At 44.7% G+C, this 72089-nt stretch overlaps 1 protein-coding gene across 1 annotated transcript; it reads left to right on the top strand.

Moving 5' to 3' along the window:
- The first annotated feature begins 37752 nt into the window (after positions 1–37752).
- Positions 37753–66623, top strand: LOC143807019 (cytochrome P450 2J6-like). Its single transcript, XM_077288173.1, has 9 exons — positions 37753–37947; positions 48833–48995; positions 58317–58469; positions 59809–59969; positions 63854–64027; positions 64173–64317; positions 64403–64590; positions 64775–64916; positions 66333–66623. Exons 1-9 carry the CDS (start codon positions 37786–37788, stop codon positions 66512–66514), a joined length of 1470 nt encoding a protein of 489 aa, XP_077144288.1. The 5' UTR covers positions 37753–37785; the 3' UTR covers positions 66515–66623.
- The last annotated feature ends 5466 nt before the right edge of the window (positions 66624–72089 follow it).

Genomic DNA, 72089 nt, shown 5'->3' with positions numbered 1-72089 from the left:
GCTGCCATCCCCCATATATCCATCCTAGGCCGATGTGCTGCTCTCCCCACCATATATCCATCCTGGCCCCTTGTGCTGCTCCCCCATATATTCATCCTATCCCCTTATGCTGCCACCCCCATATATCCATCCTGGCCTTTTGTGCTGCTTCCACCCATATATCCATCCTGCTCAATTGTCCTGGCGACATGGACAGAAAAAAAAAAAAAAGATTCTTCTTACCCGCCTGCACTCCCAGCGTCGGGTGGTGTCCTCTTCCTCTGCCCGTCTGGCACACTCGTATTAAGATGGTCGTCGACCAAAGGCCGACGGCTGACTTGTGTGCGCCCGTTGCATGTGCCGCATGACACTGACATCATACGCCAGTGACGACAGGCGCACACTAGTCAGTGTTGATCAGGACATGCGCAGTTGGTGGTTCAGGTAATGAACGCTGCGTGCGCGCGCACCTGCACAGACTGTGCCTACGCTTTTAAAGGGCTCATGCCCCTAAAAACTGGAGCCTTTTTTTTTACTTCTCTCCTTTCCATTGTCATTCCTAGTTTTTTTTTTTTTTTTTTTTAATCTCTGTGGATGTAATAAAATCTTGTGATTTGGCTTTTGAGATCAGCCAAGCTAGGTTACCAAGAGACCTCTGCTTGTGTGCCCTTGTCTCCGATCGATCGACTCCCTGATTTTGTTCAAAACTGGCAAACGTGTGAAACCTTTTGAGTTTCTCCTAAACCTTTCCACACGAGGTTTCCACATTAATGTATACACGTGTATATATATATATATATATATATACACTCACCGGCCACTTTATTAGGTACACCTGTCCAACTTCTTGTTAACACTTAATTTCTAATCAGCCAATCACATGGCGGCAACTCAGTGCATTTAGGCATGTAGACATGGTCAAGACAATCTCCTGCAGTTCAAACCGAGCATCAGTATGGGGAAGAAAGGTGATTTGAGTGCCTTTGAACGTGGCATGGTTGTTGGTGCCAGAAGGGCTGGTCTGAGTATTTCAGAAACTGCTGATCTACTGGGATTTTCACGCACAACCATCTCTAGGGTTTACAGAGAATGGTCCGAAAAAGAAAAAAAATCCAGTGAGCGGCAGTTCTGTGGGCGGAAATGCCTTGTTGATGCCAGAGGTCAGAGGAGAATGGGCAGACTGGTTCGAGCTGATAGAAAGGCAACAGTGACTCAAATCGCCACCCGTTACAACCAAGGTAGGCCTAAGAGCATCTCTGAATGCACCGTGCGTCGAACTTTGAGGCAGATGGGCTACAGCAGCAGAAGACCACACCGGGTACCACTCCTTTCAGCTAAGAACAGGAAACTGAGGCTACAATTTGTACAAGCTCATCGAAATTGGACAGTAGAAGATTGGAAAAACGTTGCTTGGTCTGATGAGTCTCGATTTCTGCTGCGACATTCGGATGGTAGGGTCAGAATTTGGCGTAAACAACATGAAAGCATGGATCCATCCTGCCTTGTATGGAGCATCTTTGGGATGTGCAGCCGACAAATCTGCGGCAACTGTGTGATGCCATCATGTCAATATGGACCAAAATCTCTGAGGAATGCTTCCAGCACCTTGTTGAATCTATGCCACGAAGAATTGAGGCAGTTCTGAAGGCAAAAGGGGGTCCAACCCGTTACTAGCATGGTGTACCTAATAAAGTGGCCGGTGAGTGTATATATATATATATATATATATATATATATATATATATATATATATATATATATATATATATATATATATATATAGTGCAGATCAAAAGTTTGGACACACCTTCTCATTTAAAGATCTTTCTGTATTTTCATGACTATGAAAATTGTAAATTCACACTGAAGGCATCAAAACTATGAATTAACACATGTGGAATTACCGTATATACTCGAGTATAAGCCGAGATTTTCAGCCCAAATTTTGGAGCTGAAAGTGCCCCTCTCGGCTTATACTTGAGTCATGGTCGGCGGCGGGGTCGGCGGGTGAGGGGGAGTGAGGTCTGTCACATACTCACCTGCTCCTGGCGCTGTCCCTGCCTGTCCCATGGTCTTCGGGTGCCGCAGCTCTTCCTCTTTTCAGTGGTCACATGGTACCGCTCATTAACGTAATGAATAACGACTCCGCATATTCATTCCTGTAATGAGCGGTACCAGTGACCGCTGACAGAGGAAGAAGCTGCCGTGCCCGGAGACAATCTGTCCGAGAGAAGGAGCCAGGGACCGCGCCGGAGCAGGTGAGTATTAAATATTCACCTTTCCGCGTTCCACCCGCCGGGCGCCGCTCAGTCTTCCCGTCCTCTTGCAGTGACTGTTCAGGTCAGAGGGCGCGATGACGTATTAGTGTGCGCGCCGCCCTCTGCCTGAACAGTCAGTGCGGAGAGACGGGACGCTGAGGAGCAGTGGGCAGCGACGAGAGGTATGTCATTTTTTTTCTTTAGTGCAGCAGCATTACATGTGGCACAATGTTATATGGAGCATCTATGGGGCCATAAAGAACTGCATGGAGCATTATATGGGGCCATAACTGCATGGAGCATTATACGGGGCATCTATGGGGCCATAACTGCATGGAGGATTATATGGGGCCTGAACTGCATGGAGCATTATATGGAGCATCTATGGGGCCATAACTGCGTGGAGCATTACATGGAGCATCTATGGGGACATAACTGCATGGAGCATTATATGGGGCATCTATGGAGACATAACTGCATGGAGCATTATATGGGGCCATAAAGAACTGCATGGAGCATTATATGGGGCATCTATGGAGCCATAAAGAACTGCATGGAGCATTATATGGAGCATCTATGGGGCCATAAAGAACTGAAGAACTGCATGGAGCATTATATGGGGCATTTATGGGGCCATAAAGAACTGCATGGAGCATTATATTGGGCATCTTGTGGGGCCATAAAGAACTGCATGGAGCATTATAGGGGCATTTATGGGGCCATAAAGAACTGCATGGAGCATTATATGGGGCATATTTGTATATGGAGCATCTTATGGGGCCATAATGAACAGTATGGAGCATTATATGGGGCTCCTGATTCAATATAGATATTCAAAAACACTTAACCTACTGATGTCTCAATTAATTTTACTTTTATTGGTATCTATTTTTATTTTTGACATTTACCGGTAGCTGCTGCATTTTCCACCCTAGGCTTATACTCGAGTCAATAAGTTTTCCCAGTTTTTTGTTGCAAAATTAGGGGGGTCGGCTTATACTCGAGTATATACGGTATATACTTAACAAAAAAGTATGAAACAACTGAAAATACAGTATGTCTTATATTCTAGGATCTTCAAAGTAGCCATCTTTTTGCTTTGATGACTGCTTTGCACACTCTTGGCATTCTCTTGATGAACTTCACAAGGTAGTCACCGGAAATGGTTTTCACTTCACAGGTGTGCCCTGTCAGGTTTAATAAGTGGGATTTCTTGCCTCATAAATGGGGTTGGGACCATCAGTTGTGTTGAGCAAAAGTCTGGTGGATACACAGCTGATAGTCCTACTGAATAGACTGTTGGAATTTGTATTATGGCAAGAAAAAAAGCTGTAATAATTATATGGGTACTACGGAATCTGATAGCATGGGATAAAGCCAGTCTGAGAGCAAAGTTGCAGCAAAAGATGTATTTACTCAAAAACAGTAATGTAAACAGAACTAACAGCTCTATATAGAAAATAGCCGAACAGAATAGCAAACAAAACATAGTACAGATATTCCTGCAATAGTAACGAGGTCCTCAGCTCTATATAGAAAATCACAGCAAACTGAGTAGCGGGACACGACCGCTAATGTGAACCAGTCCAGCAAGGCAATGATGTGGAAGCAAACAAGACACTTAAACGAGGAAGTCCAATAAGGTTATTAGTGCAAATGCACACAGTACTTAAATGATGAAGTCCAGCAAAACTTGCTCATACGTGCACACAGTACTTGTTAGGCCGGCGTCACACTAGCGAGTTTTACGGACGTATGAGAGGTGCAGAAAATACGGATTGCATACGGTACAATGATTCTCTATGGCCCAGCTCCTCTCTGCCGTATTTTACTGATCCGTATTATACGGTCTTGTACGGCCGTAGAAAATCGCAGCATGCTGCGTTTGTCACCGTATTGCGCAAAAAAATCGCCAATGAAAGTCTATGGGGGCGAGAAAAATACAGATTACACACGGACCATGCGTGTGACTTGCGAGAAATACGCACCGATGTTACAGAGAAAAGCCAGCAATTCAGTGCGGTGTACAGTAAAATCACACTGACAGAATAGAATAGAATAGGTAGAATAAATGTCTACACATAGAATAGGTATATACAGTATATATATATGTCAGTGAGACATATATATATATATATATATATATATATTTATATTTCATACAGTGCTAGATATCATAAAAGCCGGTAATTCAATTACTATCTCCTTCCCAAACCCGACATGCTATGAGACATGGTTTACATACAGTAAACCATTTCATATCCCTTTTTTTTTTTTGCATATTCCACACTACTGTTAGTAGTGTGTATGTGCAAAATCTGGGCCCTCTAGCTATTAAATTAAAGGGTTAAGTCATGGGAAAAATTGGCGTGGGCTCCCGCGCAATTTTCTCCGCCAGAGTGGGAAAGCCAGTGACTGACGGCAGATATTAATAGCCTAGAGAGAGTCCACGGTTATTGGCCCCCCCTGGCTAAAAACATCTGCCCCCAGCCACCCCAGAAAAGGCACATCTGGAAGATGCGCCTATTCTGGCACTTGGCCACTCTCGAGTTCATATGAGGACATCCAGCAGAGGGCGCATCACCGCGACTCAAGGTAACTACAGGACATTCCCCTGCTTTCCATTCATTCCCCGGGGTTTTACAGCCACGAGCACTGCATTAGCAGAGCTTCCTGGGTGTAAAATGATTTAACCCCTTCACATGGATTTACATCGTGGGACGTGACCTGAACGACGGAAGGTATGGGATATTGTTGTTTTTTTATTTTTCCTTTTTTTACAGAACGTGGGTCTTCAGGTGAATTAAGAGTCTAATAAAATATTAAAACACCCTGTGTCTTTATTTCATTAAAGTACTTTGTAATAATGTGTGTGTGTTTTATTATCCATTTCGTACTATTGGATTAATAATGGATAGGTGTCATAATTGACGCCTCTCCATTATTAATCTGGCTTAATGTCACCTTACAATAGCAAGGTGACATTAACCCTTCATTACCCCATATCCCACCACTACACGGAGTGGGAAGAGAGTGGCCAAGTGCCAGAATAGGCGCATCTTCCAGATGTGCCTTTTCTGAGGTGGCTGGGGGCAGATGTTTTTAGCCAGGGGGGGCAAATTACTATGCACCCTCTCTAGGCTATTAATATCTGCCCTCAGTCACTGGCTTTCCCACTCTGGCAGAGAAAATTGCGCGGGAGCCCACGCCAATCTTTTCCGCGATTTAACCCTTTAATTTAATAGCTAGAGGGCACAAATTTTGCACATACACACTACTAACATTAGTAGTGTGGAATATGCAAAAAAAAAGGGATATGAGATGGTTTACTGTATGTAAATCATGTCTCATCATGTCCGGTTTCGGAAGGAGATAGCAAAAGCCGGCAATTGAATTACCATCTTTTATGCTATCTAGCGCTGAATTAAATATAAATATATATATATATATGTGTCTCAATGATATATATATATATATATATATATATATAGATACTGTATATATGTTTTAATGAACATTTGAGCACATAAATCCATTAGATGTCGGTTTTGCAAGCCTGCGAGAAAATATCGCAGTACGGATGCCATACGGATTACATACGGAGGATGACATGCGCAAAATACGCTGCCACACCCTGCCTACGGATAACATACGGATCACTATTTTGGGAGCATTTCTGCGTATTACGGCCGTAAAAAACGGACAGTATTTTCATACGCTGAGTGTGACGCTGGCCTTAGAAGGAGTCCAATAGTTCACAGATGGTGCGTAATGTGAATGATGTCCTGGAAAAGAGAGGACGAGGGAGAAAGAGGGAGAGCGCTATCTAAGCGTAGCAGATGAGTAGATCTTTCTTGGAGAGAAAAGCACAGCTTGAATCTTGCTCACCTGGTGTGGTTGTGCAAAGAGGTACAACACTGGGAAAAGTCTTGTAAACAAAGGAGATCCTTCCACTGGTGTGCTGCATGTCGCAGCAGCTCCAGAGGAGAGAGGTAGCTGAATGGAGTGAGGCAGACCACAGAGTAGTAAGCAGCAGAAGAAGGGAGTTAACCAGCAAACAGGCAGATGCTCAGGAGCCAGCAGCACAAAATTCTCATGCACAGTTGTACACAAGACCCGGACTGAAATAATCAGGACAGACAGGAAGTTCAATGACAGGGCGAGATCCAAGACTTCATCTTGGATCAGGGCGAACAGACACCAGGAAAGTCCGGAATCCTTACAAAAGCAGCTAAGTAAAGAAAATGAAGTGGCCATCATTACTTTAAGAAATGAAGGTCAGTCAGTCCGAAAAATTTGAAAAATTTTGAAAGTGTCCCCAATGTAACAATTATAGGGGATAATTCAGGAAACTCTTTGCGTGGAACAAGACAACAGGACACAGTTTTATAAGTGGTAAAGTTTATATTATCACACGGTGATTCAAGCAGGTGCAGAGAGAAACTCAAGTCCACAACACTTGGTGCAAATAATAAACGCAGCTTAGCAGTCTATAGGAAACTTCATAGGTGGATGCAAACAAACAGAAAGTCTATGAAGCACAGTTATTCTTGAGGAAACTTGACACGAATAGATCCTTGACTTAGTCCAGACACAGATAGATATGCTATTAGGCAGTTCAAATCATATCTTAGCTCAACCAGGCAGGCCTGGTTAATAGTCTCAGGTTTTGCAGAGCAGAAACAGCTTACATGTCCAGCAAAATGCAGATGGAAGTAACACGAGCAGCAGATGAAGGAGGATTACTGAACACTGGTGTATGCAGCAGGAACTCAGAGCAGAGTGGCAGGATCTCCAACACAGGTTAACAGGTGCAGGTGCAAGGCCAGGGAGTAATCAGGAGCTGGATGCAAAGCAGAATAATCTAGCACAGACTGAAGGCTTGGGTGGAGTTTTATAGCAGAAAGACAAGTGCACATGAGACCAAAGACACCATGTTGGAAAAGGGCAGTAATGCACAAAAGGTAAAAAATGTTCCGAGTCCTGACATTACTGCCTCCTTAGAAGTGGCCTCAGGACGATCCTGGACCTGGTTTCTCAGGGAATCTCTGATGAAAACGAGAAATCTTCTGTTGGGCATTGATGTTTTCCACAGGTTCCCAAGAGTCTTCCTCAGGGGGATATCCCTGCCATCTTATCAGATATTGGAGCCGTTTCCTGCTAATCCTGGAATCAATAATTTCCTCCACTACGAATTGTTCTTGCCCATCAATCACCACAGGCTGCGGAGGTGGCACAACACGTCCCTGGAAGGTATTAGGAGATACAGGCTTTAGTAAAGATACATTAAAAACTGGCTGTACCTTCATAGTCCTAGGCAGCTTCAGCCAGCAGGCCACAGAGCTCACAATACCATTGATCTTGAAAGGGCCAATGAATTTCTGTCCAAGTTTTTGTGAAGGAACATTTAACTTCAGATTCTTAGTTGCTAACCACACGGAATCTCCTATCTTGAACATGGGTGCAGGTTTACGGAATCTATCAGCCGATCTCTTATAACGTTCTTGAGCCGTGGTCAGGGATTCCTTCAGAACCTCCAGATTTTGTCTCATCGCAGCCAGCCTTTCCTCCACTGCTGAAACCGGAGAATTAATTGGAGACCTAGGTAAAATACATGGATGATAACCCAGATTGGCAAAGAAAGGTGTAAATTTAGTGGAGGCGCTCTGAGAATTATTATATGAAAATTCGGCTAACGGCAACAACTCCAACCAATCATCCTGGAGATGGCTGACATAGCATCTTAGATATTGTTCCAGCGTCTGGTTGGTACGCTCAGTCTGACCATTTGTCTGGGGATGGTAAGCAGAAGAGAGACAGACATTAATATTGAGTGCAGAGCAAAACCCCTTCCAGAATCTTGAAGTGAACTGTACTCCACGGTCAGAGATGATCTCATCCGGCACCCCATGCAACCGAAAGACATTCTGTATAACCAAGTTCACTGTATCTTTAGCAGAGGGGAGGCCGGTGCACAGAACAAAATGAGCAGCTTTAGTCAGGCGATCAACTACCACCATGATTGTATTCATGCCCCCCGATGTAGGCAGCTCCACAATAAAGTCCATTGATATAGACCCCCAAGGGCGGGATGGAACAGGTAATGGTTGTCGAAGACCCGTAGGTGCCACATGAGGAGTCTTGTAACGGGCACATACCTCGCAAGAGAGAACATAGTCCTTGGTATCCTTCAGGCAAGTTGGCCACCAGAAGAATTGGCTCAGGAACTCTTGTGTCTTCTGTACCCCCCTGTGACCAGCCAACTTGGAGTCATGTACCAACTTGAGGATCTGCAGACGGATGACCTCCAGGATGTAGATACGTCGATCTCTGAACCACATGCCACCCTTAACCCCTTAAGCCCCGAGGGTGGTTTGCACGTTAATGACCGGGCCAATTTTTACAATTCTGACCACTGTCCCTTTATGAGGTTATAACTCTGGAACGCTTCAACGGATCTTGGCGATTCTGACATTGTTTTCTCGTGACATATTGTACTTCATGATAGTGGTAAAATTTCTTCGATATAACTTGAGTTTATTTGTGAAAAAAATGAATATTTGGCAAAAATTTTGAAAATTTCGCAATTTTCCAACTTTTAATTTTTATGCCCTTAAATCACAGACATATGTCATGCAAAATACTTAATAAGTAACATTTCCCACATGTCTACTTTACATCAGCACAATTTTGGAACCAAAATTTTTTTTTGTGACGGAGTTATAAGGGTTAAAAGTTGACCAGCAATTTCTCATTTTTACAACACCATTTTTTTTTAGGGACCACATCTCATTTGAAGTCATTTTGACGGGTCTATATGATAGAAAATACCCAAGTGTGACACCATTCTAAAAACTGCACCCCTCAAGGTACTCAAAACCAATTTCAAGAAGTTTATTAACCCTTCAGGTGTTTCACAGGAATTTTTGGAATGTTTAAATAAAAATGAACATTTAACTTTTTTTCACACAAAATTTATTTCAGATCCAATTTGTTTTATTTTACCAAGGGTAACAGGAGAAAATAGACCCCCCAATTTGTTGTACAATTTGTCCTGAGTACGCTGATACCCCATATGTGGGGGTAATCCACTGTTTGGGCGCATGGCAGAGCTCGGAAGGAAAGGAGCGCCATTTGACTTTTCAATGCAAAATTGACTGGAATTGAGATGGGACGCCAAGTTGCATTTGGAGAGCCCCTGATGTGCCTAAACATTGAAACCCCCCACAAGTGACACCATTTTGGAAAGTAGACCCCCTAAGGAACTTATCTAGATGTGTGGTGAGCACTTTGACCCAACAAGTGCTTCACAGAAGTTTATAATGCAGAGCGGTAAAAATAAAAAATCATATTTTTTCACAAAAATGATCTTTTCGCCCCCAATTTTTTATTTTCCCAAGAGTAAGAGAAGAAATTGGACCTCAAAAATTGTTGTGCAATTTGTCCTGAGTACGCTGATTCCCCATATGTGGGTGTAAACCATTGTTTGGGCGCAGGGCAGAGCTCGGAAGGGAAGGAGCGCCATTTGACTTTTCAATGCAAAATTGACTGGAATTGAGATGGGACGCCATGTTGCATTTGGAGAGCCCCTGATGTGCTTAAACATTGAAACCCCCCACAAGTGACACCATTTTGGAAAGTAGACCCCCTAAGGAACTTATCTAGATGTGTGGTGAGCACTTTGACCCAACAAGTGCTTCACAGAAGTTTATAATGCAGAGCCGTAAAAATAAAAAAATCATATTTTTTCACAAAAATGATCTTTTCGCCCCTATGTTTTTATTTCCCCAAGGGTAAGAGAAGAAATTAGACCACAAAAGTTGTTGTGCAATTTGTCCTGAGTACGACGATACCCCATATGTGGGGGTAAACCACTGTTTGGGCGCATAGAAGAGCTCGGAAGGGAAGGAGCGCTATTTTACTTTTCAATGCAAAATTGACTGGAATTAAGATGGGATGCCATGTTGCGTTTGCAGAGCCCCTGATGTGCCTAAACATTGAAACCCCCCACAAGTGACACCATTTTGGAAAGTAGACCCCCTAAGGAACTTATCTAGATGTGTGGTGAGCACTTTGACCCAACAAGTGCTTCACAGAAGTTTATAATGCAGAGCCGTAAAAATAAAAATTCTTTTTTTTTTCACAAAAATGATTTTTAGCCCCCAGTTTTGTATTTTCACAAGGGTATCAGGATAAATTGGACCTCAAAAGTTGTTGTCCAATTTGTCCTGAGTATGCTGATACCCCATATGTGGGGGGGAACCACTGTTTGGGCGCATGACAGAGCTCAGAAGGGAAGGAGCGCCATTTGGAATGCAGACTTAAATGGATTGGTCTGCAGGCGTCACGTTGCATTTGCAGAGCCCCTGATGTACCCAAACAGTACAAACCCCCCACAAGTGACCCCATATTGGAAACTAGACCCCCCAAGGAACTTATCTAGATGTGTTGTGAGAACTTTGAACCCCCAAGTGTTTCACTACAGTTTATAACGCAGAGCCGTGAAAATAAAAATTCTTTTTTTTTTTTCACAAAAATGATTTTTTAGCCCCCAGTTTTGTATTTTTACAAGGGTATCAGGATAAATTGGACCCCAAAAGTTGTTGTCCAATTTGTCCTGAGTATGCTGATACCCCATATGTGGGGGGGAACCACTGTTTGGGCGCATGACAGAGCTCGGAAGGGAAGGAGCGCCATTTGGAATGCAGACTTAAATGGATTGGTCTGCAGGCGTCACGTTGCATTTGCAGAGCCCCTGATGTACCCAAATAGTACAAACCCCCCACAAGTGACCCCATATCGGAAACTAGACCCCCCAAGGAACTTATCTAGATGTGTTGTGAGAACTTTGAACCCCCAAGTGTTTCACTACAGTTTACAACGCAGAGCCGTGAAAATAAAAAATCTTTTTTTTCCCACAAAACTTATTTTTTGGCCTCCAGTTTTGTATTTTTCCAAGGGTAGCAGGAGAAATTGGACCCCAAAAGTTGTTGTACAATTTGTCCTGAGTACGCTGATACCCCATATGTGGGGGTAAACCACTGTTTGGGCGCATGGGAGAGCTCGGAAAGGAAGTAGCACCGTTTGACTTTTCAATGCAAAATTGACAGGAATTGAGATGGGACGCCATGTTGCGTTTGGAGAGCCACTGATGTGCCTAAACATTGAAACCCCCCACAAGTGACACCATTTTGGAAAGTAGACCCCCTAAGGAACTTATCTAGATGTGTTTTGAGCGCTTTGACTCACCAAGGGCTTCACAGAAGTTAATAATGCAGAGCCGTAAAAATAAAACAAAAATTTTTTCCCACAAAAATTATTTTTTTAGCCCCCAGTTTTGTATTTTCCCGAGGGTAGCAGGAGAAATTGGACCCCAAAATTTGTTGTCCAAGTTGTCCTGAGTGCGATGATACACCATATGTGGGGAGAACCACTGTTTGGGCGCATGGGAGGGCTCGGAAAGGAAGGAGCGCCATTTGGAATGCAGACTTAGATGGAATGGTCTGCAGGCGTCACATTGCGTTTGCAGAGCCCCTAATGTACCTAAACAGTAGAAACCCCCCACAAGTGACACCATGTTGGAAAGTAGACCCCCTAAGGAACTTATCTAGATGTGTGGTGAGCACTTTGACCCACCAAGGGCTTCACAGAAGTTTATAATGCAGAGCCATAAAAATAAAACAAAAATTTTTTCCCACAAAAATTATTTTTTAGCCCCCAGTTTTGTATTTTCCCGAGGGTAACAGGAGAAATTGGACCCCAAAAGTTGTTGTCCAATTTGTCCTGAGTGCGCTGATACCACATATGTGGGGGGAACCACCGTTTGGATGCATGGGAGGGCTCGGAAGGGAAGGAGCGCCATTTGGAATGCAGACTTAGATGGAATGGTCTGCAGGCGTCACATTGCGTTTGCAGAGCCCCTAATGTACCTAAACAGTAGAAGCCCCACACAAGTGACCCCATTTTGGAAACTAGACCCCCCAAGGAACTTATCTAGATGTGTTGTAAGAACTTTGAACCCCCAAGTGTTTCACTACAGTTTATAACGCAGAGCCGTGAAAATAAAAAATCTTTGTTTTTCCCACAAAAATTATTTTTTAGCCCCCAGTTTTGTATTTTCCCAGGGGTAACAGGAGAAATTGGACCCCAAAGGTTGTTGTCCTATTTGTCCTGAGTACGCTGATACCCCATATGTTGGGGTAAACCCCTGTTTGGGCACACGGGAGAGCTCGGAAGGGAAGGAGCACTGTTTTACTTTTTCAACGCAGAATTGGCTGGAATTGAGATCGGACGCCATGTTGCGTTTGGAGAGCCCCTGATGTGCCGAAACAGTGGAAACCCCCCAATTATAACTGAAACCCTAATCCAAACACACCCCTAACCCTAATCCCAACAGTAACCCTAACCACACCTCTAACCCTGACACACCCCTAACCCTAATCCCAACCCTATTCCCAACCGTAAATGTAATCCAAACCCTAACCCTAACTTTAGCCCCAACCCTAACTGTAGCCTTAACCCTAGCCCCAACCCTAGCCCTAATGGGAAAATGGAAATAAATACTTTTTTTTTATTTTTCCCTAACTAAGGGGGTGATGAAGGGGGGTTTGATTTACTTTTATAGCGAGTTTTTTAGCGGATTTTTATGATTGGCAGCCGTCACACACTGAAAGACGCTTTTTATTGCAAAAAATATTTTTTGCGTTACCATATTTTGAGAGCTATAATTTTTCCATATTTGAGTCCACAGAGTCATGTGAGATCTTGTTTTTTGCGGGACGAGTTGACGTTTTTATTGGTAACATTTTTGGGCACGTCACATTTTTTTATCGCTTTTTATTCCGATTTTTGTGAGGCAGAATGACCAAAAACCAGCTATTCATGAATTTCTTTTGGGGGAGGCGTTTATACCGTTCCGCGTTTGGTAAAATTGATAAAGCAGTTTTATTCTTCGGGTCAGTACGCTTACAGCGATACCGCATTTATCTCATTTTTTTATGTTTTGGCGCTTTTATACGATAAAAACTATTTTATTGAAAAAATAATTATTTTTGCATCGCTTAATTCTCAGGACTATAACTTTTTTATTTTTTTGCTGATCATGCTGTATGGCGGCTCGTTATTTGCGGGACAAGATGACGCTTTCAGCGGTACCATGGTCATTTATATCAGTCTTTTTGATCGCGTGTTATTCCACTTTTTGTTCGGCGGTATGATAATAAACCGTTGTTTTTTGCCTCGTTTTTTTTTTTTTTTTCTTACGGTGTTTACTGAAGGGGTTAACTAGTGGGCCAGTTTTATAGGTCGGGTCGTTACGGACGCGGCGATACTAAATATGTGTACTTTTATTGTTTTTTTTATATATTTAGATAAAGAAATGTATTTATGGGAATCCAAGCAAAAGGTAATATACTCGCACTGCTGTCCCTTGCGGACATCCCATCGGGATCTGTGGAAGCGCATGTAGCGCGAAACAGCTGTCATCCCTGCATACCATGATCTCCCTGTCCGTGTCCATGTCCTAATAAAGACTTTTTTGTAGCATCGGGAATGGTGAGTGCTGATCACTTTTTTTTCTCTTGCTTTTGTATTTATGGGAATAATATTTATTTTATTTTTTTCATTATTTTGGAATATTTTTTTATATTTTTTTTTACACATTTGGAAATTTTTTTTTTAACTTTTTTACTTTGCCCCAGGGGGGGACAATACAGATCGGTGATCTGTCAGTTTGCATAGCACTCTGACAGATCACCGATCTGAGAGAAGTGCAGGCTGCTTCACAGTGCCTGCTCTGAGCAGGCGTCTGTGAAGCCACCTCCCTCCCTGCAGGACCCGGATCCGCGGCCATCTTGGATCCGGGTCTGGAGCAGGCAGGGAGGGAGGTAAGACCCTCGCAGCAACGCGATCACATCGCGTTGCTGCGGGGGGCTCAGGGAAGCCCGCAGGGAGCCCCCTCCCTGCGCGATGCTTCCCTGCACCGCCGGCACATCGCGATCATGTTTGATCGCGGTGTGCCGGGGGTTAATGTGCCGGGGGCGGTCCGTGACCTCTCCTGGCACATAGTGCCGGATGTCAGCTGCGATATGCAGCTGACACCCGGCCGCGATCGGCCGCGCTCCCCCCGTGAGCGCGGCCGATCGCGTATGACGTACTATCCCGTCACCGGGAATTAAGTCCCAGGTCACCTTGACGGGATAGTACGTCATACGGGATTAAGGGGTTAAAGACAAGATTAATATCCACAGGTGGGTTGGCCAGAAATACATCACCTTCATAGGCCTCCCTGCACTCCTTCCACAAGTCCTGATCGTGGATAACTCCGATGAAATTGGCATCACATAGAATGGTCTTGGATGGGGCTCCAGGTACGGAATCCGCAGCATGGATTCGGGATAAAGCATCAGCCTTCCCTCTACGAGAACCTGGACGGTACGAGATAACAAAGTTAAATTGGTTTAAGAATAAGTTCCAACGAGCCTGACGAGGAGAAAGACATCTAGCGGATCTAAGGAACTCTAGATTGCGATGGTCAGTTAGCACTATGATCTGTTGTGCAGCTCCTTGCAGATGATGCTTCCATTCTTTGAAAGCCGCAATAATAGCCAGCAATTCCTTGTCTCCCACGTCGTAATTCTTCTCTGCTGAGGTTAGTCTACGGGAAAAGAAAGCACAAGGATGTAGCAGACCCTTCTCTCCAGTTCTTTGGAGAGAATAGCCCCCAAAGCATTATCAGAAGCGTCCACCTCCACAATGAAAGGATGTGTTGGATCTGGGTGTATCAACAGCGGTGCTGATGTGAAACAGATTTTCAGCCGATCAAAAGCTTCTTGAGCCTGTGATGACCACTTAAAGGGCTTTTCCTTCTTTGTCAAGGAAGTAATGGGACTGACAATATCAGAAAAATTTTGAATGAAGCGTCTGTAGAAATTTGCAAAACCAATAAAACGTTGGACCTCCTTAACGTTATTGGGTGCCGGCCAGTCAAGGATAGCCTGAATCTTACCAGATTCCATGTTCAGCCCCTGGGGAGAGATGATATAACCCAAGAACTGTATCTCAGAACGATGGAACTCGCATTTCTCCGGCTTGATATACAGTTGGTTCTCTTTCAGACGTCTTAAAACAGTTTTGACATGTTCTTCATGTTCCTGTAGAGAGTCAGAAAAGATTAGTATATCGTCAAAATAGATCACCACAAACTGGTCCAACAAATCTCTGAAGATGTCATCAACAAGGTGTTGAAATGCTGCAGGGGCATTACAAAGCCCGAAGGGCATCACAAGAGATTCAAAGTGTCCATACCGGCATCTGAACGCTGTCTTCCACTCATTCCCTGGATGAATATGCACCAAATTATAAACCCCACGAAGATCCAGCTTAGAGAACACCTTAGCATGGCGGACTCTTTCCAGTAATTCGGGAATCAGAGGCAAAGGGTAACGGTTTTGTACGATTACCTTATTGAGTTCCCGATAGTCAACACAGGGTCTCAGGGTCCCATCCTTCTTTACAAAAAAAATGGGTGCCCCTGCTGGTGAGGAAGAAGGACGTATGAAGCCTTTGGCCAGATTTTCATCAATATACTCCTTTAAGGCTTGAAGCTCAGGTGCCGCCAAAGGGTATACGTGACCAAAAGGAATATCTGCCCCAGGAAGCAACTCAATGGAACAGTCATAATGCCTGTGTGGAGGAAGTTGATCTGCATTCTTCTTGTCACAGAGGTCAGAGAACTCTTTATATGCTGGAGGTAAAGAAGATACCTGTACATGTGGTTCTGTAGCCGTGGACTCAGGGACAGCTTCTGTTAACGCTGAGTTGCTCCTTGTTGGAAAGATAATCTCCTTTGTCTCCCAGTTGATAATTGGGTTCTGAGAACGCAACCAAGGAATGCCTAAAATCACAGGAAAATGAGGAGAAGAAATTAGCAAGAAAGAAAGTTGCTCCTGATGATTAGGCTCCAACAAAATTTCAAGGGGTAGGGTCTCCTGATCCACAGGCCCAGAGATTAAAGGTGACCCATCCACTGTTTCCATGGTAATTGGAGAGGCTCTTTGCTGAATTTTAATACCATGTTCCTTGGCAAATGCGATATCCATGAAATTGCCATCTGCACCAGAGTCAATCATAGCTGAACTGGAAATCCACTTTCCTGAACACAGGATCTTAATAGGGAGAGAACAGTGAGAGTTATTTTCCTTCAGCTCCTTGGGGGGTGAAGTTGTAGAAAGTGAATGGAATACAGCGTTTAAAGGCAGGCTACATTCAGAGATGTCAGATTCATCATCACAGTTGTCATACTCCCCTATTGCTGCTAGCACCTTGTTAGGTCGTCTAGGACACTTAGGACAATTGATCAAGAAGTGGTCAGACTGGCCGCAGTAGAAACATAGACTTTCACGAAGGCGATGCTCCCGGCGCTCATTGATCTCGCGTCTCTGAACGGAATCAATTTGCATGGGCACCTCCTCCACTTCCCGAGATGTTTTACCTGCAGGCTCTTTGGAAGGAAGGGAAAAGTTAGAAATACGGTTATATGCAGCAAATTTCTCCTGCCTACGCTCATTAAGGTGCATGTCTATGCGCACACAATGCTGTATAAATGTCTCTAGTTCTTGTGGTGACTCTGAGCAAGCTAGTTCATCTTTTATAATACTAGACAGACCCCTTTTAAAAATAGGCAATTGTGCATAACTGTCCCAATTGGTATCTACCGCCAATCTCCTGAATTCAGTGGCATACTTAATAACAACGTTTAGCCTGGCGTAAAGACAACAAAGCAGATTCAGCGGTTGCACGGCGATTAGGGTCATCAAACATTAATGCCATAGCGGCCAAGAAATCATCCACGTCATTTAACCGTGGGTCACGAGATTCAATCATCGGATTCGCCCAGGCAAGCGCTCGTGAGGTCAGTAGCATTATTACACACAATACTTTGGATCTATCAGTAGGAAAACGGTCAGCATGCACATCAAAATATAGCATACATTGATTCACAAAGCCACGAAATTTGTCGCGATCACCATTAAATCTGAATGGGGGCAACTTAGGTGGGCTAGCTAGTGGTGGTTGCCCAGAGGGTAAAGTCACTTGTGCAGCTATTTGCGTGCTTATGTCCTGAAAAGCCCGTCCATACTGGGACTCTATGCCAGCAAGTTTGTTTTCCTGGGCTGCCATGCGATTGCTTAAGTCCTGCAAAGTTTATCCAAACACTTGTTGATTGTGTTCAAAGCTTCCAAACTTCTTTTGCAGACCTTCCACATCTTTCTGCAGTGATCTAATTATTGAAAACACCTGCTCTAATCTGCTCTCTGCAGTCATTGTTCCAGCAGTCTCCTTTTTTTTTATGGCTAGATTATCCTGTAACAATTATAGGGGATAATTCAGGAGACTCTTTGCGTGGAACAAGACAACAGGACACAGTTTTATAAGTGGTAAAGTTTATATTATCACACGGTGATTCAAGCAGGTGCAGAGAGAAACTCAAGTCCACAACACTTGGTGCAAATAACAAACGCAGCTTAGCAGTCTATAGGAAACTTCAGAGGTGGATGCAAACAAACAGAAAGTCTATGAAGCACAGTTATTCTTGAGGAAACTTGACACAAATAGATCCTTGACTTAGTCCAGACACAGATAGATATGCTATTAGGCAGTTCAAATCATATCTTAGCTCAACCAGGCAGGCCTGGTTAATAGTCTCAGGTTTTGCAGAGCAGAAACAGCTTACATGTCCAGCAAATGCAGATGGAAGTAACACGAGCAGCAGATGAAGGAGGATTACTGAACACTGGTGTATGCAGCAGGAACTCAGAGCAGAGTGGCAGGATCTCCAACACAGGTTCACAGGAGCAGGTGCAAGGCCAGGGAGTAATCAGGAGCTGGATGCAAAGCAGAATAATCTAGCACAGACTGAAGGCTGGGGTGGAGTTTTATAGCAGGAAGACAAGTGCTCATGAGACCAAAGACGCCATGTTGGAAAAGGGCAGTAATGCACAAAAGGTAAAAAATATTCAGAGTCCTGACACCCAAGTGCAATTGCAAAAACCATCAAGCGCTACAAAGAAACTGGCTCACATGAGGACCGCCCCAGGAAAGGAAGACCAAGAGTCACCTCTGCTTCTGTGGATAAGTTTATCCGAGTCACCAGCCTCAGAAATCGCAGGTTAACAGCAGCTCAGATTAAAGACCAGGTCAATGCCACACAGAGTTCTAGCAGGAGACACATCTCTACAACAACTGTTAAGAGGAGACTTTGTGCAGCAGACCTTCATGGTAAAATTGCTACTAGGAAACCACTGCTAAGGACAGGCAACAAGCAGAAGAGACTTGTTTGGGCTAAAGAACACAAGGAATGGACATTAGACCAGTGGAAATCTGTGCTTTGGTCTGATGAGTCCAAATTTGAGATCTTTAGTTCCAACCGCCGTGTCTTTGTGCGACGCAGAAAAGGTGAAAGGATGGACTCTACATGCCTGGTTCCCACTGTGAAGCATGGAGGAGGAGGTGTGATGGTGTGGGTGTGCTTTGCTGTTGACACTGTTGGGGATTTATTAAAAATTTAAGGCATACTGAACCAGCATGGCTACCACAGCATCTTGCAGCGGCATGCTATTCCATCTGGTTTGCGTTTAATTGGACCATCATTTATTTTTCAACAGGACAATGACCCCAAACACACCTCCAGGCTGTGTAAGTGATGGGGTGCTACGCCAGATGACCTGGCCCCCACAGTCACCAGACCTGAACCTAATCGAGATGGTTTGGGGTAAGCTGGACCGCAGAGTGAAGGCAAAAGGGCCAAAAAGTGCTAAGCATCTCTGGGAACTCCTTCAAGATTGTTGGAAGACTGTTTCCGGTGACTACCTCTTAAAGCTCATCAAGAGAATGCCAAGAGTGTGCAAAGCAGTCATTAAAGCAAAAGGTGGCTACTTTGAAGAACCTAGAATATAAGACATATTTTCAGTTGTTTCACACTTTTTTGTTAAGTATATAATTTCACAGATGGGCAAGAAACAAGTGGTAATACACAAACTAGAGTTTAAGGAGGGAAAAAAGTGTATATAATATAGTAATTCTATATGCCTAATAGCCTACCTCACCACTCATAAGGGTCCCATATGTTCATGAGCTAGCCAAAAAAGCAGTATACCAGCAAAGTGTATATGCATAAGGCCTAACTCACCAATCATATGAGTCCCATAAGCACAACAAACAACAAAATGCATATGCAGATAGATCGCAGCTAGAGAAGCTTACCCATAGTAAAGTGCAAGTGCAAGATCCCAGGAGACAGCCCCACTTGCACATGCTTATTTTTTCTTTGCAGATTTAAAACAGCAGTATTTAAATTCTTGCATCGTTTTTGCAGTGTATTTGACCCATACTAATAAGTGGGGAAAAAAGCAATAACGCATGTGAAAAACGTGTATTTTACATAGCGTTTTTCCTGCCAACATATTAGGATTTTCAGCAACAGACGACATTATTGGTGTGGTGTGTATGGTTGTCATATTTGATTAAAAAACCGAGTGTGCAAAAAAAATGTAGATTGGGACATGCACACTTTGAGTAGAAGGCAGTCATACAGTTAAATGTATGATTTTGTTAAAAAAAATTTTTTATTATTTAACACAATTCCCAGTTTCAACCTTGCATTATCCAAGCAGCAGAACTGGCATCTGCTTTTATGAAAGACGAAATAAGAGTAGTGCTGCCCAAGCCCTTTGGGTATGTGCCCACGGTCAGTAATCAGCAGTGCTTTGGACGCAGCACATGTCCACTGCGCCCAAAGCGCTGCCGGATTTTGAACATAGGTGATTCCGCATGTGTTCATTGAACCGTGCGGAATCATCATGCCCAATACATTCTATATGTGAAATTTAGCTTGCAGAAACTCGTGTCTCCGCAAGATGAATTGACATGCTGCGGTCTGTAAAGACGTGCCACATGTCCTTCTCGGTGCACTCATAGTGGACATGGGATTTCTTGAAATCTCTTCCACTATGCTGTAACATCTGGCCGCTGCAGGTTGGACACTGCGGATGTACGCAGCGGATGTATACAGCAACCAACCCGCAGCGTTTACTGACCGTGGGAACATACCCTGAAAAATAACTGCTAGCTTGCTACTCCTGTATGTTTTCAATCAAACTGTCAGAAACAAGCTCCATGATGGTGTCATAAGGGCACAACATAATGTGCTCACAGCCCAGCACCTTGCCTCTGTATTGACATTTGTAGAGTAGCCATTGGTGGCCTGTTCTCTTCACCGTTGAAAGTCAGTTTACACTGAGCATGTGTGACAGAAGTGAGAGTCTGGAGAGAACATAGTGAATGTTATACTGCTTGCAACATCATCCAACCTGATGGGTTTGATTGTGGGTCAGTGATGGTCTGAGAGACATATCCTTGGAGGGTCACACAAAGCTCCACGTTATAGTCAATGGTACCCTGACTGCTGTTCCCAGATAAAATCCTCAGAGCAATGATAAGTCCTTATGCTGGTGCAGTGGCCATGGGTTCCTCCTGGTGTACGTCAATGCCTGGCCTCATGTGGTGCGGGTGTCTAGCCAGCTATAACAACAATCTTACATGATGTTACAGGCATGTGATTAGTCACACGATCAGTCATTTACTTCCAAGAACCTTGAAGGAGAGGTGAATGATGTGTGTGTGTGTGTGTGCGTGCGTGCGTGCGTGCGTGCGTGCGTGTGAGGGGGGGGCGATTTAAAGAGAATTTGTCAGCAGATATTTGCTATGTAATCTAAGGACATTATAAGGAAGGAGCTTGCTAGGTTGTGACACTTGCTAGGTTGTGTGTTGTTATTTCAATACAATAACATATTATCAGCAGGAGATAAATTGCTTTAACACTGCTGGACAAACTGCCCTTGTGCACCCTGGTCCAACCCTCACCCTCTCTGCACTGATAAGCACCTCCTGTCAAGAGACAAGCAGCACAGAAAATGTGCTGTGTGCGGGGTTAGCTTTCTGACCTCTGCTGCAAATGTAGGGAGGTTGACTGGACCACAGGTACCTGCATGCCGGGTCCAGAACTGAAAAGGATGCATCCTCTGTTTCTGGGGGGGAGTGCAACACCCCAGGTAACCGGTTTTTACAGTGGCATTGCTTTCCACACGGGGAGCGTGATGTCACGCTTGGAAACAAGGCAGGATCGCTTTGACAGGTATTCAGCATATACAACACTGTTCTGACTCCAGGCCAGAAGGGGGAGCTCTACATCCGACTTCAGGGGAGCTGCTCTCTCTGGTCAGGAGGAGGAGTCAGTTGCTAGGCAGTTGGAGTTAGACAGTTGGTGAGAGAGCGAGGGGAGAGAAAGGAAAGCTGGGGCCGTGGAGACGAGTGATTCTGCAGCTCCTAGGAAGGGAAAAGAAAGCAGAGTAGTCTGTAGGAGACTGAGAGGGAAAAGAAGTGAAGGAGAGTAAAGAACTGGAGAGAAGCTGCGATTGGGCTTCCTCCATGCTGAGCCCAGATATCGGTAGCCAGAAGACTGAGGTTGTGGGGGTAACTTCATGCCCCATGGCAGAAACCGCTTGACAGCTGATTGCAAGTTTCCTGTCCACCATTGACACCTGAGGACACAGTAGCAAAAAGAGCCCAGGTCGTGATAGAGATCCTGTAAAAAGGCTCGAGCTACCTGTCGTACAGGTAGTGTCTTACCAACAAGGGGGACAGAGAGAAAATGTGAGGACCTTGTGTGAGGCCTAAGGCAGCAAGGGACTACAACACCACATTGCTAGATGGAAGGCTTCCAGCCCCACCTGGTTAGAGGGATTCCCAATTCGCTTCCAAGCCGGCCGGACCACACCAGAATCCGTGATCCGGTACCCTGGACTGTGGCTGCCTTGAACCAAGTAAAGAGGTAAAGAGACTGCAACACTGTGTCCTCCAATTCTTACTACACCACCTATCCCCATCTTCATCTATTACATCGGGAGCCCTGGGGACCCAGCTTCACCTATGGGAAGCCATACCATCTCTGCTGCCATAACATCACCCCAGTGGACCCCTTTAAGCAGCGTCGGTCACCCCTGACCGAATACCACAGGTGGTGTCACGAACTTTTATTATTCAACTAACCCATTTAAAGACCGTCCCTTTAACATGGGTGCCCAGGGCCATGGACCGGGTCGCCACCACCGTGACACATCCCTTTAAGTACCAGACCCGGCACCGAGTACCCCAGAGACCTGGCGGGTGTTCCATAAGCCTGAATGGGGAAGACCTTCCCCTACTGCCTGGGGGAAGCGCTAGTGAAGTGGACCTTCCTGCAGTTCCAGGAGGGCGGGGAGAGACAGAAAAGTGCACGCAGCAGCAGGGGGATAAAAAGAGAAAGCACGCTAGGGAAGTGAGTTTGGCGCCAGGGGAGAGCCGCGTGGTGAGGGGTGCACTCTGCTTCCCTTGTCCCCTGCACAGAGTACCGATGCTGTGACAGGTCACATAGAGAGGGCCCCGTTGCCTGCAGAGCCAAGTGTGTCCAGCAGCACTCCAGAGAGAAGGACCACTGCAGAGCCATGCAGAGCCAAGCCGTATACACAGAGCTGAGCCGTGCAGAGAGGAGTCGTATACACAGAGCCGAGCCGTGCACACAAAGCAGAGCTGAGCCAGCCGTGCAGCAGCAGAGAGAGAAGTGCTCCTCCCTGAGAGCTCCAGCAGCATACAAGCCAATGCCTGTCGTAGCCTGCCACCAACAGCAGGGACCAGAGAGAAAGAGACATGCAGTGTGAGTCCGGTGACTGCCAGAGGGCAAGGCAAAGAACGTTCCGTGTCTGTGAGTACTACACACATGCCCCATAAGGGTATGTTTCCACGTTTAGGAAACGCTGCATGTTTCATGCTGCGCCTGCGATTACGGACATGCGGCACGTCTTTTAAGATTGCAGCATGTCCGTGTACCTTGCGGCGACGCTGCGCCGCCGCAAGGTAAATCACAGGGCCCTATGTGTGGGGTGCGTTGATGCTGGATGTGTGCAATGAACACATCCGGCATCATCGCGTCACAGAAGGGGGCGGGGCTTAGGGCAGAGCGGGTTTGCCGCTCCGTCCAAACCGCCGGCCATCCTGACAGTGGACACGTACCCTAAGAGTGACCGAGGACAGGACAGACACTTGCACCCTGGCAGTGTCAGTAAACATTTGTTTATCCACGGGCTCGTACATGATTGTGACCGCGTTGGGCTCGCTTGACAGAGACTGTGCAGAGAGTTGTACAGGAGTCACATTGGGCTTAGACAGCACCTTGGCCCGTACCCTTGTAGGCCACCTCAGTATATGGACTAGGGACATTGGAAGGTACCAGAGACCGACCGCTGTCACCAGAAGATGGGGTATTGTTGTTTGCTGAACCCCATTAATAAAGATACTGCGCTCACCGTTGCCGGCGTTATTGAGTTCACAGCAGGAGCTTCAGATGTAGGACTTCCAGATACGCTTGTTACTGAACTGCCGTTAACTGTACCATTGTACTTCACCTTGCAAAATCCTTTGCCATACCTACTGTTTCACCCTTTACCTCCCTGTGTGGAGTTTTCCCCTGCAAATAAACCTGTTAACTGTTAACCCTTGCTCTGCCTCCTGACCGTCACTGCATCCCGCGTTCCTGCTAGTACCTTACACATAGCTACATCTAAACACTCTGATTGTATCATGACTGCTGCTCCCAGTAACCCGAGATACATCACTGGAATCAGGGCATCTGCCCCTACAATAATCAACTCTCAGCTGTGGTAGCAAACACCTGCTGGCATTTAAGAACAGCTTTTTTTCACCATATATTTCACTATTCATGATTGTAGACTTGCGTGTAGATGTGCATAATAAAAATGTGTTTATGTATGCAGAAAAGCTGTGTGTCTATATAGACAGAGATTTATTCTCTGTACAGATATGAAAGAGACACCATCAGGAGGGATTGATCCTCACGTGCCTGACTCCTAAACCCTGGTGCCATGCTGGGTGAATTGTAACATCTACCAGCTAAGTAGTCTCTTACCATCTTATTCACTCCTGATGAACCTTTGTAAGGGGAAACGTGTCGAGTGGTCCTCCGAGCTCTTAGTTCTTTGTTTCCTGATGATATTTGTGATTAATCTCTATCTAATCTTCTAGGAGTGATTTTCCTGAGCTGTTTATTATACACGCACATATTGCGTTACATTTGGGAAGGTGCAATATCATGTTCTGTATTTTTTATGTCAATGTGTTTGTTATTATGTAAGATTGCTAGACACCCCTTACATCCTAAATTGTATTTCCCTCTTTCACTGCCCAATATACCTATTTTTTTTGCGACACATGTAGCATCTGTCGACATATGTAGGGAAAGGAGGGACAACCACCTGGAGGGGGGTGCCAATCTCCCTATATTGCCTAGGGTGCCAACCTCCCCTGTCAGAGGACAGACAAGGGAGATTTGTCCTCCTCCACATCTATTGGCTTCTAATCTATTGCCTATGAATCAGTACTAATGCACCTTATCAAATAAGAGGCAAAAATACTATTTGTCCAAAATTTCTGCAAGAGAAATCTATGTGTTCAATATAATTCAAACTAATTCTTGACCCCCAATTGCATTTTCTCAGGCTGATTGTATACCCCCTTTTCTCCCTCTCCCATCCCACACAGGGTCACATAGGGGTAGAAGGGACAGTAGGAACAGTCTAGCACCTCCTGGATCCCATATTTCCCTTTTTAATGGTGGTAGTGGTCTCTTTTTAAATCACATATTTTACGTTAAAGTCAAAACAAAAGAAAGTTAAAACCGCACCCTTTTATATATAAATTGAAGGTCTCAGTGGACACAAGGGCGCACGTCCAAAACCAGGGAGCCCATCCTGGCCAGTACCAACACCACAAAGAACAAAAAGACAGCACCACAATGGATGGTGAAAAAATAGGAGCTTACATTTATTCTGCCTTCTGTAGCGACGTTTCGGTCAACAGACCTTTATCAAGCACGAGCAGGAGGCAGAATAAATGTAAGCTCCTATTTTTTCACCATCCATTGTGGCACTGTCTTTTTGTTCTTTATTTTACATTAAGTCAAGACTTTAAATAAAGGTTATATTGAATAAGTTGAGTGTCTGTATATATGCAGCAGAGCTGTGTGTGTGCAGGAGAGTGAGTGTGCACAATAGTGCGGCGAGTGTGTGTATGTACAGCAGTGCCATATTTATGTATGCACCTAAACTTTTGTGCTCAATAGTGCAGTCTATATATGTATGCCGCAGATCTGAGTGAGTGGGCACGTACCTGAGCTGGGTATGCACAGTGCTGTGTATGTATATGTACTGTTTGAGCAGCAGTGCTGAGTGTACAGAACTGTATATGATATTAGCATATTTGGCTCAGATATAAGTACCTGCTGCTTAGCTGCCCCTCTAACATCATGCCCAGCACAAGTTCCTGACTGAGGCTCCTCATCATGTGAGTAGATGCAGCAACTGAGCTCAAGCGTCACACTGACTGGTTCATCTGCACACCGACTCCTATGTGGCGCCCCAGGGTCCTGGTCATCACAGTAGCATTGCTTTCCTCGCAGGGAGAGTGATGTTACATTTGGAAGTGATAAAGGATATCTTTTAACAGGTAACCACCATACACACAACATGTTCACACTCCAGTCCACAAGGGGGAGCTTTTGATGCTATTTACTAGGTGACTCCCCTATATATATTGTGGTTTGGAGGGAAAGGGAGTTCAGTTTCAGCCAGATTGTCAGAGAGACAGAATGGAGCAGACTGACCTAGAGGGTCAGAAGGTCTGAAGGGGCCATGTAGTCTGAAGCACTACAGCTCCTGGAAAGAGACATATAGAAAGCCGAACATTGTTCAGTGAGCGTGCAGGAGAGTGAAGCACAGGAGAGTGATATCAGGGGAGACCAGCTAAGAGCAGGCTGCCTCCTTCTGAGGAGCAGATAACTGGTAGCCGGAACACCGAGGTTGTAAGGGACTCTAAGACTTACATCAGAGACCGGCAGGACAGCTGAACTGCAAGTTACCTTTCTGCCTTAATACCCAGGAGGCACGGTAACACCTATAGAGCTCGGGGCGTGATAGAGTCCCTGTAAAAAGGCTCAAGTCACCAGTCATACGGGTTATGTCCTATCCTATATGGGGGACAGAGAGAAGAACAGTGAGGACCTTATTTGAAGCCATAGGCAGTAAGGGACTACAACACCACCACGCTAGAGGAAGGCTTTTAACTCTACCTGGTAAAGGGGAAGTCTAGATTCGCTTCCAAACAGGCCGGACCCTGCCTGCCCTGTGATCTGGTACCCTGGACAGTGGCTGCCTGAAGTCTTCAGTAAACCAGGTAAAGAGACTGAAAACCTGTGACCTCGTTCTTTACTGCGCCATTTACCATCTTCCTTCTACACACAGCGAGCCCTGGGGATATACTTCACCTGTGGTAAGCTATAGCATCTAGCTCCCATAACATCACCCCAGAGGACCCCTTAAAGCAGCGTTGGTCTTCACTGACCGAATACCACAGGTGGCGTCACGAACATAAACTCCATTCACCAAATCCCATTTAAAGACTTTTCCCCCTTTACATGGGCGCCCAGGGCCACGAACCGGGTCACCACTGTGACATCACCCTGTGAACGCCAGACCCGGTACCGGATACCCCACAGCCCTGGCGGGCGACTCACCTATTCACTTGAATGGAGATTGTGATCAAGTTGGTAACCGACCCAAACTTTTTAAGTTCAGCTTAACCCGATGGATCCGAATATCCGCCGATCCGCTCATCCCTAATCCCTACATAAATATGTATATATATATATATAAAAAAAAATGCACCAGCACAACTTTTGCACCAAGATCCATGCAAATATTGAATGCAGTATATGAAATGTAAACTGCATTACTGTCATGTAGAATAGACCCATAATTGTTTTTTTTTTCTTTTTAAAGATGCAAATTTTTTTAGTTGATTTTCCTAACATTTTTGCAGCTTTTTTATACATAAATCGAAGAAAAATAATACTCTACATCCAGATGTTGGCCCTAAGTCAGTAGGTAAATATTAAAAACACCACAAGCAGCATTTTCCACTTTTTTAGGTGTTCTAAATGTAGCATGCTCTAGGTCTACAACAGAATGTCTATTAGGCAATTTTACATGAGCGTAATACAGGCACATTTCCATGGGTCTGATCACCTGAACTAATAGCATAATAATGTAGATCCTGATTGCATAATACTAGTATAAAATGTGGCCATGGTTTCCACAACACTGCTCTAAACATTGCAGCTGGGTACTGCAGAACAGTTCCTATCTTAAATAGATGCTACTGATTGCTACTGAATGATTTCTGCCTATGCACAGTGTACGCATAAAGCTGCTAATCAGAGGTGTGGGTGGGGTTCTACAGAGCTCAGAACTGAGAGAACTGATAGATCTGCAGCAGAGAAAACAGTAATTGCTTTAAAACTGAAGAAAGCAGCCCAGTTAGTGACACATCACAGCAATCAGTGTTTTGCTATCAAAGCATTCTGTTCTTAGATGAGGTAGTAAAACCCTGATGACAGATTCCCATTAAAAAGGAGCTCTGCAACCCTTCTTTTCTCCGATGTAAAAAAATGTATGGCAAAAGGCAAGGAATATGTGAATATGTAAGGTGCCCAGGACGGTAGCTATGGGCGAGCTGCTGCTCCATCATGCTCTGGCACCCTTCACCATTTGCTTCAACAATGCAGTACATTTCAATATCATCCTTACTTCACCTTGGACTAATGTTGAGGAGAGCCATAAGATCAAATACTTAATTAACCTCAAGACATAAGACATAAGGTAATTGAGAGAAGCAACCCATAACAAGTACTGTTTAACCTTACATAAGTTTTCACAGATCAGTGAGACCCTAAAGATGGCTGCCATTTCCTGTATCAGCACACCATGTGCTAGTATCCAAGATGACGCCCACCCTGATGACCTCATGGATCCACCCACAGTGACGCCCACCCTGATGACCTCATGGACCAACCCACCCTGATGACCTCATGGATCCGCCCATGGACTTGCTCATTGCCCAACCCACTAACCAATGAAATACATCCGATCACTCCCATTTTAGAGCTAACCGAGCCCCCTTACAGAAAATATATAAGCTTGTGTTTTAAACCAAATAAAGCCTTCTTGGAGCTGAGCCACAGATTGATCAAGGAGTATACATCTGACTGTGTCTGTCTGGTGTATTTCTTTAGTGCGCACATGATCAATATCCATTAGGCCAGGAGTAGGCAACTAGAGAATTGAACATTTTATTAATTGTTCAACCCAACATATTTGGCCGCCCAACCTGGGGCCAGCAGAGGAAGAGCCCTGAGACCCTGAGGACCGGCGAGTGGAACGGCAGGACGCACTGAATACCCCAAACCTGGAGACTGATCACCTCCTTATCAGAACACGGTAAGTCTGCTGATTTTTATAATCTGTAGTCTTTACCTTGTTTCCTTCGGGGTATCCTGTGCAGATTGCCTGACCATGTCCGGTTTTCGTGGTATCTGTAAGACGGCGGAAAGGGTCTCTCCGCTGCTGGTCATTTAATTGCAAGAACCGTCACATTTTAGTTGCCTACTGCCTGTTACATGTTGTGTAGAGGGGAGATGACTGGTAGTTAAGAGAAGCAAGTTTTTTTAGAGAAGGAGAAGCAAGTGTTAAAAACAGGAAAAGCAAGTTTTTTTAGAGAAGGAGAAGCATGTGTTAAGAACAGGAAAAGCAAGTTTTTTAGAAGAGAAAAGCAAGCAAGAGAAAAAAAAAATTTTTGTCTGTGGTACAGTACATGGTTGTCGCCTGTGATAAGATTTTCAGTTCTGTATAAGAGAGACTAGGACCTTGAGTGAATTGACTCGGCCTAGGGGGGGGGGGGGGGCGGTAAAACTTGGAGTGAAATGACTCAGTTCGAGCCAAATAAATAAATTTATAATTTTGCCTTGCGACATTGAGTGAATTGACTCTGCACGGGGACTGGTAAGTTAGGGAGCAATTTGACAAAGTAGGGAATAATTGGTTTGTAAAGTACGGAACACGGAAGTCAGACAGGGACCACGTGACAAGAAGGAATAGGAACTGAGTACTTCAGACTCAGTTCCCTTTAGAATCTCAGGTTTGAGTCATCTCCCCTGTCTTATTGTTTGGTGTTTGCGATCTTGATAGATAGATATATACTGTATATCTATAGAAAGATGGAGAAATTAATGCAGTTCTGCCGTATTGGCACTAAGCCAAATTCAGATGGCAAGTTAGACTCATGTACATTAGTGGAAGTTGTGTGGAATGCCAGAAGGGGGAGGTTACAGCCCCTGGACTGGAAGATTGTCTTGAAAGAAAGAAAAGGTATCCTAGAAGATAATGGATTGTTGTCTATTGCTAGGGCAGGAGAAAGAGTCTCTGGAAGTCTGTATAAAAAAATAAATTGGAAATTGGGTAGAAGAGGAAAGGAATAGAAAGAGTAGAGTTTTGACTTATGTGTATTACAAAAATATATCCTGTGAGCGGCCACCACCGAACAATGGTGGCCCAGAGCCATGTGCTAACTCTGGCAGCAGCCATTTTGTGGATGGTCCATGTGCTAATTCTAATAGCAGCCATTTTGTTGATGGCAAATGTGTTAATTGTAATAGCAGCCATTTTGTGGTTGGCAAATGTGCTTATTCTGATGGCAGCAGCAATTTTGTGGATGGCAAATGTAATTCTAATGGCAGCCATTTTGTGGATGGCAAAAGTGTTAATTCTAACGGTAGCCATTTTGTGGATGGCAAATGTACTAATTCTAATAGCAGCCATTTTGTGGATGGCAAATGTGTTGATGCTAACGGCAGCCATTTTGTGGATGGCAAATGTAATTCTGGCAGCAGCCATTTTGTGGATGGCAAATGTGTTGATGCTAACGGCAGCCATTTTGTGGATGGCAAAAGTGCTGCTCCTGGTGGTGAACATCTCAGACTAAGGCTACACACCACATCACCAAATCCTTGTTACCCAGTAATGACCACCAACGGCCAATGCTATATTCCTTCGGGAAGTGAACAGGCTTTACCCATGTTTCCTGTCTCAGTGGTTTCCAATGGGGCACCAACCCTTTCCCCTATCACTCCTGTCGTGAATCCAGCAATACTCCCACCTGGATTGTCCCCGGCACCGACCCTTTCTACTGTCACTTCCACTGCCAATTTAGCTGCACACCCACATGAGATGCTCCAAGCAGTGGCTCCTCCTCCCAATGCTTCCTCTACAACAGCACTCTCACACAGTCTACCTAACCCTATACCCAGTACCTCACAGGCTGTCTCGCAGCCAAGCGCATACCTGTATGGGACGGTGGCAACTGTAACAAGGGGGGCTCAATCTGGGAGGGGGATACCAAAAGCACAGGAAGCACAAAGGGAAGGGAATGTTGGCAACCTATTTTTGAAAAAGAACTTCCTGAGGGACCCTTGTTAGTGGTGGGAAAGGGTGACATAACAATGGAGACAGATGCTATTGTTAATGCTACCAATTCTCAGTTAGAGCACAATGGAGGTGTAGCTAGAGCTATAGTGGAAGCAGGAGGGGCGACTATTCAAGCTGACAGTCAAATCATTGTTGAGTCACGTGTTCAGATAGCTGTTGGGGACATAGCGATGACTAAAGCTGGCAATCTCCCGTGTAGAATGATCATACGCGCTGTGACCCCTACTTATGACCCTATTCATCCAGACGTTAGTGCTCAACAACTGCATGCAGCAATAACTCGCATTAATGAGGACGGGACTGTTAAAGCTTTTAAGACTGCCTGTGTCACCTGGATCCCACACCATGATACTGGAGCTGCCTAAATAGAGCCCCTCATTCCAAGACTGTTACCTCTTCCTGCTCCTCATACACAAGTGATTACATCTGTACTCCCGGTGCCATCTCTACTCCCGCCTCAGGTGCCACCACCAACAGTGCTAATGCTTATGTCTGAGGAGCCCACTCTCTATGTCAAGTTTACACCCCAGCAAGCTGCTACTCTGTTGAGCCAACTTCCAGATCCAGAAAAACAGCCGATGCCTTTCTACAGAAGCATGCTTCAAATCCAAAGTACTTAGCCAGCCAAGTGACAAGATCTAATTTCCCTGGCAAATCTTAAAGCAAGCGATGCATATTGGCCTGTTATGGATATCGTGTTCAATGATGACTCGCTTCCAGTGACAAGACATGGGACTCTGGTGTTGAGTTCTGCCAAGAACCTAAGACATGGGCCTCGAATGAGCTGGCTGACCTATCACTTATTGTCGCCAATGGATTCCAGATGCCTCCAAGCTGATGCAGCCATTGTACGATGACCTCAAGACGTCAGTGTTTCCACTATGTACCAAATCCATGGAAGCTTCCTACGCTCTTAAACAGGCCATACAGTCTGCACCAGCTCTTGGAATCCCAAATTCTGATATCATCTGAGGACATCCAGTTCTCTTAATGGCTCCACACGACATAATTGCTATTCTTGCAACCTAAACATCTGTTGGTGCAGCGTCATATGAGACTCCAATGTTCGCTCTTGATTCCGGATAATGTCACTCTTGTCCGCTGCACCATCCTCAACCCGTCCACACTGCTTCCTCTTTCCAGGGGGGATGTGGATGATGATGCTGATGCTCTCGGTGAAGATGCTTCTACACACTCACAGGAGGATCATGACTATCTTGAACAAATGCAGGAAGAAGGAGCCTCCAAGAAAAACGTGTCTGAAGACCCATTCTCACATGCTGACCTGACGTTCTTCACTGATGGTTCCAGATTTGCACATGAAACAGGAAGGTTCCATACGGGATATGCCGTGGTTACACATGACCAGGTCATCTCAGCTGGATCGCTACCACCGAACATGTCTGCACAAGAAGCAGAACTTAAAGCTTTGACGTTGGCTTGTCAGGAAGCGACGGAGAAGGTGGTCAACATCTATACGGATTCAAGATACGCTTTTGGAGTGGCTCATGACTTCGGCAGTATCTGGGCAGCCAGAGGATACCTAATGTCCAGTGGAACTCCTGTAAAACATGCTGCTACCATCAGGGCTGTATTTAGAGTTTCTGCTGCCCTAGGCACTTTTAGTGCTGCCTCCCCCATTGGTGAGTATGACACTATCGCCAGTGACTTTGGCAAGAATCGCTGTTATGAAAATAGCCTTTTGCAGCAGATTGGGCAGTTTTTTCGCATCTGCCGCATAACAGATCACTTACGGCAACACTGCGTTTGGCTTCATTCATTCCCTATGGGATTTTGCGGCACTTGCTGTGATCTGGCAAATGCGGTACCATACCTCCCAACTCTTGAAGGGAAAGAGGTATAAATGTGCGCCGCGGCAAATTTTAGGCCACGCCTCTGACCACACCCATTTCACATATCCAAGTCCCAACCAAACCCATTTAGCACTGCTGATCACACTGTTTCATATACAATAATTATAACCAAAAAAATATGGCCACACAATGCTCCATACTGTATAATGGCCACACATGATGCTCCATACTGTATAATGACCCCACATGATGCTCAATACTGTATAATGGCCCCACATGATGCTCAATACTGTATAATTGCCACACATGATGCTCAATACTGTATAATGGCCACACAGTGCTCCATATTGTATAATGGCCACACATAATGATCCATACTGTATAATGACCCCACATGATGCTCAATACTGTATAATGGCCACACACGATGCTCCATACTTTATAATGGCCACACATGATGCTCCATACTGTATAATGGCCACACAGTGCTCCATATTGTATAATGGCCACACATGATGCTCCATACTGTATAATGACCCCACATGATGTTCAATACTGTATAATGGCCCCACATGATGCTCAATACTGTATAATGACCGCACATGATGCTCCATACTGTATAATGACCACACAGTGCTCCATACTGTATAATGACCACACAGGATGCTCCATACTGTATAATGGCCACACATGATGCTCCATACTGTATAATGACCCCACATGATGTTCAATACTGTATAATGGCCCCACATGATGCTCAGTACTGTATAATGGCCGCACATGATGCTCCATACTGTATAATGACCACACAGTGCTCCATACTGTATAATGACCACACAGGATGCTCCATACTGTATAATGGCCACACATGATGCTCCATACTGTATAATGACCCCACATGATGTTCAATACTGTATAATGGCCCCACATGATGCTCAGTACTGTATAATGGCCACACATGATGCTCCATACTGTATAATGACCACACACAGTGCTCCATACTGTATAATGGCCACACATGATGCTCCATACTGTATAATGGCCACACATGATGCTCCATACTGTATAATGACCCCACATGATGCTCCATACTATATAATGACCCCACATGATGTTCAATACTGTATAATGACCCCATATGATGCTCAATAGTGTATAATGCCCCCCTCCCATCTTGTATGCATGGCTCATCTTCCTCCCATCCCATATGCATGGCTCATATCCCCCCGCGTATGCATGGCTCATAATTCCCCCCCTGTATGCATGGCTCATAATTCCCCCCCACCTCCTGTAAGCATGGCTAATTCCCCCCCTGTATGCATGGCTCATATCCACCCCCCCAGCCCTCCTGTATACATGGCTCATATCCCCCCACCTCTTGTATGCATGACTCATATTCCCCCGTATGCATGGCTCATCTCTCCACCCCCCCTGTATGCATGGCTCATATCCCCCTATGCATGGCTCATAATTCCCCCCCACCTCCTGTATGCATGGCTCATAATTCCCCCCACCTCCTGTATGCATGGCTCATAATTCCCCCCTGTATGCATGGCTCATAAACCCCCCCCACCCCCACCCCCCTGTTTGCATGGCTCATATCCCCCTATGCATGGCTGATCACTCCACCACCCCCCTCCACTCTCCGCTCCTTCTCCCATGGCGCGGGCGGCTTACCGTCCTCCTTCATCCCCCCTGTCCCTCATACTCACCTGTCAGCTGTCTCACACCGAGCGGGCGCGCCGACATCCCTCCAGCTCTATCCCGACTCCCGGCGCACAGGCGCAGGCTCGCAGCACCTTCTTCCTGCGTGAGCGGTCACGTGATACCGCTCATTAAGGCTCATGAATATGCGTATATTCATGAGCCTTAATGAGCGGTACCACGTGACCGCTCACTCAGGACGCGCTACAGAAGCTGAAACCAGGCATCGCTGGAGCAGGGTGAGTATCGTCTTCAAGGAGGGTGGGGGGAGGCGGCGGTCGGAGGGGGGGGAGGCTGGGCCCAGGGGGGGGCGGGGGCTGGGGTGGTCAGGAGGTGAAAAAAACAAAAACCTTGCTCACTTTCTCAGGTGCCACCCCCTGCATCGTCCCCGCCCTAGGCACGTGCCCTCGGGTGCCTAGTGGCAAATACGGCCCTGGCTACCATGCAAGAACTTGTGATCAAAGCTCACGGGAGACTGGATTCTCCAGAAGCAAGGGGGAACTTCTTTGCTGACAAAACAGCAAAAACCTATGCTGCGGATCCATTTGGGAAAGAGAAAGCAGCGATGTACGTGTCACAAGACACTGAAGAAGGGCCTAAATGCTCTCTCTTGAGCATTATCCATCTACATCAAGACATCAGATGATGAAAAGAAGTCATGGCAAGAAGGAGGAGCTAAAAAAGGATGCAGATGGAGTCTGGAGGGTGAACAAAAAGCTCTGTCTACCCCGTAATCTGTACCCCTCGGTGACAGAATGGGCACACGGTATCACCCACAGAGGCAAGAATCAGATGAATGACCTAATTTGGAAGACTTATATGGCACCTGGAATCTCTACTGTCACCCAAAAATATTGCAAGTCCTGCCTTGTGTGGGCAACATGCAATCCAGCACTGCCTCAGAAAGTTACTCAGAAACATTTGGCTAAACCACTTTATCCCTTTCAGAGAATTCAGATTGACCACATTCAAATGCCAAAAGTAGGGAAGTACGAGTATGTACTGGTAGTGACTGACATGTTCTCAGGATGGCCCGAAGCCTATCCAGTAACCAACATGACTGTCAGAGTGACTGTTAAGAGACCGATGACTGAAGTAGTATGCAGATATGGGGTCCCAGAGGTAATTGAGAGTGACCAAGGACCTGCTTTCACTGCAGCACTGACTAAGGAACTATGGACATTAGTGGGAGCTGATTTGGGTTTAAATACTCCATATCACCCCCAGAGCAGTGGGAAAGTAGAAAGATTGAATGGCACCTTGAAAAATAAAATACTGAAAGCCAGTCAGGAGGTCAGACTTCCTTGGACAGACATTTTGCCCATTGCCTTATACTCAGTCAGAAACACTCCAAGGGGTCCCACTAAACTCACACCATACAAGATTCTTTTTGGGGTGCCTCCAAGGTTGGGTCAATATTTTCCACAACAGCTAGCCTTAGGAAGTGATACTCTGGTAAAATATGTCATTGCCCTTACTAAAGAACTGTCAGTAACACATGTACAAGTTTTATCATCCATTCCAGGTCCAGATTCCAGTGAAGGTACCCATACTTTCCAACCTGGTGACTACGTGCTGGTAAAAAAGTTAATCAGAAAAGACATCCCTTGAGTCGAGATTTGAGGGTCCCTACCAAGTGCTCCTGACTACTCCTACTTCGGTCAGGGTTGCTGAGCGCCTCCTGGATCCATCTCTCACATCGTTAACTTGTTAGACAGTTAGGGACAGAGTAGGATCTGACCTGCTTGCCAAAGTCCAGCTACAAAGGGAGGTTTTCCACAAGTGAAAACTTGTCTCAAACTGGTGAAAACTCCAATTCCCCCGAGACGGTCAGATCTAGGATGTGTTGCATCAGGGTTAGTCACATGTGTATTTTATGTAACCATGGTGATGAGAGATTGGAGAGTAATAGATCCAGCAGGTAAGACAAGGGTAACGCGCTCCGATATACCTCCTCAGTATACCCATAATTGGTCACACATTCTCTGGTGTCTATAGCATCCATATTGTCATGAAGTCTCTGATGTCATAGCAACACTTAACACCGGTGGGTTAGGGAACCATGGTGGGATCAAGATAAAAAAAAAGGTGATTAATAAAGTATTTAGGGGGGACTGTTGAGGAGAGCCATAAGATCAAATACTTAATTAACCTCAAGACATAAGACATAAGGTAATTGAGAGAAGCAACCCATAACATGTACTGTTTAACCTTACATAAGTTTTCCCAGATCAGTGAGACCCTAAAGATTGCTGCCATTTCCTGTATCAGCTGAGCACACCATGTGCTAGTATCCAAGATGACGCCCACCCTGATGACCTCATGGATCCACCCACAGTGACGCACACCCTGATGACCTCATGGACCAACCCACCCTGATGACCTCATGGATCCGCCCATGGACTTGCTCATTGCCCAACCCACTAACCAATGAAATACATCCGATCACTCCCATTTTAGAGCTAACCAAGCCCCCTTACAGAAAATATATAAGCTTGTGTTTTAAACCAAATAAAGCCTTCTTGGAGCTAAGCCACAGATTGATCAAGGAGTATACATCTGACTGTATCTGTCTGGTAAATTTCTTTAGTGCGCACATGATCAATATCCATTAGGCCAGGAGTAGGCAACTAGAGAATTGAACATTTTATTAATTGTTCAACCAAACATATTCCCTACTCTTGATCCTAATGCCAGCCCCAGGGATTTCTGATCTGGCACCACAGTATTCCTGAGATTCGCAACGTTTCACTCACACGGTTCCCCATCCAGCTTCCTCTCCATGGAAAGGATTAAGGCCATCTCTTCAGTGCCTATTTCGTGTCATAGGCTCCGTACGTTAGGGGAATGTCTGTAGGAAATTCTGTACAACCTCATATTGACAGAAAGATATGTACTTTACGTGCCTCAAGCCCACAGCACCTTGAACTTCACTTTTCTTTCAGGAATACATACCCTAACTCTAACTAATCAGTGATTCCTCTTTTTGGCAATACTAACTCCACCCACTGTGGGCTAGTCCTAATTATTAACTGTTTCCTATACCAGTGACCTAACTTACCTAAAGTCACCATCTACCTCTACCCAAGCACTAACCTATATCCTACCTATGCTTACCCAATGCCCAGGCTGAAGTGTATCTTACTCTCACACTAGGATTTTCCTTTACAGCTGGAACATTCCTATAGCACTATGCTATACATTGTATACTATCACATCCTACATTATACATTAGTACAACATACAATAGTTACATTACCAAGAACTGAATAAAACAGAACACAATTCACATGGCACAAAACGCCATAAAACCGCACAACATTATTCTTGTAATTCAACGCTGTCTTCAAGGGCAGGGACAATGCAGTCCACACCCTTACAAATAACCCTAGCTACCTAAGGATCTGCTTGCAAAACGCTCATGTGTATAACCTGCTATAGAATAACTAGTCATTATGTCAGCTTCCCTTCTGGGAGGAGTTGTACTTTCTATAGGAAGTAACAGGATACCTTGGTCAGTTCCTATGTGCCAGGCAAGAGGCCAACATGGAGCTCAGCACAGCACTCCTCCTGGGGCTCATCCTTCTGGCTTATTTGTGGTGGAAGACGTCTCGCCCTAAGGATTTCCCTCCAGGTCCTACACCCCTGCCTGTGTTTGGCAACATGCTGCAGATGGACTTCACCAATCCCCTGCAGAGTTTGAAGAAAGTAAGTGCCGAGTACAGGGAGTGGGGGCATAGGACAGCTTGGAGTGGTTTATTAATAGAGATGAAAGTACAATATTGTGTCATTGTTTCTGTAAATATATAATACCTGCTTCCGTATTGTATATACGGTCTTGATACAGAAATAATTATGATGTGATCTACAGAAGGAACATACAGAATTCATACTGTATATAATGTTAGTACACAGTAAGACTTAAGAAGTAGCAGATGTCAGTCTGTGACATATAGTAGAGCTGACTGCGTCATTTGCTGTATCTCTTCATGTGTTAGTATTGATTTGTGTCTATGCAACGATAGATAACGCAATAAATTTATCTTAACTCTGAGTCTTGCTGTGTACTGGAAAAATATTATTAGTCACAATGACAAGTATATTGATGTAATTAGGAGCAGTTTATGACGTTCTTATATATTGGAAATAGCGCAAATGAAGGTGTTGTCTCTTCAAAGACAATTCTTTAAAAAATGTGGTCTCACTGTAGACAACCTCCTTCTGATGCAGCTATAGCGAAAATGAAGTATTATATGGATCCATTGTGATGACTAAAGTAGCTGCTTATGTTTATACTAGATGGAGGCCTGATGCTATCGCATCGGGAGGGCGGTAATGTCGTGATGGGGGCAGGCTTTGCAGCTTTGAGAATCTCTCCCCCCATGTGCTCACCCACCTATCCACTCTTTTTCCCCATGTGCTGACTTCTCCCATCTGTGCTGTCTTCTTTGACCTGCCTACCCCATGTGCTATCCCCCCCCCCCCATCTCTGTCACGATCCATTTTTGGATTTGTGCCAGATCTGGTTTCCCTCAGTTCATAACTTTTTCTTTTCAGGTCATCAGGGGTTAATGCAGTGACCTGCTTGTGTATTGCATTGCTTTGCTGCTGGGTCAGCTGATGTGGGTGGTGACCACTCCCACCATCCTTTAAAAGGAACCTGTCACCCCCAAAATCGAAGGTGAGCTAAGCCCACCGGCATCAGGGGCTTATCTACAGCATTCTGTAATGCTGTAGATAGGCCCCCGATGTATCCTGAAAGATGAGAAAAACAGGTTAGATTATTCTCACCCTGTTGAGGGCAGAGCAAAGTACTGCAGTGCGCAGGCGCCGGGAAAGGTCAGAGAGGCCCGGCGCCTGCGCACTGCAGTACTCTGCTCTGCCCTCAAAAGGGCAGACAAAGTACGCCTGCTCCGGAGCCTCAGCGTGAAGACAAGAAGAGGACGTCATCGTAAGAAGATGGGAGACCCCAGACCGGACCACGACGCCCATCGGATGGGACCGCCCGCCCAGGTGAGTACAATCTAACCTCTTTTTCTCATCTTTCAGGATACATCGGGGGCTTATCTACAGCATTACAGAATGCTGGGGGTGAGAGAGAGAGAGAGAGATTTTCCCTGCCTTGAAAATCCTTCCGGGCATGCTCAGAGGGAAAAAACCTGGTTCGTTGCTGGATTCCTGTGTGTGACGGTCAGCGACGGATCCTGCGCCCATAGGCTTCCATTGTAGCCGCCGACGGACAATGCAGGACCCGTCGCTGACCGATTTTCCGACGTGCAGAAAAACGTTCCTGAGAAAGTGAAAGTAGCCTTAGTTCATTCTGCAGTGACCAAATTGGGAGAAGGAGCTTGCTGGGATCAGTAGTTCTTCAGCTGATTCCGGTGTATCTGGTGTTTCGTTCCCGCCATGCTGTGCTTTGCAGCAATAAGCTAAGTGTTGTTTTCCTACTTCTTGTCTGTTATACCTTCCCTTGGTGTTTTATTAGTGCAGCGGTGGGACCAGTGTTCTCGCTTGCCAATTCCCTACCCAGGGATAGATGCTGGGTAAGCAATGGCTTAGGTATCCTGCTCGGTGACAAGTTGAAAAAACCTGTATGGGGACTTCAGGGAAATCAGGGCACATCCTTAGGAGAGTGTAGGAGGTGTCCATCTCCCTGTTCCCTATCGCAGGGCCCACCGTTGTAATTGTGTCCCCAGTTTTCCCTTGTTTGTTGTACTGTTGGTGACTGACCTATGGTTAGGTCGTGTCACACTGCTTCAGTCACATCGTGACAGTCTCTCTCCTTCCTGTGGTGTGTTCTCCTGTCAAAGACAATTCTGACATTACAGCAGGAGATCGCAGAGGATACATTTTGTGAGGTAAAATATTTTTTAAAAACCGTCAGTGAAATATTTTACCTCATAAAATGAATCCACTGTGATCCCCTGCTGTAATGTCAGTATTGTCTTTTGCTTCCTCCGCTGCCCTGGAGATATGGTATGCTCTGAACACAGTCAGACACTCTCATCCCTGTGTCTGACTGTGCACAAAACATACCACATCTCCTGGGCAGGGGAGGAAGCAAAGGACAATACTGGCAGCATTACAGCAGGAGATCGCAGAGGATACATTTTGTGAAATATTTTACCTCACAAAATGAATCCACTGTGAACAATAAAAGTACACATATTTAGTATCTAAAAATGTAATTTACCCGAAAATGGTACCAATAGAAACATCAACTCGTCTCACAAAAAAAACAAGACCTCATATGACACTGTGGGCCAAAATATGGAAAAATTATAGCTCTCAAAATGTGGTGATGAAAAAACTATTTTTTGCAATAAAAAGCGCCTTTTAGTGTGTGACAGCTGCCAAACATAAAAACCCACTATAAATTGTAAATCAAACCCTCCTTTATCACCCCCTTAGTTAGGGAAAAATAATAAAAAAAAATGTATTTATTTAAAATCAGGGTTAGGGTTGTGGCTAAAGTTAGGTTTAGGGTTGGGGCTAAAGTTAGGGTTAGAGTTGGGGCTAAAGTTAGGGTAAAGGTACCTTCACACTAAGCGACTTTGCAGCAAGAACGACGACGATCCGTGACGTTGCAGCGTCCTGGATAGCGATCTCGTTGTGTTTGACATGCAGCAGCGATCTGGATCCCGCTGTGATATCGCTGGTCGGAGCTAGAAGTCCAGAACTTTATTTAGTCGCTGATCACCCGCTGTCATCGCTGGATCGGTGTGTGTGACACCGATCCAGCGATGTGTTCACTTGTAACCAGGGTAAATATCGGGATACTAAGCGCAGGGCTGCGCTTAGTAACCCGATATTTACCCTGGTTACCATTGTCACCGCTGTGCTCTGCTTTACGGCCGGCCGGCGCTGACACATTCAGTGCAGGGAAGCCGCCGGCGGGGGACGTGACAGACATCAGAAGGTGAGTATGTAGTGTTTTTTTTTTTTTACTTTTACAATGGTAACCAGGGTAAATATCGGGTTACTAAGCGCGGCCCTGTGCTTAGTAACCCGATATTTACCCTGGTTACCCGGGTGCTGCAGGGGGACTTCGGCATCGTTGAAGACAGTTTCAACGATGCCGAAGTCGTTCCCCTGATCGTTGGTCGCTGGAGAGAGCTGTCTGTGTGACAGCTCTCCAGCGACCACACAACGACTTACCAACGATCGCATCGCTGGTCGTGATCGTTGGTAAGTCATTTAGTGTAACGGTACTTTTAGGGTTGGGGCTAGAGTTGGGGTTAGGGTTTAGATTATGTTTACGGGTGGGATCAGGGTTAGGGTTTGGATTAGCGTTGGAATTAGGGTTAGGGGTGTGGTTACGGTTAGGGTTGTGATAAGGGTTAGGGGTGTGTTTGAGTTAGGGGTGTGTTGAGGCTAAATAGTAACCTAGTAATATAGTTAACAAGGCCGAAAAATGACATTTGTCCATCCAGTTCAGCCTATATTCTGTCAGAATAAATCCCCAGAACTACATCCTTCTAAAGAACCTAATAACTGTAAGATACAATATTGTTACGCTCCAGGAAGACATCCAGACCTCTCTTGAACCCCTCAACTGAGTTCGCCATCACCACCTCCTCAGGCAAGGAATTCCAGATTCTCACTTCCCTAACAGTAAAGAATCCTCTTCTATGTTGGTGGAAAAACCTCTCCAGATGCAGAGAATGCCCCCTGGTGACCTTCACCTTCCTTGGTATAAACAGATCCTCGGAGAGATGTTTGTATTGTCCCATTTGTAAGGCAGCGGTAGCACCGTATGGAGTGAAATGGCAGTGACCCAAGCAAGTTCAAAACAAAAAGTGTTTAATGTCCAAAAACTCACACAGTGCACAGCACGCTGTATCCTCCGGATCGCAGCCAGGAAAATAAAAGACAGTCTGAAATGTAGGGTGTCAGCTCCTTTGGATCCATGTGCCCCTGTGTTGCCTCATACAGGGAGTGCTCTGCAGACAACTGCTCTGTCTGCTGCCAAGACCAACACTGACACACCCCTCCCTATAATACAGGGCTTTTAATCAGTCACTGCTTCACCATTTGTAATCACATCTACACCTCTGACTGCAATAACCCCTCATGGCCTCACTATGCCTCCGTGCGCATTGTGCCTAGGTTGGTGACCCCTATGGCAGGTATCTCAAAATCTTCATGTTCTATGCCCGGCACAACCTTTACTGTGAGAGGGTTAACCCTGGTCTCCAACAGGGATCAAAACAGGGGCAAGTCTCTCCCCAACACAGTCCCATATGGAAGGGTCTTCGCCACTCCCACCACATGTTTAAAGTCCCCACATGGTGTACAAAAATTGACCTCAGCTGTCAGGTACTCACGGATTTTCCCATGGATACCCACCACCTCCACTTTCTGTCCTTCGGTTTTGTCCCCGGCAACAAGGGACCTATGGACCAGAGTCACTTTACTCTCTGTGTCCAGGAGTGCCTCTGTGCAGCACCTGTTCACAAGCACCTGCACAGTTAGTTCACTGCTGGCAGTGCCCATAGTGGTGGCACATACTGGTTGGGCATACATAGATACATGGTGAGTATGCCTGCAGTCCATGGGCTCAGATGTCACAGAACAGTTACTAGCCCCATGTTCAGGCTCTGGTACCACATCCTGAGTGAGTTTGTACCACTCAATCAATCCTACCAGCAGGTCCAGATTGCCCAGGTCCCTTTGCCCGAGCCAATGCTGCATGGCAGCTGGCAGAGCCCGCACCATCCGATCAACCACGACTCTCTCCATCATCTCGATCAGTGAAAAAAACTCAGGCTGGAACCACTCCTCCACCAACTGCAACAAGTCATTTGCCTGAGACAAGGCGGGCCGAGACTCTACATAGGAGCACTGGTATACCCAATGATCACCCCTCACCTTAGGGGTCTCTTATGACTCTGCTGACTACCCCTCATCTTAGGGGTCTCCTATTTACCATGCTGAAGCTCTGCTAGCTTCCACTGCAGCGCCTCTTGCTGCTGCAACTGCAGCTCCTGCTGCTGCAGAACCTCTTGCTGCTACTGCTGGAACAGCAATGCGTCTAGCTCGTGCTGCTGCCACTGCAGCGCCTCTTGATCGTGCTGCTGCCGCATGAGTATCAGCTCTTCCAACAGCTCCTCCATATTTACAGCAGACTTGCACAACAACAAGTAGCATTGTTTGGGGTATGCCTCAGTTCACACTGCCTGCATTCTCTCCACCATATGTAAGGCAGCAGTAGCACCATATGCAGTGAAATAGCAGTGACTCAAGCAAGTTCAAAACAAAATGTGTTTAATGTCCAAAAACTCACACAGTGCACAGCACAGCTCCACATACCCCAGTGTTGCCTCACACAGGGAGTGCTCTGCAGACAACTGCTCTGTCTTGCTTCCAAGACCAACACTGACCCACCCCTCCCTATACAACAGGGCTTTTAATCAGTCACTGCTTCACCACTTGTAATCACATCTACACCTGTGACTGCAATACCCCCTCATGGCCTCACTATGCCTCATGCGCATTTTGGATAGCACAAACAGCACCCCCTAGCTGCAACAGGGGCACTGCGTTACACATTATATACTTATACATGGTTATTAGATCGCCCCTCAGTCGTCTTTTTTCTAGACTGAATAATCCTAATTTTGCTAATCTCTTTGGGTATTGTAGTTCCCCATCCCCTTTATTAATTTTGTTGCCTTCCTTTGTACTTGTGTGTTAAATATGCTTATTTTGCACATTTATTTAATCAGGACTTAACCAGGTGCATTACTCTTAAAGAAAAATGTCATGATATTCTCATAAAAAAGGTAGTGGTTTATTGAATTGTCCACAGAAAAACCACATTGCAGCAAAACATGAAAATAGATGAAATAGTTACGAACAGATTGTCCATGTGTAAATATCAGCACTTGATACTCATCTTTCCCAAAGTTCTGAATGGTAAAAGCCACCTGTCTGTGTGAAATCTGAAGGTCATCATGGCTACCGCTACCAGCTGTTGCTTTCTTGTCTGATGTCCGTGGAGAATGATGGTGAAGGCAGGAGGTGACAGCCCTCACGTGACAAAAGGCCCCCACACCCTCCTAAGAGACGTTTATATATGTGTCCTACAGACCACGTGTTGCCCTTTATATGGAGTTGACTTATACTCTGCACAGAAATAGCCCTTTGTAATGTCAGCAAGAAGCATTGTGCTCAGTACAGGATTGAATAAGAATCATTCAATTAATAAATAATATTTAACATTGTGCTAGTTCTATTATATCCTTCCTGAGCACTGGTACTGGTACTGTACACAGTACTCCATGTGCGGTCTAACCAGGGATTTGTACAGAGGCAGTAAAATGCTCTCATCATGTGTATCCAGACCTCTGTTAATGCACCCCATAGTAACATTATTAGGTTACGTGTGTGGATAGGGTTGGGATTAGGGTTAGGGGTGTGTTGGGGTTAGGGTTGGAGTTAGAATTAGGGGGGTTTCCTCTGTTTAGGCACATCAGGGACTCTCCAAACACGACATGATGTCCGATTTCAATTACAGCCAATTCTGCGTTGAAAAAGTAAAAGGTGCTCCTAAACCCTTCCGAGCTCTGCTGTGCACCCAAAAAGTGGTTTTCCCCCACATATGGGGTATCAGCATACTCAGGACAAATTGGACAACAACTTTTACAGTCCAATTTCTCCTGTTACCCTTGTGAAAATAACACTTGGGGGTTCAAAGTTCTCACAACACATCTAGATACGTTCCTTGGGGGATCTATTTTCCAAAATGGGGTCACTTGTGGGGAGTTTCTACTGTTTAGGCACATCAGTGGCTCTGCAAAAGCAGACATCCGCAGAGCATTCCATCAAAGTCTGCATTCCAAAACGTCACTACTTTCCTTCCGAGCCCCGACATGTGCCCACACAGTAGTTTCCTCCCACATATGGGGTATCAGCGTACTCAGGACAAATTTGACAACAACTTTTGGGGTCCAAGTTCTCCTTTAACCATTGTGAAAATAAAAAATTGGGGGCTAAAAAATGATTTTGTGGAAAAAAAAGATTTTTTATTTTCATGGCTCTGCATTATAAACTTTAGTGAAACACTTGGGAGTTCAAAGTTCTCACAACACATCTAGATTAGTTCCTTTGGGGGTCTAGTTTCCAATATGGGGTCACTTGTGGGGGATTCCACTGTTTAGGTATATCAGGGGCTCTGTAATCGCAACGTGATGCGCTCAAACCATTCCATCAAAGTCTGCATTCCAAAACGGCGCTCCTTCCCATCCGAGCTCTGCCATGCGCCCAAATGCTGGTTCCCCCCACATATGGGGTATCAGCGTACTCAGGACAAATTGCATTACAACTTTTGGGGTCCAATTTCTCCGGATATCCTTGGCAAAATAAAAAATAGTGGGCTAAAAAATCATTTTTGTGGAAAAAAATATATTTTTTATTTTCACAGCTCTGTAAATTTTGTTGTAAAGTTGAGAAATCGATGGTCAACGTGAAACCATTCTATCTTCCTAACAAAAGCAAAATTATGTTTCAAAAATTGTGGTGATGTAAAGTAGATATGTGGGCAGTGTTATTTATCAACTATTTTGTGTGATATCCATAAAAATTCAAAGTTTGAAAATTTTTCTTTTCACAAATATACGTAAATCATAGCAAAGCAATGTTACCACTATCACGAAGTACACTATGTCACAAAGAAATAATCTCAGAATCAGTGGGATCCATTGAAGCCTCCCAGGTTTATTACCTCATAAAGTGACAGTGGTCAGAATTGAAAAAATTGCCTTGTCCGGAAGGTGAATACAGGCTTCGGGGTGAAGGGGTTAAAGGCAAAATGGCCGTAGTTCACAATATAAGTTACTCGGCATATTGTGTGTATGAAGGAAGGTGTCTTGTCCTTATGAAACAAGAAGGTATAGGGCCTCTCTGGGCAGCTTTAGCACAGCTCTTTTCAGTTGCTACTGCAGGTAATATTATGCACAGTCCAGGTAATACTACATTGATGGAGGGACTTTAAAGGGACTCTGTCACCTGAATTTGGAGGGAACAATTTTCAGCCATAGGGGCGGGGTTTTCGGGTGTTTGATTCACCCTTTCCTTACCCGCTGGCTGCATGCTGGCTGCAATATTGGATTGAAGTTCATTCTCTGTCCTCCGTAGTACTCATGGTTTAGGCCCTACCATTCCTATTGCAGGGAGTAGGATGGACAAAGTTTGTGGCGTGGCAGACACATGGATCTGGTTTCCGGCTGGAAGCACATAGGAAGACCAGTATGCAGGAGAGCATTTGTTCAGCCTTATCTCCCTCGCATAAGGTGGAGGCAACTATGTGGTGAATGTTGTCCCCTCAGCATGGACTGGAGCAATGGAGCTTTTTTCGTCTGCCTTGACTAGACAGGACTGTAGTAAACAAATTTTTACCAGCTCACATTGCGAGGAAATTAATTACCTAACTTTCATATGCATACATTGACCAGCAGATGGCAGCAAAGTACAGTTTATGAATCCTCAGTGCATGGACATTACAGCACTCAATGTATTGCATCTCCTGACTCAGATTTGGACACTGGAACAAATCTAAAGCAATATGACAATGGTTTCAGTCCGCAGCATTGTGATATCCCAGTTTAAATAGTCACTGGCAAAGTATTGGAGGGGACATGTTTCACTGAAGCTATTAGCTTCAATGATTTGAAACCTAGAAGTTTTGCTCCAGCACACCAAGAGAGGGGTTTGTCAGCCATAATAATAATAATAATCTTTATTTATATAGCGCCAACATATTCCGCAGCGCTTTACAGTTTACCAGTTTCAAACAACAATCATAGGTAACAATGTTAACAATACAGCAATAAAGCAAAATAAGACGACCCTGCTCGTGAGAGCTTACAATCTACAATGTTTGAGGCCATGTGCACACGTCAGGATTTCTTGCAGAAATTTCCTGAAGAAAACCAGAAATTTTCTGCAAGAAATCCGCATTTTTTTTTTGCGTTTTTTTTCCGTTTTTTTCGCGTTTTTTTTTAGCATTCTACCTAATGGTCCCCTGGTGTCTTCCCACCCACTCTTGTATTAAGGGGTGGTTATAACGGTTATTACGGTTAGGGTACATTAATTCCTAAATGTACAGACAGTTATCAGGAAGGCAGAACTTACAAAGCATTAAGTTCAACATTTCCGCTGGTGACCACCCTAGTGACTCCATAACTGCGGGAGGGTCACAGCAGTCATAGGCACTTTCCTTATTCAGTACAGTGCCTGCCATACAAATAATATGCCTCCCTTCTCCCTTCACTACCAGCCCCACCTTTCTCTGCTTAACTGGTAGACCATTGTTGTCAAGCCTGCCTGGGTTATGGAGCCCGTGAGGTAGAGGCTTGGGAAGTGCTTTAACACACCCAAAGCCTTTAACTTAATTTGCCTATGCATTGAAGCACCAATTTTTCTTTAGGAGATTAAGAGAACAGTAAAGATATAGATGACTTTATCTTTCAGAGAGTAAAATGACTATATACACAGTTTAGGGGAGTAGGGGGTAGATAATTTTGGACAGAATCCCTTTAAAACCTCCTTCACACACTTTTAGCAGTCATTTTTTTTCTTCTCCTTTTCATTGCATTTTTTACACGTATTTTTTGTTACATGTTTTCCCACTGATCATAATTTGTGCATTGTCATCCTGTATGGAAGCCTGTGAAAAAACATTAAACAAAGTCAAAAGTATGCAAAGTAGAAAAAAACAGACTTTTATGCCACAATAATCGCAGTGATTTGGGGCAGATATACATACCATAAAAAAGTAAAATGATTAGTTACAGCCAAGTTACTACTCAGGTCATCATTTGACACCATGGAGTTTAAATAAGACAATTGTTAATTGAATAAGGTGGACACATGGATGTTCTATCTTCAGCTCTCTTCAGCTCTCTTCAGCTCTCTTCCGCATTCCTTAGCTTTCTTCTGCTCTCATCAGCTCTCCTCAGCTCTCTTCAGCTATCCTCAGTTATCCTCAGCTCCCCTAAGCTCCCCTCAGTTTTGTTCCCTTTTCCTCAGCTCTCTTATAATAATAATATTTAGTTTTATATAGCACTAACATATTCTGCAGCGCTTTACAGTTTGCTCACATTATCTTCAGTTCTCCTTAGTTCTTCTCAGCTCCCTTCAACTATCTTCATTTTTCTTCTGCTTTCCTCAGCTCTCTTCAGTTCTCCTCAGCTCTCCTCAGCTCTCCTCAGCTCTCTTCAGTTCTCCTCAGCTCTCCTCAGTTCTCCTCAGCTCTCCTCAGCTATCCTCAGCTCTCCTCAGGTCTCTTCAGGTCTCCTCAGGTCTCCTCAGTTCTCCTCAGCTCTCCTCAGTTCCCTTCAGTTCTCTTCAGCTCTCCTCAGATCTCTTCTGCTCTGCTCTTATGACAAACTGTAATACATTCTGCTGTTTAGAACTCATATTTCACTTACAAAAAGTTTGATGACAACCAGTATAACCATGATTATAATTTCCAGAGGGATATCCACCCAGTTTTCATGGACCATTGAATGTTAAATATGCTCAGTTATATAGCGAACAGGTTTTGTACTATCTTCCTTATATCCTAAACACCATTTTTATCCTTGGTCAGTTTTCTGAGAAATATGGTCCCGTGTACGGCCTCTCTCTGGGATTTACTCCAGCTGTGGTGGTGCGAGGGTTTAAAGACCTTAAAGAAGTTCTTGTGACTAAAGGAGTTGAGTTTGCAGACAGACCTCAGAACAGGATATCAGAAGTCATCTCTGGTAAAAAAGGTACATGCTGCTTGGAATATTCTGATATTTATGGCCCACTCTAGGTAGAATAATGGTCAGGGCTGATGGATAAATTCATACAAAAGTACAGTAGAGCTGTCCATACAATGCAAATTTTAGATGAGATAAAAAATGTAAAATTATTCCCAGCAAACCATCTTTTAAGTTTTGCTTTCTCTTCCATCCTGTATTTTGCGTTTCCCATTAGATCAGCCACATATCTCTTCTTCCCCTCATTATTGTCTAGTCGTTAAAGCAACGTACACAATAACGTTGGACATATCAGAGTAAATGCTGCTCCAAAATATCCTCTGGCAGCTGACATTAGGAAAGTCAAGCATTGCACATTTTATTCCTTTTAAACGCTTGATCCGTTTATTGTCAGGGGAGATGTGATGCTACCAGAGATGTTTTGGCTGAAGTTTCTATGCATTGACAGCACATGAGTGCTCGACTAAGAGTTAGGTGTTTGTTCCACAGTTATCTCATGTGTATGGGTACCTTAAGGGTATGTATACACATACAATGGTCCACTGCTGATTTTTCCGCAGCAGATTTGATAAATCCGCAGGGCAAAAACACTGCATTTTTCCTGCGGATTTATCGCAAATTTACTGCAGATTTACCGCAGTTTTTGTGCAGATTCCACTGCGGTTTTACACCTACGGCTTTCTATTATGGAGCAGGTGTAAAACCGCCACGGATTCCGCACAAAGAATTGACATGCTGCGGAATGTAAACCGCTGCGTTTCCGCGTGTTTTTGTTCCGCAGCATGGGCACAGCATTTTCGGTTTCCCATAAGTTTACATTTTACAGTAAACTCATGGGAAACTGCGGATCCGCAGCAAAATCCGCATCGTGTGCACAGAGCCTCAGGCAACTGACCAAAGGCAAAGCCTTCCCCCATGAGCTCTGATGGCAAGAGGTCATATATATTGTTAAGCACTGCCCTTTTTCTAAGCCCCATTCCCTCACTCATTCAGCAGCCAAAAGTACAAACAAACAATCAGCAATATTACATTAAATAATAGGTGCTAGATTTCCAGTTCCCTTCTTCTCTGAAAAGGCTAATTGCATATATAAATTCCCAGGGTAGCATTGCATGGCTTATACAGTAAAGGTACCTTCACACGAAGCGACGCTGCAGCGATAGCGACAACGATGTCGATCGCTGCAGCGTCGCTGTTTGGTCGCTGGAGAGCTGTCACACAGACCGCTCTCCAGCGATCAACTATGCCGAGGTCCCCTGGTAACCAGGGTAAACATCGGGTAACTAAGCGCAGGGCCGCGCTTAGTAACCCGATGTTTACCCTGGTTACCAGCGTAAAATCTAAAAAAAACAAACAGCACATACTTACATTCACGTCCCCCTGCGTCCACTTCCTGACTGACTGAGCGCCGTACAGTGAGAGCAGAGCGGTGACGTCACCGCTGTGCTGCTTTCACTTTCACTTTGCGGCGCTGAGTCAGAGGAGGAAGCAGACTGCAGGGGACGCAATGTGAGTATGTGCTGTTTGTTTTTTTTACATTTTACGCTAGTAACCAGGGTAAACATCGGGTAACTAAGCGCGGCCCTGCGCTTAGTAACCCGATGTTTACCCTGGTTACCAGTGTAAAATATCGCTGGTATCGTTGCTTTTGCTTTCAAACACAACGATACACAGCGATCGGACGACCAAATAAAGTTCTGGACTTTATTCAGCGACCAGCGACATCACAGCAGGATCCTGATCGCTGCTGCGTGTCAAACGAAACGATATCGCTAGCGAGGACGCTGCAACGTCACGGATTGCTAGCGATATCGTTATAATGTCGTTTCGTGTGAAGGTACCTTAAGTCTCCCTACAACTTGGCACTTTCCACGTGAAAGAGTGCCGAAAGTCTGCAGAAAATAATTGACCTTAGAAGGATCACTAAACCAATACATAAATTACAATGAAACAGAAATCCTGCAAGGAAAACAATAGTTAATGTCTTGCTGATTGTTATGAGTATGCAAACAGACTTTTCAGATAGGAAAAGGAGAGAACTCATAGTGGAGCGCCCCAGCCAGGGCCTAGGGGTACACGGTACCGGGTCCGGTGGTCATTAAAGGGGAAGTCAATGGCAGCGACCTGGTCTGTGGCCTGGGCATCCAAATTAAAGGGAAGGACTTTAAAAGGGTATTTAGGAATAAGAATGCTCGTGACACCACCTGTGGTATTCAGCCAGGGGTGACCGACGCTGATTAAAGGGGTCCACTGGGGTGATGTTATGGCAGCAGGGATGGTATAACTGACCACAGGTGAAGCTGGGTCTCCAGGGCTCCTGGTTTATTTGGCAAAGATGGTGTGGTGCCAGAAATGATCAAAGGACACAGGGTTGCAGTCTCTTTACCTGTTTACTGGTGATTTACGGCCACATTCCAGGGTAGCGGTAACAGGTGTTGGTGAGGTCCGTTCTGCCTGGAAGCGATTATGGATCCCCTTTTCATGTTAGGTTGTAAGCCTTCCTTCTTGGGCTGTAAGGCGACTCCCATGCTGCCTATGGCTCCACACAAGGTCCCCTCTTTCCCTGTCCTAAGACAGTACCCGCATGGAAGGCAACGCAAACCTTTTTTCAGGTGTCTCTCAGATGCCTCCGGGCTCTGTATGTTGCTGTACCTTCAGGTGTGGGTGTGGACAGACGACTTAGAATCTTCTACCCTCCAGTTGTGCTGTGGGACATGCAGTTCCACACAGCCTCGGGCACCCGGTGTCCGGTTTCTGTGTTTCAGCTTGGAAGGAGCCCAGTCACAGCTCCCTTCCAGCTCCTTAATTCTCCTGTGCTTCTCCCCTCTGGCACTTGTTACCAATGCAACACTCCTGCTTCTCCACTCTGTCCTGGAGCTGCAGCACCATGTGGCTGCATGGCCCCAGCTCTTTTGTTCTTGCTCCTCTCTCCTTCACTCCCCACTAAAAACTGCCTAACTCCTCCTCCAAGCCAGAATACATATATCTCAAGGAAAGCTCCCCTGAAATCATGTTCAGAGCTCCCCCTTCTGGCCTGGAGTCAGAACGTGTTGCATGTACAATACAGACCAAAAGTTTGGACACACCTTTTCATTTAAAGATTTTTCTGTATTTTCAAGACTATGAAAATTGTAAATTCACACTGAAGGCATCAAAACTATGAATTAACACATGTGGAATTATATACTTAACAAAAAAGTGTGAAACAACTGAAAATATGTCTTATATTCTAGGTTCTTCAAAGTAGCCACCTTTTGCTTTGATGAATGCTTTGCACACTCTTGGCATTCTCTTGATGAGCTTCAAGAGGTAGTTACCGGAAACAGTTTTCACTTCACAGGTGTGCCCTGTCAGGTTTAATAAGTGTGATTTCTTGCCTTATAAATGGGGTTGGGGCCATCAGTTGTGTTGAGCAGAAGTCTTGTGGATATACAGCTGATAGTCCTACTGAATAGACTGTTAGAATTTTTATTATGGCAAGAAAAAAGCAGCTAAGTAAAGAAAAACGAGTGGCCATCATTACTTTAAGAAATGAAGGTCAGTCAGTCCGAAAAATTGGGAAAACTTTGAAAATGTCCCGAAGTGCAGTTGCAAAAACCATCAAGCACTACAAAGAAACTGGCTCACATGAAAACTGCCCCAGGAAAGGAAGACCAAGAGTCACCTCTGCTTCTGAGGATAAGGTTATCCGAGTCACCAGCCTCAGAAATCGCAGGTTAACAGCAGCTCAGATTAGAGATCAGGTCAATGCCACAGAGTTCTAGCAGCAGACACATTTCTACAACGACTGTTAAGAGGAGACTTTGTACAGCAGGCCTTCATGGTAAAATTGCTGCTAGGAAACCACTGCTAAGGACAGGCAACAAGCAGAGGAGACTTGTTTGGGATAATGAACACAAGGAATGGACATTAGATCAGTGAAAATCTGTGCTTTGGTCTGATGAGTCCAAATTTGAGATCTTTAGTTCCAACCACCGTGTCTTTGTGCGACGCAGAAAAGGTGAACGGATGGACTCTACATGCCTGGTTCCCACCGTGAAGCATGGAGGAGGAGGTGTGATGGTGTGGGGGTGCTTTGCTGGTTACACTGTTGGGGATTTATTCAAAATTGAAGGAATACTGAACCAGCATGGCTACCACAGCATCTTGGGAGTGGCATGCTATTCCATCCGGTTTGCGTTTAGTTGGACCATCATTTATTTTTCAACAGGACAATGACCCCAAACACACCTCCAGGCTGTGTAAGTGATGGGGTGCTACGCCAGATGACCTGGCCTCCGCAGTCACCAGACCTGAACCCAATCGAGATGGTTTGGTGTGAGCCGGACCGCAGAGTGAAGGCAAAAGGGCCAACAAGTGCTAAGCATCTCTGGGAACTCCTTCAAGATTGTTGGAAGACCATTTCTGGTGACTACCTCTTGAAGCTCATCAAGAGAATGTCAAGAGTGTGCAAAGCAGTCATCAAAGCAAAAGGTGGCTACTTTGAAGAACCTAGAATATAAGACATATTTTCAGTTGTTTCACTTTTTTGTTAAGTATATAATTCCACATGTGTTAATTCATAGTTTTGATGCCTTCAGTGTGAATTTACAATTTTCATAGTCATGAAAATACAAAAAAATCTTTAAATGAGAAGGTGTGTCCAAACTTTTGGTCTGTACTGTATGTGTACCACCTGTTAAAGGGATCTTCCTTCCTTCCAGGTATGGCATCACCATCCCCAAAAGGAAGGCAACATCACTGTAACAACCGGTTTCGTGGGGAGTCCCCCCTCCCAATAAAATTCAGTACTCCCGGACTAGGAAAAGAAAAACTAAAACAGTACAGGTTAGAAATGTGCAATAAAATTTTTGTAAATGCATTTCAACAGGTTAAAACAGGTACAAAACTTTTCTTCTATTTATGGGAGGCTCTTCTCTTTGAACATTGCAAAACATATAAATTACATGAGTGCAAACATTTTAATCATATATCAAAAGTGCAAACATTTTTAATAACAGGGCGTCCTTGTGCACCAATGATAATGATGAGCGGGACCTGTTCTAAACCCCCAACGTTGATCTTGGGCGGGCTGCAAGGCATAAACATCTAGACCTTGTCTTCGGCCACGCCAAATGGTTTTTCTTCGGGTCTGTGATCAAAACGGGTTCCTCTCACGCTGACGGCGCATGGTAAAACCAACAATGGGCAACTTAAGAGGTGCCAACTATTTACAGGGAAAAGTTTTTAGGTATTTCACCGTTCATAACCTTCCTGTCCATCAAACTCTAACAAACATTATCAAATATTTTTGAACCAGGTAACTAACTATAAACCACAACTGTCATTATCTGTTGATTCTTGTTCTTTATTTTCTCTTCCAGGGCAGGTTTCCAGGTTTGCAACCTCCTGGTTGGGAATAGTGTTCTCTAGGTGTCAGAACAGGTGACTCTATTGAAAACAGTCCAGCAACTGGAGTTTGTGTAGCCTGGATTTGCACTTTACTCTCAGTGGCTACATCTAGATCAGCTGTTTGTCCTGTACATCTTATAACATTCAGGGCATAGTATCCCCTTTCACCATTGTGCTAGGTGAATGTCACTTTGTCTCCAGGGTAAAGGTCACGGTATGAGGTCTGACTTAGGGTACTGTCACACAGTGCCATTTTGATCGCTACGACGGCACGATCCGTGACGTCGCAGCGATCGTATGATTATCGCTCCAGCGTCGTAGACTGCGGTCACACGTTGCAATCACGGCGCTGGAGCGATGCCGAAGTCCCCGGGTAACCAGGGTAAACATCGGGTTACTAAGCGCAGGGCCGCGCTTAGTAACCCGATGTTTACCCTGGTTACCAGCGTAAACGTAAAAAAACCAAACAGTACATACTCACATTCCGGTGTCTGTCCCCCGGCGTCTCAGCTTCTCTGCACTGTGTAAGCACAGCGGCCGGAAAGCAGAGCGGTGACGTCAGACGTCACCGCTGTGCTCGCTTTCTGGCTGGCCGGCGCTCACAGTGCAGAGAAGCTGAGACGCCGGAGGACAGACACCGGAATGTAAGTATGTACTGTTTGTTTTTTTTACGTTTACGCTGGTAACCACGGTAAACATCGGGTTACTAAGCGCGGCCCTGCGCTTAGTTACCCGATGTTTACCCTGGTTACAAGCGAACACATCGCTGGATCGCTGTCACACACAACGATCCAGCGATGTCAGCGGGTGATCAAGCGACGAAAGAAAGTTCCAAACGATCTGCTACGACGTACGATTCTCAGCAGACACTGCGATATCGTAACGATATCGCTAGAACGTCACTAATCGTACCGTCGTAGCGATCAAAATGGCACTGTGTGACAGTACCCTTAGGGTGCCTCCAGTGTATGGCTTCCTGCTGCCTGCATGCCTCCAGGGACAAGGGTTCAGGTACCAGCAGGTCCTCCAGTATACCCCCCAGGTCTGTCATGTGGTCCCAGGTTACTGCTGTTACTACCAGGCCGGGCGTTAGGGTTGGCAGGGGCTCTAAAGGTCCCACCAGGGTCTCCTCATCTACTGGGGCAGTTTCCATACCTGCTTCTCCGGTGCCGGTCCCCTTCTCCGCTGAGGTTGAGGGCTCGGGCTCCAGGTCTTTCATATGCGCCGTCATCCTTTTCAGCAGTGCCTCTTTCTTCGGCTCAGCTGTGGCTGTGAACACTGGTGGCAAGCTCTGGTGCTTCATGGTCATCACTATTTTTAGCAGGGACACCTTTCATGCGGTCACTGTCGCCAGCTAGGTCCACAGGAGTTGTCGGGCCAGCTCCTCCATCTCTGCGCCGAGGAGCTCCAGATCCAATTCTGTTGTCTGGTCCGGGTTTTCGTCTGGCTGACCGGGGAAGTCCACTCCTCCTTCCATAGGCTCCGGCAGCTCTCCACTGCTGTCGGCCATCGCTTCTACCAAGTAGCGTGCAGCCATGCTGCGGTCATGCTTTCCCACTCCTCTCTTCTCTCTTTCGTGGGCGGTCCTTGCTCCACATGGTGCAACAATGGCAGCCATTAAATGATCTAACACAGTCCATGGCACACAGGACCCAATTTTTAGGGTCAGTCCATCCTGTTTGTGATGCCAAGATTTGGAGCGCCCCAGCCAGGGCCTAGGGGTACTCGGTGTTTCTGGTGGAGCCGGAATTCTATCGGTTATTCACATAAACTCCTCGCCGGAGGTGCCAGCATTCTAGGGGCTTATTTCAGCCGTGTCCCTGACTGCATACACAAAACTCCTCGCTGGAGGTGCCAGCATTCTAGGGGCTTATTTCAGCCGGGTCCCTGACCACACACACGACCACACTGGCGCTGAGCTCGTACATATTTGACACTAGCGCTTGGCCGTGCGGTCATGAGAACCTTATATAGCTGCAGCACCTACAGGACCTTCCAAGAAGGACCAATGGAAGGCTGCCACAGAACTAAATCAGGTACAGGACCTTCCTGGAGGACCAATGGAAGTTGCTGCAGTACCTGACCTGAGCATGTGACCCTTGATCTTCACTGAGAGATCTTACCCTGGGCATGCTCAGTGTGTGCAAAGCAGGACTTAGTCCCAGAAAAGCCTGCTCGCCGCAGATCAGTGCAGGGTACAATAGCAGAGCCTGGAGAGGCAGCAGTAACCCTTTGCACAATATCAGACTCAGTGAGACGCTGGGACCGACGTCTCCGCTGAGCAGGCTCCACTGCGGCCGATGCAGAATGGGAGACCGCAGCAGACACGGCTTGAGATTCCCCCTGTGCAGCAGCAGGAACTTGACTCCTAACACTCGGTACCGGGTCCAGTGGTCATTAAAGGGGAAGTCACAGTGGTAGTGACCTGGTCCATGTCCCTGGGCGTCCAAATTAAATGGAAGGACTTTAAAGGGGTATTTAGGAATAAAAATATTTGTGATGCCACCAGTGGTATTTGGTCAGGGGGTGACCGACGCTGATTAAAGGGGTCCACTGGGTTGATGTTATGGCAGCAGGGATGGTATAACTTCCCACAGGTGAAGCTGGGTCCCCAGGGCTCCCGGTGTATTTGGCAAAGATGGTGTGGTGCCAGAAATAATCAAAGAACACAGGGTTGCAGTCTCTTTAACTGTTTACTGGTAGTTACGGCCACAGTCCAGGGTACCGGTAACAGGTGTTGGTGAGGTCTGGAAACAATTATGGATCCCTTTCTCAGGGGAGGTTAGAAAGCCTTCCTTCTAGCCCTGTAAGGCGAGTCCCTTGCTGCCTAAGGCCTCACACAAGTTTCTCTATTTTCCAACGCGAGCCTTTTTACAGGTGTTTCTCAGTTGACTCCGGGCTTTGTATGTTGCTGTACCTTCGGTTCTGGGTACAGACAGATGACTTAGAATCTTCTACCCTCCAGTTCTGCTGTGGGACATGCAGCTCCCCACAGCCTCAGGCTTCCGGTCCCTGGTTCCTTTGCTTCAGCTTGGAAGGAGCCCAGTCACAGCTCCCTTCCATCTCATTAATTCTCCTGTGATTCTCCCCTCTAGCACTTGTTACCAATGCAAAGCTCCTGCTTCTCCACTCTGTCCTGGAGCTGCAGCACCATGCGGCTGCATGGCCCCAGCTCTCTTGCTCTCGCTCCTCACCCCTTCACTGTCCACTAAAAATTGCCTAACTCCTCCTCCAAGCCACAATGCATATATATCTATGGAAGCTCCCCTGAAACTGGGTTCAGAGCTCCCTCTTCTGGCCTGGAGTCAGAACGTGTTGCATGTATGTGTACCGCCTGTTAAAGGGATCTTCCTTGCTTCCAGGCATGGCATCACCCTCCCCGAAGGGAAAGCAACATCACTGTAACAACCAGTTTCCTGGGGTGTTACAATAGTGCTACCTATTGTACTGTATGTAGTAATCCTTAAAGTCAATATTAACTCTTTAATGTCCTTGTGTGTTTTTTTTTTTTTTCATCATTGTGAAGCAGGAGGACTGATTTGGCTGGGTGAGAGGCCTCTGACAGGGAATTTTATGGGGTAATGGTTAGACTCTTTGTTAGAGTCCTCTCACCCAGCCAAATCAGTCTTCCTTCTTCGCAATGAAGAGGGCACTTGAGCTATAAAAGGGTTGATATTGATTTTAAAGATTGCAACATCCAATGGTTAGCACTGAGTTCTGTCCTTTTCCTGTTTGAATAGTCTATTGGCAAATGACTATCAGCAACATATTAACTATTGTTTTCTTTGCAGAATATCTGTACCACTATAATGCATTTCTAGGTGTAGTGTTACTTCTAAAGTCAATTTTTTTTCAGCCTTTTGGCATTCTTTCATGACATACAGTGTATGTATAAGTAGTATATAAGTTGTGTATTATACATTTTGTAATTTCATCCAGGGATAGTTGTTGCTCCCTATGGAAGAGAATGGAAGGAGCACAGACGTTTCACCCTGTCTACCCTGCGGAACTTTGGGCTAGGTAAAAAGTCAATGGAGGAAAGAATTTATGAGGAGAGTGTGCACCTTGTTGAAGAATTTAAGAAAAATAAAGGTAAGTGTGATCTGTGCATGTCTGCTTGAATGGATCAATTAACAATCCGTTTCACGGATTGTATGTAGAAATAGATAAACTTCAGCCCCAGTTCATTAAAGGTTTTTGCTAGAATTTTGGTGTAAAAAGTTTTTAAAAGTCGCAAATGTTTTGTGCAAATTGAGGGGGAGAATAAATGTTGTGATTTTTAGCATTTTCACACCATTTATGCCCATCACTGCCAAAATAGGTGGAACTGGGGTGTGACAGGATGTGGTGGCCCTCACTCAACAAATTCATGACCAATCTTACTCCAATCCTTGACTGGATTAAGATTTAGAGGAAGGCGCATATGGAGGCACACATCATTTTGTGCCTTGTCTGAGTCATTAACAGGCATGTGCAACTTAATGAGTCAGATGCCTTGCACTTCAATCTTCCACCTTATCAAGACCGATGTGAAAAATGATGATGAAAATCTTGATGAATAGGGACTGTGTATGAGTAAGATGAGATACAATTTTAAAAGAAACAACATAATGTACATCCAAGACTTAAAGGCACATAAACAAGCATCTAGTTTTCTATTACATGAAGTGGGGTAGAGGAGTGTAGAGATGAGTTCGGTTCAGTTTGGATCGGCCGCATCCCAAACCCCATTGACTTCAAAGGGAGGCAAAATCAAACTCATACACACCTTCTGGGGGGCCAAAATAGATGCACATTTTCTTGGGCGGCTGTGTGTTGCTATTTTTAGTCGGGGGGGGGGCAACATCCATGGCCCCTTGCCAGCCTGAGAATACCAGCCCCCAGCTGTCTGCTTTGGCTTGACTGTTTGTCAAAAAATGGGGGGACCCCATGTCTTTTTAATTATGTATTTAAATAATTAAAAAATATGGCATGGGGACTTCTTTATTTTTGATAACCAACCTTGCTGAAGCTACCAGCTGTGGGTTGCAACCTGCAGCTACTAGTTTTGCAGGGCTGGTTATCAAGAATATAGGGGAACCACATGTAATTTTTTAATGTTATTTATAGCACAGGTGGCGGCTGATAAATACTCCCTTCAGCCACCGCCTGCTCTCTCTGTTAACTGTTGAATACAACTGTTGACATTGTCCCCTGCTAGCGCTGATTGTGATGTTAGCTGTCTTCACTTCAGTACCCAGCACCAGGGAACAGCACGAACTGTACCGCTGATTCCCAGGGGCCTGTATGTGTCACACTGATGACACACGGATGTCATCCACTGTAGGTCCCTAATACATGAGACCTGTATTTAATTTGTCTGAATTAATATCGTTTTTTTAACAAAAATAATATATGTAAAATAATAAAGTTCTGTATTTGTATTTTTCAGACTCTCTGTATGATCCACACTATCTACTAGAAAATGCAGTGTCTAACATTATTTGTTTCATTGTATTTGGGAAACGCTATGATTACGATGACTCAACATTTAGAGATATTCTTAATCTTGTGCGTGAAAACATGAAAATGGCAACTCAATTTTGGGCTCAGGTATGAAAATCTTTGAAATTATCATATATTACAAACTAAACGGGGTTTTTCTTTTTTTTTATTTTTAAAAATCTTATAGTGTCGTGTAATACTTTCTAATTTAACCTTTAGAATTCTGTACTATTCTCGCAATCCTGGTAGCATTTGTGTTACCCCATCTTTGTGATTTTGGCTAATCTACACACTCATTGTAAATGTGGTAACTAATGACTTCAGATACATGAGCAGGTGAAGCCGCCACTGAATACTGCATGCACAGCCTGATTACAACATGAATATGGAGAGTATATGCATGAAATTCTGGAATATGTCGTCTACTGCTCAGTTCTGGCACCCAATTTCACACACAAACGAAGTCTATGAAGAAATTAAGAGGTAGATGAGCATATAATAGTATTCTGAAAAAAACCACACAGATTTGTCAAGTAAATACCTTTGTTTCCTTTGTTTCACATATGTGATCCAAACATAATAATAATAATAATAATAATAATAATAATAAACATTAACCATTTAATTAAAAAAGTGTACATGCATTAAAAAAAATAGAACTAACATAAATGAAATAGATTAATAAGAACATTATATCATGCAACACAGAAGAAAGCTAAACAAGTATGTTGTCATTAATTTTTATCGGTTGGCGATCACTAGGACTACTGGTATAGTCATTTTGACTACTTGCACTTTTTATTTCTCTTCTGTGACTACATTTTTCGGAATTCCGGCTTGAGACTCGGTGACTTTTCCTCAAATAGGATGTGAAAAAAGATTTTGTGACAATAAATAATTTTGGTGAAAAAATTGCGCGTTTTTTTCAAAATTTACCTTTAACTACTAAAGGTAGTCATTTTGACTACCTACTATATTTTGATGTCCTTTTGTCACTAAATGTTGCTGTAAAGTTTTGTGCATAATTTTTTCACTGTATCTTATTTACCCTGATGTTCATATAGATGTCAACTTTTCACATTTTCCTTGTGTTAAGGTACCTTCACACTAAGCGACGCTGCAGCGATACAGACAACGATGTCGATCGCTGCAGCGTCGCTGTTTAGTCGCTGTTTGGTCGCTGGAGAGCTGTCACACAGACAGCTCTCCAGCGACCAACGATGCCGAAGTCCCCTGGTAACCAGGGTAAACATCTGGTTACTAAGCGCAGGGCCACGCTTAGTAACCCGATGTTTACCCTGGATACCAGCGTAAATGTAAAAAAAACAAACAGTACATACTCACCTTCTGCTGTCTGTCACATGTCCCTTGCCGTCTCCTTCCCGCACTGACTGTGAGTGCTGGCCGTAAAGTAAAAGCAGAGCACAGCGGTGACGTCACTTTCAGTTCAGCTGAAGAGACAAAGAGAACACATGCAGACATACAAACTCATACAAGTATATAGCAGATACAACATTTTATTGTCATATTAGGCTACTTTCACACTAGCGTCAGGCTCGGCCCGTCGCAGTGCATCGGGCCGAGGTCACCGACGCTAGCATTGTCTCCGCCGCACAACGGGGGCAGCGGATGCATTTTTCCAGCGCATCCGCTGCCCCATTGTGAGGTGCGGGGAAGTGCGGGGAGGTGGGGGCGGAGTTCCGGCCGCGCATGCGCGGTCGGAAGAAGCGGACCGTCGGGAGCAAAAAACGTTACATGTAACGTTTTTTGCTCCCGGCGGACCGCCACAACACGGCGCAACCGTCTCACGACGGTTGCGACGTGTGGCAATCCGTTGCAATGCGTCGCGTAATGTTAGCCAATGGAGAAAAAACGCATCCTGCAAACACTTTTGCAGGATGTGTTTTTTCTGCAAAACGATGCATTGTGACGGATTGCAGTTAACGCTAGTGTGAAAGTAGCCTTATTCGATTATTTTGTACTGTATAGTGTGAAGCAGCAATTTTTTTGGGGGAAAAACTATATTTGCATACAGCTTGATGTTATTAGTTATAGTTTACAGCTAGAAAGAATATTTTTTTATCTGCAAATGGGCAATATGCATGAATATAGCAATAATGCAATGTAATGGTTTATGACGCGAAAACGATAAACATTACGTGTTTTTTTTTCATTTTTCTTTTGTTTATGATCAACCTTGTTCACATACAGTATAATTCTGCGAAAAAATGTATAAATTAGCTAAAACATCAAGACTTTTATAGGTCCAGTCAAAAATGAACGAACATTATATTTGTATAGTGGTAGCGAACAGAAGTAGTCCTAGTGTTAAAGAGTTGTCCAGTCCAAGTCAATAAATCTGCAGTCACTCTGTGTGATTGCAGACTTATAAATCCCCACAGCACACACGGGGATTCACTGGTTTCTGAGCCAGAACCAGAGGGAATGTATACATTCTCCGAGCCAGAGCCTGTCCTGTAAGAGTCGCCTCGCTTCATACATTTGTATAAAATGAGGACGCGTCTTCTAGTTGACCACGTCCACTAATGGTTGCATCTTTAGTCGACGCACGACCTCAGCTACATACAAGTGTCTGGGAGAATGTATAGCGTGACTGCAGAGTTATCAATTTGTACTGGACAACCCTTTTAAAACTGATAATTAAGCATGATGCATGTCACTTCTTACAAATGATAAAATATGTTTTTAACATCTAAAAATACAGAATTCTAATGTTTGAGTCAGCAATGTTTAGTTCAATTCGGTTGATGCCATCTACAGTTTCAATGCCAGCGCTCTGACTTCATGCAGACATAGAAGGTGTTATCTATTACTGCGCAATAGCATCTTAAAGGGAGTTAAATATATTGTTAACATCCCTAAGCACTCCTGATTCTGCAGTTCTTTCCCATTTTGTGCTCCGTCATTCCATTGCAGAGATATTCACATTTGTTGTTTTTGGAGCGGTGTATGTGAAATCTCTACTAGCAGTGCAAATTGGCCTCTCTTCAGAGTCTTCTCTGGGGGCGTTTGCTTTCAGCCCTCCCTGTTGTTGGAAAACACCGCTCAGCAGATCATCTAAGCATCTAGGAGTCTCAATCTTAGATTTTAATTGGCAGCATCTGGGAGGGAGGGGTGAATGCTCACAAAAAGAGCACATAAAGGGAGCACATAAAGGAAAAGAGCAGCAGAATCAGAGGATCTCATGGATTTTTACAAGGTATTTAACTCCTTTCTTAGCAAGTGGCTCAGTGTAATTATCTCCCAGACTAGCATTATTTCCCCAATCTCCTTGACCTCTCTCCAGATTGCCTCATGTCAAAAATAATGTCATATAGCCAACACAGCCAAGTAGATGCCACTGAATATATGACATGACCACCAAGAGACGCAGTGTGGAAACTGGGGAAATGGTGCTAGTCCTGGAGGAAAAAATTAGCTTTTTTTTATTTTGTCTTGGACAGCTGAGCTACCAGGAAGTGGTAGTCCAGTAGTGGACAACCTCTTTAAACCTAAAGTTTCCAACTTGTTATTTACCAGTTTTGTAATATCTATCCCTATTTAAAACACAAAAGTTCTACTGGATCCTTAAAAAGTCAAACTAGAAGACGTTTGAGAATGCTGCAAAATCTGGTGTGGCATCAAAGCTATACAGCTGGTAAAAGGGGTTTTTTGAAGTGTGTTCTGGGTCCTGGAAGGAGCCTAAATAAGCCTCAGCCAGGGTATAGAGATATAGGCCCTAAGGCAGTGTTCCCCAACTCCAGTCCTCAAGAGCCACCAACAGGTCATGTTTTCAGGATTTCCTTAGTATATTCCAGGTGATGCAATTATCACCTCTTCAATACTTTGGAAATCCTGAAAACATGACCTGTTGGTGGCTCTTGAGGACCGGAGTTGGGGAACACTGCCCTAAGGTATGACTTTGAATTCTGTTTTATAATGACCCTATTCAATGGCCCCTATGTAACTCACATATTAATTTCTCATCTTAGATATTCAATGCTTTTGGATTCGTCAGACATCTTCCCTTACCACACCAGAAGATATTCAAAAATGTAAAGATTATTTTTGGGTTTCTCAGGAAAGTTTTAGAGGAGCACAAGAGAACCCGGGTACCTGAGCAACCACGAGACTACATAGACTGTTACTTAGATGAAATGGACAAGGTAAATTCATGGAATATATGAACAAAGAATTTATTAGTAATTTCTACATCAGTTAGTGTTTTCCATTCTATAATTTTGATTTTGTCTCTAGGTTTCATAAGAAAGGACTAAATGTTTGTAACCTCCTGATTTATGTGTCCCGTAGGAGCAGAAAGATGATAACAAATCTACATTTGATGATGAAAATCTGTTTACATGTGTGGGAGATCTTTTTGTAGCCGGCACAGAGACCACATCTGCCAGCTTGGAGTGGTGTCTCTTTTACATGATGCTATATCCAGATATTCAAGGTAAACGTTTACAATTGTATCTTATTCTGTTTTGTGTTCTCATTATTTCTCTATACTTTTCATGATTTCAATCATTTTATGCTAGAGAAGTGTAGGGAAGAAATAGACAAGATTCGAGGAACAAGAGGCCATCTTGATTACGAGGACAGGGTTAATATGCCGTACACACAGGCTGTGCTGCAAGAAGTACAACGCTTTGCTTCCGTGGTACCACTGGGTGTTGCTCACTCTTCTATAAAAGATGTACAATTAAAAGGCTATACTATCCCAAAGGTAAGTATAATGATTGCTTCAATTATTAGAAAAGAATTGCTGAATAGATTTTTGGAGTCGCCAATTTGACGATAGTGACGAAATTTAAGAAATGTACTGTATCTTGCTCTTTATTCCCTTCGCACCTACTACTCCTTTTAATACACTACTTATCCAATAACTTATCATTCTTTTATCTATCGAGGGAATCACAATAATCACAGATCTGTCCTCACTACATTATGATGAGGGTCAATGGAAGTATCCACATGAGTTTCATCCAGAGAACTTTCTGAACGAGGATGGAGAGCTGAAGAAAGTTGACTCCTTTTTACCTTTTTCTGCAGGTAACACAGGGCAAAAAATAGATCAATGAAAAAATAGGTTAGTTATTTTTTTAAATGCAGATGAGATGTGTCAAGGTCTTACTTTTAATTTATTCCTGCTATTCCCCTGAGTTTTTTTGTTTTGTTTTTTTTTCAGTCCTTCATACGGTTCCAGAGATATGGGCTTTTTAATTTAGGGCTAAATTTTACGGTCTCACAGAGTAACAATGCAGAACTGCCTAAAGACGTGCCTCCAAGGAATCCTGTAAGTCACAACCCTCTGTACAGAACATAAAAAGTAGCACCAGATAAGAAGGCCCATATCTTTCAAACCATTTTTGGCGGATTTAAATAAAACAAAACAAGAATACTTAGGAGAGCAACAGACATAATTTAGGATAAAAACTGGCCGCTTTTGACGGGTTCCCTTTAAACCTGCCATCCACGTAATAAGGCAATCAATAACACTGGTATACAGTGATTTTGGTGCTAATGATGTCTGAATGGTTTTATGTTAAGTTTATGGTGCTGATTAAGAATATGACTTTGGAATTGCCAGATTTGCTCTAGTTTCTGAGATGTTTAATAGTTAATTAAAAACAGTAGAATTCTGGCATCAAAAGGGCACTTTTATAGCACTGTAAGCCTACAAATTGAAATACAAAATAATTATATGGGATATTTATTTACCTAAGATATGGTTAAAGATAAAGAATCAAAAGACACATCAAAAGACCAACAGCTATTGTATTTGTTAATCACACACAACTCACATTGGGGGAATACATTATTATTATGGCTAAATTATCACAAAAACTAGAACCAATTTAGAAAAAGAAAAGTAATGGGATTTTTGAATTCAGCACCCTCACAATACCCTAAATCCATTCACAAAACTTTGGCACCTGAAAATTATTTTTTTAGACCTGTGTAGTCAAGGAGGTCATTGCAAGTGTTGTAATAATAGTAAGAGACCTAGCACTCAACTTTAGGTAAGATGCAGCAGGAAAAATTTATTGTAGTAAATACAGGAAAATGTTTCGGTCAAGCGGCAGACAAGCGGTGGATGCCGCATCGGAGAGCACTGCAGCTCCAGGAATCTTCCTATTTGCTCATAGCAGGTTTGCCTACAACAACCACACTGAACTAATTTTGATATATGATCGTGCAGCGATTATAATTCCTGTTACCGGCTTTTATTTAATAACCTCCTGTAACTGATGAAGGTCATAATTGACCGAAATGTTTTCCTCTACTTACTACAATAAATTTTTCCTGCTGCATCTTACCTAAAGTTGAGTGCTAGGTCTCTTACTATTAATCTATATGGTTTGGGAACCTGTCCTTAGCACCCCTTCTCTAGTAGTGCTCACGGTTAAATTTGCTCATCTATCCTTTATTTGTTCCATGCTACCTTCTAATCTTTTTTCCCACCAGGACCCCGAGTTTGTCTTGGGGAGAATCTCGCACGCATGGAAATTTTTCTGTTCTTCACATCTATGCTCACACACTTTGAATTTCACCTGCCAGACCCAAAGTTTCCTCCAGACACCACACCTGTTTTTGGAATTTCTCAAGCTCCTAAACGGTTTAAGACCAGGCTGTTGCCACGTACCTAATCAGATGACCTCAGGACAAACAACTACAAGGATTTAAAAATCTTGGAACTACACTGGACTTTTGCACAACTAGCAAACAGTAATTTACAATAAAATTACCCAAAATAGATCACAGCCTTATTGTAACTAAAATTTGTGTGTCAGATTGTGAGTCCCACCATATATTGTGCATGCAGACCATCTTCTCTGAGAGGACCACCCCCTTAGGACGGGCTCTCTTCAGTTTTTGTAACACATGGGTTTTATCTGACTCCCTGAAAAAATAAGATTCAGATGGAATTCCCAATGGGTCCGTTGATTTTAATGAGGCAGATAGAATCACTTTGTGCTCTGTCTGGTCCTTGTTTTGTTAGTGTCCACCTGCTTTAGGCATACACAACTGCGCTTTGTGCCCACCTTAAAAGGTGAACACTGCTGAAAATGAGGTCAGCCCTCCGGAGCATGAAGTGACTATCTGCTTCATTGAAGTCAATGGCCTGAATCCTATATTTCAAGGTTTCAGATAGAAAACCCAATGCAATTTGAACATAGCTCTTAAAGAGTGTCTTGGAGAAAAATTATAAAACCCATGAAGACATCGCCAGAGAGGGGACATATCACCCTCACATTATATAAACCTGTGCCTGGCTTCTCTCCATGTGAGCAATAGAATCTTCATTCTGTTCCTGGCTTCAGTGGAGGTGTCTGAAGAGTCGCTGTTAGTTGTTATGAGATTGTTGCATGCGGTTCCTTGTGAATTCTGTACCTCTATCCTCCCTTTTTTGCATTTTTTTCATGTTGCTTTTCTGCTTCATTACTGTGCACCCATTTCCCCTCTGTATTTTATCCTGTTCATCTGCCATTTCATTGTGCTTGGTTTCCTCCTTTGTGTCCAGCCTGTGTTGACCCTTTCAACACTGCCCCGTTCTCTCTGGGAGGAGGGTGGGAGCAGCTTAGAATTTTGTAGGAGCACAGAGAGGTAGAAGACCCAGGTTATCTCCACCTTCTGGAGTAACCCTGAGGTTAGGGATAGTCTAGGGCTCGCCTAGATTAAGTGACAGTATATGGCCCCTTTTCTCTGTCTCAGCAGGATCAGCCAGCAGAGGAGTTTTGTTCCAGAGATGGGCCACTGACATCAGATGGAGTGATCCGGCCTTCAGAAGCCAGATTTGTTTGAGCCTGTCAGAAGGGCGAAGGGGCACATTGGTCCTGTACGAAACTCCTGAGTCCGTGGAGGCCGCTATGGCCTTATTCATCCAGATTGACAAACCCCTCAGAGACAGACCTGTAATAACCCCTCCCCCAACTGTACTCCTTAGGGGGAGAGGTCCTCCATATGTCCTGATGAACCTATGCATTGAGGAGGAACTCAGTTCGGTCCGAACCTCCTGCGGTCTGCCGAAGAACGGGGGATTGTTTCTTTTGTGATCAGAGGGGTCAGTTCATTGGCATATGCTCTTAAACGAAATAATCTAAATAAACCAGCAGAAATCTTCTGACGCTCAGATTGGGCAGAGAAGTACAACCTGGGCGTGAACATTTCCTCCATGAGCGCCTCTCTGTTTGTCTTACCGACAGATTGTTGTTGGTGCAAAAACTGAAAGAATTTCTATTCTTTTGGGTAGTGGGGTGGGGGCCAACATGGTGAATGTGCGGTTTACCCAGACTCATAGCTTAGATTGTAGTGTTCTGACAAAACCAATTCCCTTATTTTCTATTGATTTTGCACCTTTTGGTCAGGTGTGTTTCACACAGTTGGTGCATAATTTGGGTCTTCCCATTGGGATCCTTCATAAATAATGCATTTCTTGCTGTTTGCTTGAAGATATTCCTACTCCTATTGTACTGGGTCTCCTGCAGTTAGTTATGCATAACCCTGTCATAGATTGCAGTCTAGGGAAATAGTTAAAAGGAGTGCTTTATGTAGCAATAACTGTCTTAATGCCCATTTTTCAACTGTTTCCACAAATACCCTACCCTCTTTTCTTTCTGGTTTTGAGGATGTGTTCTCTGAAAAGGGATGCTAGGTGTGAGAATCAGACTGCACTCAGATGTCATCTGAGTGCAGTCCTATTGTGAGATCTTTTGGAATACCTGGGGTGGACCCGCAGATCCACGACAACGAACCTCCCAAGGGTGAGCTGACCAGGTAAACCACCCCTATACAGGGAGCGTTAGGGGCAGACCCAAGGGAGACTATTGCCGCCGAAGCTGGAACCCAGAGACAGGTAGTAGGAGGTAAGAGCTGGGTACAGGCAAGACCAAAGGAGCACTGAGAAGGGGAAGACACAAAGGAAGCAGGACAGGACAGAGACACCAGACTAACAGAGTGCGGAGAGGACACTGGGAGGACTGGACGAGGAGACAAGGAAGCCTGGAAGAGACAGAGAAGCTGAACTGGCTGGACAGAGTGGAGACTCAAAACAGGCAGTACAAAGACAAAGGTGGACCTGAGTCACAGAAGCACAAATGACAGACAGGCAAGGAGCAGAGGAAGGAAACGCAAAGGAAGGAAACGCCTTATATACATGGAGTGCTGGAGGACTTCCGGGTCACGGTCCTCCAGAATCACAGAGAGGAGATACAGAGCGCCTGTAAATCAGAAAGAGGAAGTGCTGGAGTGGGCGGTGCGCACGCGCACCCGACGAAAGCCAGGGAGCGGAGAAGAATGAAGGAGAGGATGCGTGCCTGCAGGAGGAGCACGCCGCAGCGGGTAAGAATGAGTGGAAGGAGTGGCCGTGACAGTACCCCTCCCCTTACTCCCCTCCTTTCTAATGAAGGTACCTTGAGGCCATGTGCACACGTTAAGTATTTTTCGCGTTTTTTTCGCGTTTTTTCGCTATAAAAACGTGATAAAAACGCGAAAAAAACGCTTACATATGCCTCCTATTATTTTAAGTGTATTCCGCATTTTTTGTGCAAATGTAGCCTTTTTTTCCGCGAAAAAATCGCATCGCGGAAAAAAAAGCAACATGTTCATTAAAATGCGGAATTGCGGGGATTCCGCACACCTAGGGGTCCATTGATCTGCTTACTTTCCGCACGGGGCTATGCCCACCATGCGGGAAGTAAGCAGATTATGTGCGGTTGGTACCCAGGGTGGAGGAGAGGAGACTCTCCTCCACGGACTGGGCACCATATAATTGGTCAAAAAATAAGAATTAAAATAAAAAATAGTCCTATACTCACCCTCGATGTCTTCCCGCCTCCACTGCACGCTGCCGTTCGGTTCCTGTAGCTGATGTACGCTGAAGGACCTCGCCGATGACGTCACTGTCCTGTGATTGGTCGTGAGCGGTCATGTGACCGCTCACGTGACCGTGACGTCACGGAAGGTCCTGTGCGCACAGACCAGCTAGGAAGAGGAACGGACGCCGCTGATGAGATGTCTGGGTGAGTATAAGCATTTTTTTATTTTTTTTATTATTTTTAAACATTTTATCTTTTACTATAGATGCGGCATAAGCAGCATCTATAGTAAAAAGTTGGTCACACATGTCAAACAGTATGTTTGACAAGTGTGACCAACTTGTCAGTCAGTTTTCCAAGCGATGCTACAGATCGCTTGGAAAACTTTAGCATTCTGCAAGCTAATTACGCTTGCAGAATGCTAAAAAAACGCGAAAAAAACGGGAAAAAAACGCAAAAAAAAAAATGCGGATTTCTTGCAGAAAATTTCCGGTTTTCTTCAGGAAATTTCTGCAAGAAATCCGCAACGTGTGCACATACCCTAAGAGTAAAATGGTTCTCCAAGTTGGACCTCAGGGGGGCCTATAATTTGATTATAATCAGAGAAATGGCGTTTAGCACCCCTGGAGGGCATTTCAAAAACCTTGTTAGGCCATTTGGTCTGACACGTCAGGCACGTTCTACAGATCTTGCGAGATAATAAACTGTATGCAAAGCCTGAGAAATGCGTGTGTTCGCCATTCAGGAGGTGCAATTTCTGGGTTACCCAGTGTCAGCTCCGGGTTTCCAGATAGACCCCCAATAAGGTCTACACAGTATTAGAATGAAACCTTCTGGAAAATCTTAAAGCCCTACAACACTTTATGGGGTTTACTACTTATTACCGGAAGTTTATCCGGAATTTCTCATCCATTGTCAAACCCCTTACTGACATGACCAAAAAGGGTACAGTTTCTCTGATTGATCTGACTCTGCCCGTCAGGAGTTTATCTCTCTAAAAAATGTTTCTCCTCAGCTCTCATACTCGTTAAGACTGATGTTTCACAGAAGTTCAGTGTGGAGGTGGGTACATCTGAGGTGGGTGTTGGGGCCGTTTTATCACAGTGATCATCTCCTGGGAAGTGGCACTCCTGATTTTCTGGAGGGTGAACATTTCCTAGTCATGGTAATTACTGACCATAAAAAATTGCTATATTTAGAATCTACAAAACATTTCAGTCCAAGACAAACTAGGTGTTTTTTATTTTTTACTAGGTTTAATTTCTATGTTACTTATCGTCCTGGGTTAAAAATGTCAAGGCTGATGCCTTGTCTCTGAGTTTCCCTGGGGGAGGTAGTACTGAGAACTCTATTCCTATTCTGCAAGAGGGAGTGGTTATTTCTGGTATATGTTCTGATCTTGAGTGTAAAGTTTCGAAGGTTCATTGGGACACTCCCGCTTCCTGTCCTTCAGAGAAATTATTTGTGCCATTACATTTATATTTCAAAATTTGAGGGGGACATCATCACTCAGTTCTTGGATGTCAACCAGGTAGCATGCTTCTATGGATCTTGTTTCTCATCATTTCTGGCGGCCCAAGCTGGGTCAAGAAGTGGTTGATTTTGTGCCTACTTGCAATCCTTGTGCATGTTCTAAGACCCCACATACAGTGGGTACGGAAAGTATTCAGACCCCTTTAAATTTTTACTCTTTGTTTCATTGCAGCCATTTGGTAAATTCAAAAAATTAAATTTTTTCACATTAATGTGCACTCTGCACCCCATCTTGACTGAAAAAACTGAAATGTAGTAATTTTTGCAAATTTATTAAAAAAGAAAAACTGATATATCACATGGTCATAAGTAGTGTTGAGCATTCCGATACTGCAAATGTCAGGTATCGGCCGATATTCGCTGTATCGGAATTCCGATACCGAGTTCTGATATTTTTGCGATATCGGAAATCGGAATCGGAAGTTCCTATAGTAAAATTATGCAGTAAAATGAAGTGTTGGCGGTGCGTGGGTGAAGACTGTGTGTGTGCAGGTGGTGTCTGTGTGTGACCGTGAGGCTCTCTGCATGTTTGCCGGGGCTCTATGCGGCGTGCGGGGTGTCTCTGTGCGGCGTGCGGGGTGTCTTTGTGCGGCATGCGGGGTGTCTCTGTGCGGCGTGCGGGGTCTCTGTGTGGCGTGGGGGGGTCTCTGTGCGGCGTGCGGGGGTCTCTGTGCGGCGTGGGGGTCTCTGCGGCGTGCGGGGGTCTCTGTGCGGGGTGTCTCTGCGGTGTGGGGGGGTCTCTGCGGTGTGCGGGGTGTCTGCGGGGTGTCTCAGTGTGGGCATCGTCCGATGGGACTACGCCTGCTACACTGACAGTGATTGACACATTAGCCAATGATGGGACAGTAGTAGTCCCATCATTGGGCTAATGTGT

The sequence above is a fragment of the Ranitomeya variabilis genome, chromosome 2, assembly GCF_051348905.1.
Source record: "Ranitomeya variabilis isolate aRanVar5 chromosome 2, aRanVar5.hap1, whole genome shotgun sequence".
Lineage (NCBI taxonomy): Eukaryota > Metazoa > Chordata > Amphibia > Anura > Dendrobatidae > Ranitomeya > Ranitomeya variabilis.
The sequence above is the reverse complement of the archived record's forward strand: the minus strand, read 5'-3'. Positions and strand labels throughout refer to the sequence as shown.

Excerpts from the sequence above, each read along its gene's own strand:
- LOC143807019 (XM_077288173.1), top strand. The coding sequence starts at position 37,786 with ATGGAGCTCAGCACAGCACTCCTCCTGGGGCTCATCCTTCTGGCTTAT. Across the intron at positions 58,470-59,808 it reads AGAATTTAAGAAAAATAAAG|ACTCTCTGTATGATCCACAC; the intron begins GTAAGTGTGATC and ends TGTATTTTTCAG. Across the intron at positions 64,917-66,332 it reads CTTTTTACCTTTTTCTGCAG|GACCCCGAGTTTGTCTTGGG; the intron begins GTAACACAGGGC and ends TTTTCCCACCAG.